The sequence below is a fragment of the Oncorhynchus nerka genome, linkage group LG22, assembly GCF_034236695.1.
Source record: "Oncorhynchus nerka isolate Pitt River linkage group LG22, Oner_Uvic_2.0, whole genome shotgun sequence".
Lineage (NCBI taxonomy): Eukaryota > Metazoa > Chordata > Actinopteri > Salmoniformes > Salmonidae > Oncorhynchus > Oncorhynchus nerka.
This window is the reverse complement of record NC_088417.1, coordinates 87,460,159-87,532,247: the sequence shown is the minus strand read 5'-3', so window position 1 is coordinate 87,532,247 and position 72,089 is coordinate 87,460,159. Positions and strand designations below refer to the sequence as shown.

The window sequence follows — 72,089 nt, the reverse complement described above, 5'->3', positions numbered from 1 at the left end:
TATTAAGTCTCTAGGTGCTCTGTGTTCAAGTGTGAGATGAGCAGCAAAGTCGTCAGTCACGTGATTGGGGTCCCCGCCCGGCAACGCAGCACATATTGGACAGATCTGAAATGAAGCAGTAAGCACCCTCTGGATATATTCAACTGACCATTCACAAGCATCAGTTGTCAAATCATTATTTGAGAATTGAGTTAATGCTTCCATGAGCCCTGGAATCAAATTTGGATGTATGAGATGTCATTGGATGCAATGTTTCCCCTAGATTTTTAGAGGTGGTAAACACCAAAACATTCTATTGAAAGAAATGGAGGCCACATTTTTTCAGGCAGAATAGCAACAGAGCAGGACTGAGGGACCAGGCTGTCCTGTCTTAGTGATGCTAGATGAAACACTAGGATGATATCCCCCACTTACCACCTCTGTGGAAGTCTCTGCATGGTCTGAGGTGACATGCTCCTGTAGGGATGTCTCTGTGTAGCCCATTTTACCACAGTAAGGACAGGAAAAGCTCTGGGGCTGCTCTACTGAGAACGCCTCGCCGCCGTAATACAGGTCTGCAAAGCAAAACCATCCATCTTTAGAGTCACATTAATAATAAATCGCCATAATACAAAACCTCATATCGAATAATAATCATATTGAATTTGTTGAGCACATTTCACATGCTCAAAGCGCATAAGATAGAAAACAAAGACAAAAATACATTTAAAATTCACCATGCAAATACACTGAAAGCAAAAGTATCAACAAAAATCGAATTAATTAAGTGCGAAGAGATTTCCGGACCACATGACCTGACCAGGAAGAACAACAAGATAGCCCTGCAGGGTCACGTGGGCAGAAAAAAAAAACTCCTGTCCCTTCTCATAATGTAACATGTTTAATCTACACTGCAGATGTCTTTACCAAAGTCTACCCTGGTTAATATACACTGCAGATGTCCTTACCAAAGTCTACCCTGGTTAATATACACTGCAGATGTCCTTACCAAAGTCTACCCTGGTTAATATACACTGCAGACGTCCTTACCAAAGTCTACCCTGGTTAATCTATACTGCAGACGTCCTTACCAATGTCTACCCTGGTTAATCTATACTGCAGATGTCCTTACCAAAGCCTACCCTGGTTAATCTACACTGCAGATGTCCTTACCAAAGTCTACCCTGGTTAATCTACACAGCAGATGTCCTTACCAAAGTCTACCCTGGTTAATATACACTGCAGATGTCCTTACCACAGTCTACCCTGGTTAATGTACACTGCAGATGTCCTTACCAAAGTCTACCCTGGTTAATATACACTGCAATGTCCTTACCACAGTCTACCCAGGTTAATCTACACTGCAGATGTCCTTACCAAAGTCTACCCTGGTTAATCTACACTGCAGATGTCCTTACCAAAGTCTACCCTGGTTAATCTACACTGCAGATGTCCTTACCAAAGTCTACCCTGGTTAATCTACACTGCAGATGTCCTTACCAAAGTCTACCCTGGTTAATCTACACTGCAGATGTCCTTACCAAAGTCTACCCTGGTTAATATACACTGCAGATGTCCTTACCAAAGTCTACCCTGGTTAATCTACACGGCAGATGTCCTTACCAAAGTCTACCCTGGTTAATCTACACTGCAGATGTCCTTACCAAAGTCTACCCTGGTTAATCTACACGGCAGATGTCCTTACCAAAGTCTACCCTGGTTAATATACACTGCATGGCGTGCTCCGACGTGTGTCTCGTTGTGGTAGCTCCGCTCTCGTAGCACGATGCGCACAGGTCGTAGTCGTAGCAAATTAAACACTTGTACCGGCGCCCTCTGAAGTTCCCTTTTAAACACGCGTCACAGCTCACACCTGCAAAACAAGGGGGAGGATTCAATGTCAAAATGTACAGGCTAATAGCCCATTAAGGTGGTGCAGTAGGACACTGTGTGCAGACAGTCAGAAAGAGACATTGGCACTAACCCACAAATGTGAATGGAGAGGAATGTTTCAAATCCACCGAACATCAATAGCAGGTCATTAATGAATGTCAGTGTGTGTGTGTGTGTGTGTGTGTGTACCTGGCTAGAACAGAATAATAGGGTCCCATCTTGTCCAGTTCTCATGCATTTGTACGTAATCATTTGCATTTGTTGTTGCAAATGCAAAACAGGCCTTTATATCACAGTGCAGTAAATTAAGCAGGCCTAAACAGCAGATGGACAGACGAGATGATCAGGAGAAAAGAAACAGAGTGTATAGACAGAGTGAAAATGAAAAGAAACACAAAACTGTCATCTAGCTGTCCCTTCGTGGTTTTTCTTGATCATATCACGTGGTGATTGCAGTGATACTGTACTGATACACATACTGTAGATTCCTCCTTCCAACAGGCACTATGTAAACTGCTATAACCAGCACCTCAACTTTGTTAGTGCTGCTGAAATGAGACCATTTCACCGCTGTCATAAAGCCAAGGCATTTGACACGTCCCTCCTTAAGGTAACTGACAAAGCAAGAATCAAAATTCTGAAACTGAAAAAGGTTAGGCTACGCTGCTTGCTGTTCATTGCTCACATTTAGGGTACGTTCGTAAATTCACTCTGGAGTGCCAGAGTAAACTCAGAGCGCGCTCTGGGCATTCTTAAATTCAGAGAGTTGTCATATGGTCCAGTTTGTAAATTCAGAGCGGTTCGCTCTTGGAGCGCACACTGGATGCTCTGGCTGAGGAATAGGGTTGATCCGAGTGTTCTGACCTAACAATGGCAGTCAAGCACCCAAGCTAACTTGCTAAAGTTGGCTAGCTTGCCAGCTACTTCCAGACACAAATGAGAGAACACCTCACTGACAATTTTACTCGCCCTAGTTAGGCTGTTTTCATGTCATCTAGAGTAAGGGTTCCTCCAGACGAGAGCGCTCTGAAATCGGAGTAGGGCTCCCGAGTGGCGCAGCGGTCTAAGGCACTGCATCTCAGTGCTAGAGTCGTTAGAACCTGGAATCGAACCAGGGTCTGTAGTATCACAACCGGCCGTGATTGGGACTCCCATAGGGCGGCGCACATCGTCCTGGTTAGGCCGTCAATGTAAATAAGAATTTGTTCTTAACTGACTTGCCTAGTTAAATAAAGGTTAAATAAAATAATAGCCAGAATTAATTTACGAACGCACCCACAGTCAGACATTTCTGAGAACTTCTGTACTGATCTATCATTAAATTGTCTGGATTCTCCAAATTGAGAATTTGCCCTTGCTCTGTGATGACAACAGCCCTTGACTTCCCATTCTTGATGCCAATAAAGCACCAATGGAAAAAAATGACACCAAATCATTTAGTTACACCCCTTGCTACACTACTCAAATGGTTTTCAGATGCCTGGTGTCTGTCACACCTATGGGTGTCTATGCAATGCTTGTCTGGACTCTGGATAAAGGTGTGCTGCTTAGGCAAACATCCTATTTGGAACTGCATGTCATTTTGACATAGCTATGTGACTCAGTGACTGAGAACACTTTCACCATACACTGACAGGCCTTCCTTCATAAGTGCACAGATCCTTAGTTAGTTAACGTTATAGGAGAAAAAAAATCGAGACCTGGCTATTCATCCAGACCTAATATGACGTAGTCCAACAAGTGTAGCAAGCCAGACAGATGTCTAAGTAGCTATCAAGTAGGTTGATGCCGGGTGTTCTCCAAACCCGTGCTCTAACAGGGTCAACATAACTAGCTAGTTAACTTATACTAGTTAGTCGATTCACTCTGTTTGCAGTTAACTAGCATACTCTACGGATCCAATGAGTTAGCTAATTAGCTAAAGAATTTAACCATAACACCGGTAGCTAGATAACGTTAATTAAGTGAAGGTAGAAGACGGGCGAACTAGTTAGTAAACTAGGTAGCAGCTAGCTAGCTGCCTGGTTAAGTTTGGGCCACTGTGACTGAGGCCTCAAACTACCTTGATGACAGTGCATTCAGTGACCAAACCCTTCTTGGGTGGCATGGAGTATTTCAGCACTTAGTCCAGTTAAATAACTTGTTAACTAAACTACCTACGAAAACAATGTGGCCATACCAACACACACCACGCATTCACCCTTCCTAAAAAAGGCCAGTCTGGAAACTTAACTACTAGGCTAACGACGTTGTCATTGAAGAAAGCTAGCTAGCCAACGTCCTAGCTATAGCAACTGGCTGTCGGACCATCACTTTAGCTAGCTACGTTAGATAGCAAGCTACCTAGCATTAGCTAACTCGCTAGAATAAGAAACGACCGCTCACTAGAAGTATTACTTCTTTGAAACATGACTGTTCATAAATACGGAGACTGTCGATATCAAGAATCTGGTTCTACTCAGCAATCAGGAGGTTGAGAAAATTCATGGTGGCCGCCATCATGAGCCCTGTCCAATGCATTGCAATACAAAACATGGCAACCCACTGACCAACCCCAGGAAGCTAATGTTAGCTATGGACGTCTGTTTTTCACTTACCCTCATGTCGGGACATCCTACAGACGATGACACAGCCCCCTCCTCGGCCTCCCTAGCACGGATCACGCAGAAAATATACAGCTTTTAAGAGATAAACCTGGGACGCGATTTCTATTTCGTATTTTCTCTTTAAGATGGATCCTGAGCTTACAGTTCTGTGCTTCCCCCTCTCTGGCTGTCACGAAGAAGTACTGAGACAGAGAATTCGCAGTCTGCTGAAGAAACACTAGGGGGTGCCCTTCACAATAATGTGGTTGTTCAACTGAAGAGGGTAAAAAAAAAATCTGCCTATAGAAATAGAATCCATTTTATGATTCAGCCACTGTATTCAAAAGGTGAGACAAGAAAGCTATTTTCCCAATGCAATCCCTGACTAGTTTGATGTAAAAATATATATATATACATACAGTACCAGTAAAAAGTTTGGACACACCTACTCATTCAAGGGTTTTTCTTTATTTGTTTTAACTATTTTCTACATTGTAGAATAATAGTGAAGACATCAAAGTAGCCACCCTTTGCCTTGATGACAACTTTGCACATTCTTGGCATTCTCTCAACCAGCTTTGCCTGGAATTCTTTTCCAACAGTCTTGAAGGAGTTCCCACATGTACTGAGCACTTGTTGGCTGCTTTTCCCTCAATCAGCTGTCCAACTCACCCCACACCATCACATCTGACATCTCCTCCTCCATGCTTCACGGTGGGAACCACGTGTGCGTAGACTCATCAGACCAAAGGACAGATTTCCACCGGTCTAATGTCCATTGGTCGTGTTTCTTGGCCAAAACAAGTCTCTTCTTCTTATTGGTGTCCTTTAGTAGTGGTTCTTTGCAGCAATTCGACCTTGAGGCCATGATTGGGAGTCCCATAGGGCGGTGCACAATTGGCCCAGCGTCGTCCGGGTTTGGCCGGGGTAGGCCATTATTGTAAATAAGAATTTGTTCTGAACTGACTTGCCTAGTTAAATAAAGGTTAAATTAAAAAAAAGGTCTGATTCACGCAGTCTCCTCTGAACAGTTGATATTGAGATCTGTCTGTTACTTGAACTCTGTGAAAAATGTATTTGGGCTGGAATCTGAGGTGCAGTTAACTCTAATGAACTTATCCTGTGCAGCAGAGGTAACTCTGGTTCTTCCTTTCCTGTGGCGGTCCTCATGGGGGCCAGTTTCTTCATAGCGCTTGATGATTTTTGCGACTGCACTTGAAGAAACTTTCAAAGTTCTTGAAACGTTCCGGATTGACTGAACTTCATGTCTTAAAGTAATGACGGACTGTCGCTTCTCTTTGCTTATTTCAAATCAAATCAAATCAAATTGTATTGGTCGCATACGCATGGTTAGCAGATGTTAATGCGAGTGTAGCGAAATGCTTGTGCTTCTAGTTCCGACTATGCAGTAAAATCTAACAAGTATTCTAACAAACAACACAACAACTACCTTATACCAAATAGGGCCATCTTCTGTATACCACCCCTACTTTGTCACAACACAACTGATTGGCTAAACGCATTAAGAAGGAAAGAAATTCCACAAATGAACTTTTACCAAGGCACACCTGTTAATTGAAATGCATTCCAGGTGACAACCTCATGAATCTGATTGAGAGAATGCCAAGAGTGTGCAAAGCTGTCATCAAGGCAAAGGGTAGCTACTTTGAAGAATCTCAAATGAACACTTTTTTGGTTACTACATGATTCCGTATGTGTTATTACATAGTTTTGATGTCTTCACTATTATTCTACAATGTAGACCTGACTGGGGCAAAGGTTCACCTTCCAACAGGACAATGACCCTAAGCACACAGCCAAGACAACTCAGGAGTGGCTTTGGGAGAAGTCCCTGAATGTCCTTGAGTGGCCCAGCCAGAGCCATGACTTGAACCCCATCGACCATCTCTGGAGAGACCTGAAAATAGCTGTGCAGCAACGCTCCCCATCCAACCTGACAGAACTTGAGAGGATCTGCAGAGAAGAATGGGAGAAACTCCCCAAATACAGTTGTGCCAAAGCTTGTAGAAGACTGGAGGCTGTAATCACTGTCAAAGGTGCTTCAACAAAGTACTGAGTGCAGGGTCTGAATACTTATGTAAATGTGATATTTCCGTTTTTTCTAAAAACCTGTTTTTGCTTTGTAATTTTGGGGTATTGGGTGTAGATTGATGAGGGAAAAACAGTTTAATCCATTTTAGAATAAGGCTGTAAACTAACATACTTTACAAGGGCACTGTACATCCCTGTTAGTGAGCATTTCTCCTTTGCCAAGATAATCCATCCACCTGACAGTTGATTAAACAGAATGATCATTACACAAGTGCACTTTGTGCTGGAGACAATAAAAGGCCACTCTAAAATGTACAGTTTTGTCACACAACACAATACCACAGATGTCTCACGTTTTGAGGGAGCGTGCAATTGGCAATGCCGAAAGCAGGAAAATCCACCAGAGTTGTTGCCAGAAAATTGAATGTTAATTTCTCTACCGTCAAATCAAATCAAAGTTTATTTGTCACGTGCACCGAATACAACAGGCGTAGGTAGACCTTACAGTGAAATGCTTACTTACAGCCTCTAACCAATAGTGCAAAAAAAGGTATTAGGTGAACAATAGGTAAGTAAAGAAATAAAAACAACTGTAAAAAGACAGTGAAAAACAGTAGCAAGGCTATATACAGTAGCGAGGCTATAAAAGTAGCAAGGCTACATACAGACACCGGTTAGTCAGGCTGATTGAGGTAGTATATATATTCATGTCATTTAGCAGATGCTCTTATCCAGAGCAATTTGCAGATGCAATTAGGGTAAAGCGGGCACATTGGCAGATTTGTCACCTAGTGACCATGGTGCTTGCCTACGGAGCTGTGAGGGGAACGGCACCTCAGTACCTCCAGGCTCTGATCAGGCCCTACACCCAAACAAGGGCACTGCGTTCATCCACCTCTGGCCTGCTCGCCTCCCTACCACTGAGGAAGTACAGTTCCCGCTCAGCCCAGTCAAAACTGTTCGCTGCTCTGGCCCCCAATGGTGGAACAAACTCCCTCACGACGCCAGGACAGCGGAGTCAATCACCACCTTCCGGAGACACCTGAAACCCCACCTCTTTAAGGAATACCTAGGATAGGATAAAGTAATCCCTCTCACCCCCCCTCCCCCTGAAAAGATTTAGATGCACTACTGTTCCACTGGAGGTCATAAGGTGAATGCACCAATTTGTAAGTCGCTCTGGATAAGAGCGTCTGCTAAATGACTTAAATGTTAAATGTAAAAATGTAGTCGGCTCAGGGATTCAAATCAGCGACCTTTTGTTTACTGGCCCAATGCGTTTAACCTCTAGGTGTAAGGAGTGGAGCAGATACGGGGAGTCAAACATTTAATAGGGAACAGACATAGAACAAGACAGGAATAGCGCCAGAACACGGGTAACATGGACATATGACAATCCCGAAGCAGGGAACAGAGCTTGGGAACAGATATATAGTAATTGAGTCCAAGTGAGTCCAATGATCGCTGATGCGCGTGATGGGGGGAAGGCAGGTGTGTGTAATGATGGTGACTTGAGTGCGTAATGCTGGAGATCCGAGCGCCAGGGGGAGGAAGAGCGGGAGCAAGCAATGACACTAGGCTGCCTGCCTCCATCTATGTATGTACAATATATGTATATAAGAACCTCAAGGTTCTGTTTTAGGACCACTATTGTTTTCACTATATATTTTACCTCTTGGGGATGTTATTCGAAAACATAATGTAAACTTTCACTGCTATACGGATGACACACAGCTGTACATTTCAATGAAACATGGTGAAGCCCCAAAATTGCCCTCGCTAGAAGCATGTGTTTCAGACATAAGGAAGTGGATGGCTGCAAACTTTCTACTATTAAACTCGGACAAAACAGAGATGCTTGTTCTAGGTCCCAAGAAACAAAGAGATCTTCTGTTGAATCTGACAATTAATCTTAATGGTTGTACAGTCGTCTCAAATAAAACTGTGAAGGACCTCGGCGTTACTCTGGACCCTGATCTCTCTTTTGAAGAACATATCAAGACCATTTCGAGGACAGCTTTTTTCCATCTACGTAACATTGCAAAAATCAGAAACTTTCTGTCCAAAAATGATGCAGAAAAATTAATCCTTGCTTTTGTCACTTCTAGGTTAGACTACTGCAATGCTCTATTTTCCGGCTACCCGGATAAAGCACTAAATAAACTTCAGTTAGTTCTAAATACGGCTGCTAGAATCCTGACTAGAACCAAAAAATTTGATCATATTACTCCAGTGCTAGCCTCTCTACACTGGTTTCCTGTCAAAGCAAGGGCTGATTTCAAGGTTTTACTGCTAACCTACAAAGCATTACATGGGCTTGCTCCTACCTATCTCTCTGATTTGGTCCTGCCGTACATACCTACACGTACGCTATGGTCACAAGACGCAGGCCTCCTAATTGTCCCTAGAATTTCTAAAAAACAGCTGGAGGCAGGGCTTTCTCCTATAGAGCTCCATTTTTATGGAACGGTCTGCCTACCCATGTCAGAGACGCAAACTCGGTCTCAACCTTTAAGTCTTTACTGAAGACTCATCTCTTCAGTGGGTCATATGATTGAGTGTAGTCTGGCCCAGGAGTGGGAAGGTGAACGGAAAGGCTCTGGAGCAACGAACCGCCCTTGCTGTCTCTGCCTGGCCGGTTCCCCTCTTTCCACTGGGATTCTCTGCCTCTAACCCTGTTACAGGGGCTGAGTCACTGGCTTACTGGGGCTCTCTCATGCCGTCCCTGGGGGGGTGCGTCACCTGAGTGGGTTGATTCACTGTTGTGGTCAGCCTGTCTGGGTTGGCGCCCCCCCCCTTGGGTTGTGCCGTGGCGGAGATCTTTGTGGGCTATACTCGGCCTTGTCTCAGGATGGTAAGTTGGTGGTTGAAGATATCCCTCTAGTGGTGTGGGGGCTGTGCTTTGGCAAAGTGGGTGGGGTTATATCCTTCCTGTTTGGCCCTGTCCGGGGGTGTCCTCGGATGGGGCCACAGTGTCTCCTGACCCCTCCTGTCTCAGCCTCCAGTATTTATGCTGCAGTAGTTTATGTGTCGGGGAGCTAGGGTCAGTTTGTTATATCTGGAGTACTTCTCCTGTCCTATTCGGTGTCCTGTGTGAATCTAAGTGTGCGTTCTCTAATTCTCTCCTTCTCTCTTTCTTTCTCTCTCTCTCGGAGGACCTGAGCCCTAGGACCATGCCCCAGGACTACCTGACATGATGACTCCTTGCTGTCCCCAGTCCACCTGGCCATGCTGCTGCTCCAGTTTCAACTGGCCTGGGCCCTAGGACCATGTCCCAGGACTACCTGACATGATGACTCCTTGCTGTCCCCAGTCCACCTGGCCATGCTGCTGCTCCAGTTTCAACTGTTCTGCCTTACTATTATTCGACCATGATGGTCATTTATGAACATTTGAACATCTTGGCCACGTTCTGTTATAATCTCCACCCGGCACAGCCAGAAGAGGACTGGCCACCCCACATATGCTCTCTCTAATTCTCTCTTTCTTTCTCTCTCTCGGAGGACCTGAGCCCTAGGACCGTGCCCCAGGACTACCTGACATGATGACTCCTTGCTGTCCCCAGTCCACCTGACTGTGCTGCTGCTCCAGTTTCAACTGTTCTGCCTTATTATTATTCGACCATGCTGGTCATTTATGAACATTTGAACATCTTGGCCATGTTCTGTTATAATCTCTACCCGGCACAGCCAGAAGAGGACTGGCCACCCCACATAGCCTGGTTCCTCTCTAGGTTTCTTCCTAGGTTTTGGCCTTTCTAGGGAGTTTTTCCTAGCCACCGTGCTTTTACACCTGCATTGCTTGCTGTTTGGGGTTTTAGGCTGGGTTTCTGTACAGCACTTTGAGATATCAGCTGATGTACGAAGGGCTATATAAATACATTTGATTTGATTTGATTTGATATATACACTGCTCAAAAAAATAAAGGGAACACTTAAACAACACAATGTAACTCCAAGTCAATCACACAATCACAATCTGTGAAATCAAACTGTCCACTTAGGAAGCAACACTGATTGATAATAAATTTCACATGCTGTTGAGCAAATGGAATAGAGAACAGGTGGAAATTATAGGCAATTAGCAAGACACTCCCAATAAAGGAGTGGTTCTGCAGGTGGTGACCACAGACCACTTCTCAGTTCCTCTGCTTCCTGGCTGTTTTGGTCACTTTTGAATGCTGGCAGTGCTTTCACTCTAGTGGTAGCATGAGACGGAGTCTACAACCCACACAAGTGGCTCAGGTAGTGCAGCTCATCCAGGATGGCACATCAATGCGAGCTGTGGCAAGAAGGTTTGCTGTGTCTGTCAGCGTAGTGTCCAGAGCATGGAGGCGCTACCAGGAGACAGGCCAGTACATCAGGAGACGTGGAGGCGGGCGTAGGAGGGCAACAACCGAGCAGCAGGACCGCTACCTCCGCCTTTGTGCAAGGAGGAGCAGGAGGAGCACTGCCAGAGCCCTGCAAAATGACCTCCAGCAGGCCACAAATGTGCATGTGTCTGCTCAAACGGTCAGAAACAGACTCCATGAGGGTGGTATGAGGGCCCGACATCCACAGGTGGGGGTTGTGCTTACAGCCCAACACCGTGCAGGACGTTTGGCATTTGCCAGACAACACCAAGATTGGCAAATTCGCCACTGGTGCCCTGTGCTCTTCACAGATGAAAGCAGGTTCACACTGAGCACGTGACAGACGTGACAGAGTCTGGAGACGCCGTGGAGGACGTTCTGCTGCCAGCATGACTGGTTTGGCGGTGGGTCAGTCATGGTGTGGGGTGGCATTTCTTTGGGGGGCCGCACAGCCCTCCATGTGCTCGCCAGAGGTAGCCTGACTGCCATTAGGTACCGAGATGAGATCCTCAGACCCCTTGTGAGACCATATGTTGGTGCGGTTGGCCCTGGGTTCCTCCTAATGCAAGACAATGCTAGACCTCATGTGGCTGGAGTGTGTCAGCAGTTCCTGCAAGAGGAAGGCATTGATGCTATGGACTGGCCCGCCCGTTCCCCAGACCTGAATCCAATTGAGCACATCTGGGACATCATGTCTCGCTCCATCCACCAACGCCACGTTGCACCAGACTGTCCAGGAGTTGGCGGATGCTTTAGTCCAGGTCTGGGAGGAGATCCCTCAGGAGACCATCCGCCACCTCATCAGGAGCAAAAGTTTGAGAGAGAGGGGTAATTCTGTAACATGGTGTATGTGAGAATACTACTGCCTATGCCCAGGATAGTGCTCTCACATTTGCACCACAGGATCCATAGATGCCCCTTACATTTCACTCTCTCTCCACACTAACCTGTTAATTACATTATACCATAGACATTGGTCAGTATAGGGGTATCTTCCAGTACTGAGCGATGGAGACCACCCCACCTAATTCATCTACAATGTAGCGGAAACACTGGAAATGGTAGGTCAATAAAATAATAAAAAACATTTGTATACAAGTTCAAAAAGTACATAAGCCGTCTGATATACAAAACTGCCCAAACATATGTAACTTCATATTGTTTATTTTTTTTAAATACTGCAGTCCTTACCAAATCAATGTTAATGGTAACCATTTTAAGACAACATTGAATTATTTAATGTTTCCTTGAGCATATAAAAGGAATATCAAGTTAATGTCTTAAAGCCTTAAGAGGCCTCTAATACTTCACTGTTTAACACAGATCACGTCCGTCATGTGGTGTCAGCCAACTATAGTGCATTTCTACAGACAACCGCAGCAGTTCAATTCAACATTCCTACATGCATTATTATCCACATCATTCCTTTATACTGAAGGCAAAAGCATGCTGAAATTCAATATACAGCCTTTTCTTTGTAGATTAAAAAAATCATTCCATAACACGGCATGTCAGTTAATGGGTTAATTAAGCAATAAGGCACGAGGGGGTGTGGTATATGGCCAATATACCACGTCTGAGGGCTGTTCTTATGCACGACACAACACACAGTGCCTGGATACAGCCCTTAGCCGTGGTATATTGGCCATATACCACAAACCCCCAAGGTTCCTTATTGCTATTGAACTGGTCACCAATGTAATTAGAGCAGTAAAAATAATGTTTTGTCATACCTGTGGTATACGGTCTGATATACCACTGATGTCAGCCAATCAGCATTCAGGGCTCGAACCACCCAGTTTATAATGAGAGAAAAATGTTTTCACTAAGATTACAGCCTCTTCAATTGTATATGACAGAGGTGGGATATTATCAAATAAAGCAGCAGCCTCAACCAAGTTTTGGCACTGAATAGCTAAATCAAATCAAATTTGATCTACTCATCCATTTCTCTGCAAATGGTGTATTTGGCAATAAAAAACTGGGGTGCCTTTTCAGTTGTACACAACATATTTTGGTATACAAAAGTGAAAAGTTCTTAATGCTAAAACAACTCTGCACTATGAAATAACCTTATGTTCCTTGAAAGTCAATTTGAATACAATCATTGTGCAAATGATTGATTTTAACATGTTTCTAATCCATTTCTTAAGATATGAAATCGTTCTTACAAAGGGAGTGTAAAACACAGTTAATAAGATACAATAATAAGGCATTCTCCTTAGAAGTTGTAATAAAGGTTACATTTATGACCGCCTGGAAAATGTGTCCAACCCGTTCTCCAGATACTGTAGACTTACTTAACCAATATTGAAAATCAACCTAGATCGATTCTTCAGTCTATGTTCTGCCACCAAAGCAGCATGATGATTACCAGAACACATAATGACCTACTATCCTTATTCTGCCAATTGTTATGAATTAATTTACAAACCGGTAAATTAATACTGGGAACACTTGGAGGCCATTTTGCAGTTATAACATGGTATAATGGAAGCCATCATGAAGCTACTTGTGTGAGTTATGAAATGGGAATGTGCAGTAGTAAACTCTGATTTCACATGTACTTTAAATACTGGTAGGCAAGTTGTTCCAATGTACCGAGTCAGTATGGTTGTACATTGTTTAATAAATCAGTCACATGCAATAAAGCCAGGCAGAGTATCTCCAGTACAGAAGGTGAAACCACATAGCTCCTCTCAGCAATTTCACAGTCCAACAGGGTCACAACGACAGAGGAGCTCCACAGTTAGGATCCTTCCTGGATCTTTGACTGTGATTGGTCGTTCCGTGGCTGCTCCTCTTGTGCCTCTTTCTGATTGGCGGGGTTGTTGCAGTTGCTGTTCTTGCTGTTGTCAGCATTGCCGTGACTGCCAGCGCTGCCCAATCGTGACGAAGCCACCACAGCCTTTACTGCAGCCTGTCAACGGAAACACAAAACACAGTATATCATTCATTAACACAGTTTAGGATTCATGTGTAGGCCCACTCTGACTATGCTGATGAATCTAGGTATTATAGCAATCATGTAAACTCAGCAAAAAAAGAAACATCCCTTTTTCAGGACCCTGTCTTTCAAAGATAATTAGTAAAAATCCAAATAACTTCACTGATCTTCATTGTAAAGGGTTTAAACACTGCACCTGTGGAACGGTCGTTAAGACAAACAGGTTACTGACTGTAGGCATTAACGTCACAGTTATGAAAACTTAGGACACTAATGAGACCACATGTAACAACACCTGCACAGGATCGGTACATCCGAACATCACACCTGCGGGACAGGTACAGGATGGCAACAACAACTGCCCGAGTTACACCAGGAACGCACAATCCCTCCAACAGTGCTCAGACTGTCCACAATAGGCTGAGAGAGGCTGGGCTGAGGGCTTGTAAATTTAGGCCTGTAAGGCAGGTCCTCACCAGACATCACCGGCAACAACGTCGCCTATGGGCACAAACCCACCGTCGCTGGACCAGACAGGACTGGCAAAAAGTTCTCTTTACTGGCGAGTTGTGGTTTTGTCTAACCAGGGGTGATGGTCAGATTTGTGTTGATCGTCGAAGGAATGAGCGTTACACTGAGGCCTGTACTCTGGAGCAGGATCGATTTGGAGGTGTAGGGCCCGTCATGGTCTGGGGCGGTGTGTCACAGCATCATCGGACTGAGCTTGTTGCCATTGCAGGCAATCTCAACGCTGTGCATTACAGGGAAGACATCCTCCTCCCTTATGTGGTACCCTTCCTGCAGGCTCATCCTGACATGACCCTCCAACATGACAATGCCACCAGCCATACTGCTCGTTCTGTGCGTGATTTCCTGCAAGACAGGAATGTCAATGTTCTGCCAAGGCCAGCGAAGAGCCCGGATCTCAATCCCATTGAGCACGTCTAGGACCTTTTGGATCGGAGGGTGAGGGCTAGGGCCATTCCCCCCAGAAATGTCAGGGAACTTGCAGGTGCCTTGGTGGAAGAGTGGGGTAACATCTCACAGCAAGAACGGGCAAATCTGGTGCAGTCCATGAGGAGGAGATGCACTGCATTACTTAATGCAGCTGGTGGCCACACCAGATACTGACTGTTACTTTTGATTTTGACCCCCCTCCCCGCCTTGGTTCAGGGACGCATTATTCCATTTCTGTTAGTCACATGTCTGTGGAACTTGTTCAGTTTATGTCTCAGTTGTTGATTCTTGTTATGTTCATACAAATATTTACACATGTTAAGTTTGCTTTCTCCTATCATTGCTATGCAGACGACACACAATTAATCTTCTCCTTTCCCCCTTCTGATGACCAGGTGGCGAATCGCATCTCTGCATGTCTGGCAGACATATCCGTGTGGATGACGGATCACCACCTCAAGCTGAACCTCGGCAAGACGGAGCTGCTCTTCCTCCCGGGGAAGGACTGCCCGTTCCATGATCTCGCCATCACGGTTGACAACTCCATTGTGTCCTCCTCCCAGAGCGCTAAGAACCTTGGCGTGATCCTGGACAACACCCTGTCGTTCTCAACTAACATCAAGGCGGTGGCCCGTTCCTGTAGGTTCATGCTCTACAACATCCGCAGAGTACGACCCTGCCTCACACAGGAAGCGGCGCAGGTCCTAATCCAGGCACTTGTCATCTCCCGTCTGGATTACTGCAACTCGCTGTTGGCTGGGCCCCCTGCCTGTGCCATTAAACCCCTACAACTCATCCAGAACGCCGCAGCCCGTCTGGTGTTCAACCTTCCCAAGTTCTCTCACGTCACCCCGCTCCTCCGCTCCCTCCACTGGCTTCCAGTTGAAGCTCGCATCCGCTACAAGACCATGGTGCTTGCCTACGGAGCTGTGAGGGGAACGGCACCTCAGTACCTCCAGGCTCTGATCAGGCCCTACACCCAAACAAGGGCACTGCGTTCATCCACCTCTGGCCTGCTCGCCTCCCTACCACTGAGGAAGTACAGTTCCCGCTCAGCCCAGTCAAAACTGTTCGCTGCTCTGGCCCCCCAATGGTGGAACAAACTCCCTCACGACGCCAGGACAGCGGAGTCAATCACCACCTTCCGGAGACACCTGAAACCCCACCTCTTTAAGGAATACCTAGGATAGGATAAAGTAATCCCTCTCACCCCCCCTCCCCCTGAAAAGATTTAGATGCACTACTGTTCCACTGGAGGTCATAAGGTGAATGCACCAATTTGTAAGTCGCTCTGGATAAGAGCGTCTGCTAAATGACTTAAATGTAAATGTAATGCTGAAAATAAACGCAGTTGACAGTGAGAGGACGTTTCTTTTTTTGCTGAGCTTATGTTTGTCTTGCTTGCATTCAAAATACATTCAAAAGGATCTTGACACAACTACACAATCATGACTTTAAAAATCAATAAATTAGACAAGGTACTACTTGCCCTCAATCACCGTACAAAATGCTATTGAGAAACGTTGTTTTGCATCTACCTTGAGTTTTCGGCGTGCATTGAACTCCTGCAGTTTCTTCTGAGCAGTGTCCATATGGGCTGAGTTAACTGCCTTCCCAGTCACCCAGGGGTGCTCCAGCGCTTGCAAGGTCGTCAGCCGTTTATTTGGATCCTGGACAATTAGCTTTCTCACCTACAGGACAGCAGTACGTAAGTAACTGGGTCACTGAGACTGAATTTATTATTTTCTTGGTTTCTGTCCACATAACAAGTCGGCCCAGTTCATAATGTGGAGATAAGTCAGAATGTACAGTAAGAGATGGATGATGGATGTCTTGTTTGCCCTGCATTTCTAGTTACCCTCTTTTTTTACATTATTTGATAATCAGACACACCAATATTTATTTTATTTAACTAGGCAAGTCAGTTAAGAACAAATTCTTATTTACGGCCTACGAATAGTGGGTTAACTGCCTTGTTCAGGAGCAGAAGACATATTTTGACCTTGTCAGCTCTGGGATTCGATCTCGCAACCTTTTGGTTACTAGTCCAACGCTCTAACCACTAGGCTACCTGCCGCCCCCAACATGGACACACTCACACTGACATTTCACCTGGGAAACATTTCACCTGACCCAGTGGTACAATCACAGATGATCCATTATATTGACCGCTCTAACAATGAAAAGAAACGTCTTCAAAAATGGAAGGCAGTCAGGAGGAGGCAAGATCAGGTGGGACCATTCTAGCCAATGGCACAACTCTGATAGAAAGTGTTTTTTTCCCAAAGTTGCCGGGATGTCACATGTCCTATTTATATCAGTAAACTCGTAAAAACCTAAGCATTACGAAACTTCTATTCGATCAAATAAGACACTGTATCTCAGTGCTTGAGGCGTCACTACAGACACCCTGGTTCGAATCCAGGCTGTATCAATCCCAGCCGTGATTGGGAGTCCCATAGGGTGGCGCACAATTGGCCCAGGGTCGTCCGGGTTAGGGTTTGGCCGGGCTAGGCAGTCATTGTAAATAAGACTTGCCAAGTTAAATAAAGGTAACATTTTTAAAAACAAATTTAAATTCAACACTCATTAACCTCCATACAAAACTCATCTCTTGGTGAGCAAAAAAAGAGGAAAAGCACCACTTGCTGGAGAAGACAGATTGTGGGTCCAGTTATGCCTCTCGCTTGCCACTTCCTGTCTTCTACAATGCAGCCAGCAGGTCTCCCACGGAACTAGGTTTTCATTCTCCACCAATTACTGATTTATCAATTACGCCTAAGTACCAGGGGAACATTTTTGCCAGCGTGACTGTGGTAACCTCAGGACCCCAGGGGTGTCTTAACTAAGAACCAAACAGAAACAAACGGAAGCAAGCGGAACAAAACGGGATGGGACCAACCTTCATTTGTCCAATAGAAACTCTAGTTTTCATTGAATAACATTTTGCAACAGACAAAAAGTTTTGCGACAGTATTGGCATCATGAATACACCCCTGGTAAAAATCAATAAAACTCACCAGGTCTTTGGCGTTGAAGGACACATTGTCCCACCAGGGGGAGACAAACTCATATTCACAGTTGAGTATCCTCTTGAACATGTACTGGTCCCCTCTTTCATCGAAGAACGGTTCAAAGCCACATAGCCTTTCAGGGAGGATGAAATACGAGGCATACGTCAACCACAGACAGCTCCTGTCTATTGATTCAATAGCTGGCTACAGTCTGACAGGATCTGATAGCCGCAGGGGCCTAAGCTAGAACTCTATTAGAGGTGCAATCCTCCTTGCACTAAGGCTTTCTAGTCACACACTCTTATTCTCCCAGATTGATGTGCCTTTAAAATATGTTATTTTTACAGTTTAATATTTATTAACTAGTAGTGAGTCTGTATACCAGCGATTCTTCTGAATGCTGTTGCTAGCAGTTACACTACCGTTTCCTGGTTTGCTGTATAATGGGGAACTCACAACCACATACTGAATCAAATATGTATACAAATCAGTATGTGAAAGAAACAAAATCACTCAGAAGCTATACAACAGGAATGCACCAACACCCTTGGTTCAGAAACCAAAATGGCAGAAAAATACAACTAAAAAGGGTCTGCAATTCCTCAAAGAAAGAACACAAAAATTCTTGATGTATTATTTTTTGCTGCTAACAAATGAACAAAACTGTTGAGTGTAAAAATAACCAATGTATTTTAATGATGTGATTCAGGGTTCAAGTAAACTTTTGAGGGGCTGGTATCCCTTACAAGATATATGTGATAACTCCCACCGACCACACGTCAACCTCAGGTCCATAAGCACTTCCTCGCAGAATCTCTGGGGCTGGAGGGAGGGGAGGAAGGATAGATAGGGGATGGGGCAGAGATGGAGGATGGAGGGTGGGAGGGAGGGGCAGCACAAGGGGGAAGGAGAGAGACAGTGGTGAAAACAGAGTAGGGAATTCTTACTCAGTAATTATTTATCCAAGGAAAAATGTACTATTGTAGTATGTGGATAAACATTAAACAATATACACCCTGTCCTCATTGTAAACTTCTCTGCTCAAATCTTGGCAAGTTAAGCATGTAACCAAAACAAGAAACATCTGCTTGGTCTGAAATGGTAATCTCTAATCCTGTAGCTAGCTAATATTATGTTCCAAGTGAATGAAAAAGCATCACAGTAATGGGTTACAACTTACCACAGTATCCTGGTGTACCACAAACAGTCTTCATTGTGACCTGATCATCAATGACCTTCGACAGACCAAAATCGGCTGCAAAATGAAAGAGACAGAGCTATATTATGATGATGCCTCTTTCTGGAAGTCCTAATATCTGGTATTTAGAATAAAATAGTAGAATAGAATACCGGTAGAATAGAAAATAGTAATAGATCATTCCAATAGAACATAATCGTTGGCATAGATTTCCTAACTATTTCTGATCAAGTCAGTTCTGTCTCTGATAGCACAACAGAGTCAATGGATGTTCTTTGGGATAATCGTAGTGAATCCCACAGGATATTGAGTAACCCCACCAACCTATTTTGAGGGGAGCATCTGGTGCTGCGGTAGCGTATAGGAGGTTCTCAGGTTTCAGGTCTCGGTGCACCACGCCGTTCTCATGCAGGTACTGGATAAAGACAAAGACACAAGACAACACCATAGCACCCAGGTGGCTGTATGACTCCTACACACATCTTGTGCTATTGATTTGTCTGCTGGTGTGTATGGAGCTGGACTGTTTGAGGATTTGGGGATTCAGCACCGCCGAATGAATCGGTGCCCGCTCCTACAATTCATTTTCTACAGAGAACCATCATATTCCTGCTTTATAGTGCACTGTTGAAAATGGTCTATGGATAAACAAAATGCAAAGTTGAATTTTCTTATCATTGTGTGTGTGTGTGTGTGTGTGTGTGTGTGTGTGTGTGTGTGTGTGTGTGTGTGTGTGTGTGTGTGTGTGTGTGTGTGTGTGTCAGTCACCAGATGCCAACCCAATTGAACACTGCTGGAGCGACACTTGAGTAAGCGTTTTCCACCACCAACAATTTGTTTTGGTGGAAGAATAAAGTTGCATCGCTCCAATAGAGTTCCAGAGACTTTATGCCAAGGGGCATTGAAGCTCTTCTGGCAGCTAACACCCTATTAACACACTTTATGTTGGAGTTTCCTTTATTTTGGCAGTTTCCTGTACACTGTGCTACGATACTGTGTTCTGGACATACGCATGGTTTAAAGTGTGTTTTAAACTATTCTTGGGTTTAGCGAGTACTTTCACCAGTGTTAACACAGTAACTCATCAAACAAGGCAATGTGGGACATAGAAGTCTACACAGCTACAGAAAACAGCAGCACAAGGCAGCTACCTTGATAAGCTGCCCATTGAAAAGACGAGGTGGGATTCAAGTGAGGGAAAGCAATACGTTCAAAGACTTTGTAGTGTCATGGATAAAGGTATAGAGTATACTCTACGGCTCACTGTCTTGATAATGACATCTGTTTGTAAAGCAACCTATTGTATAACTTATCTTCTGCACACTGTGGGTGGGTTAGTGGTTATGCAAATACCTTGTTTCTTATGTAACATTAAGCTGTTAAAGAACCACATTCCATTCCACTGGAGTGAAAATGCTAAGCATCAAGGTTAGTACTGAATGAGCTATCCTTGTTATGCAACAAAACAGTCATATTTTCTCATTGGGAATGGCTAGGTTGAATAGACCTCGTTCACAGTGAATGAAGGCATCATTTTCTCCCCACACTATGTATTGTGACAACCCCTCGGTGTAATGGCTCTGTGATGTCAGAGGGGAATTCTCCTCTCCTGCACAAAGCTCTATGGAGCTGACACAGATAAGGTGTCCTCTCTCATCTGACAAGTATAGTGTGGGATGGAGGGATGAAGAGAAGGCAGGAGGGAATACAGTAGCCCCCACCATACACACACATACCACCACAGATATCTCAGGTCTCCCACGGCTGCCATAGCACCACTCAAAATAAGATTTTCTGGCCAATAGGCCAACGACACAGCTCGGTGTTCTCATTGACAGTGGATCTTTTCTGCCAGAGAAAGTAAAGTACATGAGAGGTGGGCGAGACGATGTATTTGGCCAGTGAAGAAAATATTACCTCTCAATCTTAAATCTCAACATCAAGAACCTTACCTAGCCTAATACCGCCTTTTACAGTAAACAACTTAACAAATCTAAAACGTGGTTCCAGATTCTCCGTGTTCAAAATAATAAACACATTGGGATACTAAGATAACACCAAATGAGAAGCCTATAATAAAGGACTCAAATCTGTCACTAAAGGAGTGGGGATTTGAGTGTAGACGTGCCAGTGAGTTTGGCCGGACATGAGGCTACCAAGATGCTCCACTGGGACGTTAGCTAGATATCCAGATGGCTTTGATCATGTAACAGACAGACTGCAGAACCTCTCCACCGTTTCCGAAGTGGCCGTGTACACTGTAAATACATCACTCCCAATCAACACGGAACAGAGACTTCCTCGACGCTTGCTCAACAACACAAGGAAACTTTAAAAAGATCTGGAGGCTTCAGAAATCCCATTTTTTTCCTCCTCAGTCAGCTCGTTGGGAAACCAGCAGCTGTTTCAGACTGCCTTTTCAAACAAGCCCTGAACTGATTTCAATAGACGGCTGTGTTGCAAACTGCCGCACGGGGCGATGTGTGGAGAGTTGGTGACTGAACAAGGGGGAGTTCTTATAGAAATCCTTTGTTTACATGTTGCTTATAAGTGCATTTCACACTACTTTTGGATTATAATTGGATTTTAAGGCTCGTATGAATGTCCTGCTTAATAGAATATTTGTGTTATCATCGCAAATCAACTGCATTATACTTTAAAAACACTTACAACTTCAACCAGTAAAATGGCTCTTTGGCTAGCCTATATCAATATAGCATTCTAGCTAACAACTGATGCATTCAAAATAGTTATTTTTCAAAGATCACAACCAAATATAATCTTAGCAACTGTTCAAGCAAGAATCAAAACATCATTGTAAGCCTATGAGAACCCAAAACATGTATTCTGTTTAAAAGTAATAAAAACACATCTAGGCTATGTTGGAATGGGCACAGTTGGCGATGGATTTCTTACTGCCACGCGCATGTGTGCGTGACGTCATTGTGTCGTGTACTGGAAAATCACACCTTTATTTAACTAGACAGGTTTGTAAATAAGAATTTGTTCTTAACTATGACAGCCTTCCGGGGAACTGTGGGTTAACTGCCTTGTTCAGTGGCAGAACGACAGATTTTTACCATGACAGCTCAGGGATTCGATCCAGTAACCTGGAAAGGGGTCTATGTGTTAAAAAAACACTGTTTAACTATTTAATCTCCTTAGCAACAGCAATCAAACAGAGGATCATGGAATACACTAACATGGGAATGCCTGTTCAACAGGACTCCTAACATGAGGAAGAAGACATATGCCTTGGTACATGTTGATGAGATGTCAAAGATAGCTATGGTTATGTGATGACTCAAGGAAGTCCAGCATACTTGATCCATTTACACTGTTGGTCCAACAATGCTGGTTCAAATGATAGTAAATGTAGGATTTGATTACGGGAAAAGTTTTCTATTGGTTCCATTTTGTTCTGTAAAATGTATAGATAAGGGGACAGGCTGAGTGAATGTGTGATGATGCCGCCCAGCTATGCAGGTCAAAAGCATTACAGTATGTCAAGAGTTTGCTAGACATTTATTAGCCTACTTTCTGACAGGTGTCAGAGGAAGGAAGTCAACTTACTGCAACAGCTTCTAATACTTGAATGACAGCATCAGCAGCATCCCGCTCAGTGTAAAAGCCCTTCTCCACAACCCTGAGAGAAAAATATGTTATAATTGTTGCAACAGAGGAATGGTACAGAGTGTGTGTGGGTGCGTGTGACCATTAAGGCAGTTAACTAACCTTTCAAATAGCTCTCCTCCAGTCACAAGCTCCAAGACCAGACTGATCTCTGAAGGGGTCTCAAAGATCTCTTTTAGTTTGATCTGAAAGAAATAAAACAAAATACATAAATTCAGCATCAATAAAAAACATAATAACAATCGTTAATTCTATGCAAGGACAGCACAAAAGTGTGTAGAACCCTTACAATGTTTGGGTGAGAGAGTCGAAGTAGAACACCTATCTCTGTCCTAACTATCTTCTTATCCACCTGCAGAAACAAAACCGAACTGGGTTAAGGAAGAAACATGTACCTGTTGTACTCTGGGTAAAAATATTACACAAAGAATATGATGAACATCCAGTAAGAACTCACTGTTTTCTTCAGTGTTTTCACTGCGTACGGCTTCAGTGTTCCCTTCTGTCGACATCTGCACACCACCGACGTCGCTCCCCTAAATGCAGAGGGAATACACAGTTAAGCTACAAGAACAACTGTCAAGTGGGTAGGGAGTAGCAACACATTGTGCACAACGCCCAAGATACTAACTCCTGGGAAATGGTGACTAGGCTTTGATGTAGTTCTTCTGTACTTCCATTATGGCTGGGTAGCCTACAGTGGCTACAATCTTAGGAAAAAAAGAGTTCCAAAAGGGTTCTTTGGCTGTCCCCATAGGAGAACCCTTTTTGGTTCAAGGTAAAACCCTTTTGGGTTCCATGTAGAACTCTCTGTGGAAAGGGTTCCACGTGGAAATGAAAAGGGTTGTACCTGGAACCAAAAATAGTTTTTCCAAGGGTTCTCCTATGGACAGCCGAAAAACCCGTTGTTTGAATTGTACTTCCATTATGGCTGGTTAGTACAATTGTCCAAAATAAACTAGGCAAATTCCAACACAATCCCATAGACCTATGCAGTACAACAATAGTAGGCAGACATGGAGATTAAGCCTATATTCCTTCAGGTTTAAATATTGTCTTGTGTTCAGTTGAAATGGGTCAGCAGTTCGTTCACCTGAGCCACTCAGAGTAGGAGTGCTGATCTAGGATCTGTTTGGCCTTTTAGATCATAATGAATATGATTATATGGACAGGGGGGACCTGATCCTAGATAAGCACTCCTACCCTAAGACAAAGCTAACTAAGATCTACTTTAAATGTATTCAAACATAGTAGTTGTACAAGTAGTACTGTTAATTCGGAATATAATTCCACTTTGCACATATCATATTTTACAGGTACAACCAGTAAAGTGTCAGAGGAGTTGATAATGAGAGTTTAAAGAGAAGATTCCTTTAATGGGTCCAAGAATGCAAGAGGAATAGACACTGTCCTGCAGTATGGATGTATATAAAAAGGTAGGCTAAATTCCAATGTGCAAATACATCTAATTTGGCTGCACAGCTTACAATTAGCAGGGAGAGGGAAGAGGCAGAAAGCGAGAGAGTGAGAGATAGGCAGCTTTTGTGTTCAGAGGAAAGCATCTGGGCTCTCAGGTGTCCAGACCCCAATATTCACCATTACTACAGAACACTCTCTCCCCCTCTCTCACACCTCCACTCTGCCTCTCCCTCTCCCACACATTCACTCCCTCTCCTTCTCCTGCCTCTCTCCCACACATTCTCTCTCTATTTCAATATACAGTGCATTCGGAAATTATTCAGACCTCTGCCCTTTTCCCACATTTTGTTACTTTACAGCCTGATTCTAAAATAGATTAAAGAAAATCTACACACCATAATGACAAAGCAAAAACAGGGTTTTGGAAATGTTTAAAAAAGTGTTAAAAATAAAAAACTGAAATACCTTATTTACATAAGAATTCAGATCCTTTGCTATGAGAATGGAAATTGAGCTCAGATACATCCTGTTTCCATTGATCATCATTGAGATGTTTCTACAACCTGATTGGAGTCCACCTGTGGTAAATTCAATTGATTAGACATGATTTGGAAAGGCACACACCTGTCTATATAAGGTCCCATAGTTGACAGTGCATGTCAGAGCAAAAACTAAGCCACGAGGTGGAAGGAATTGTCCGTAGAGCTCAGAGACAGGATTGTGTAGATGAACAGATCCGGGAAAGGGTACAAAAACATTTCTTCAGCATTGAAGATCCCCAAGAACACAGTGGCCTCCATTATTCTTAAATGGAAGAAGCCTTCATCATTCTTAAATGGTGTCCTTCCTTCCTGAAGGACAACCATCTCTGCAGCACTCCACCAATCAGGCCTTTATGGTAGTGTGGCCAGACGGAAGTCACTCCTCAGTAAAAAGCACATGGCAGCCCGCATGGAGTTTGCCAAAAGGCACCTAAAGGACTCTCAGACCATGAGAAACAAGATTTTCTGGTCAGATGAAACCAAGATTGAACTGTTTGGCCTGAATGCCAAGCGTCACATCTGGAGGAAACCTGCGACCATCCCTACAGTGAAGCATGGTGGTGGCAGAATCATGCTGTGGGGATGTTTTTTAGTGGCAGGGACTGGGAGACGAGTCAGGATTGAGGAAAAGATAAACGGAGCAAAGTACAGAGAGACCCTTTATGAAAACCTGCTCCAGTGTTCAGAACCTCAGACTGGGGCAAAAGTTCAACTTCCAACAGGACAACGACCCTAAGCACACAGCCAAGACAACGCAGGAGTGTCTTCAGGACAAGTCTCTGAATGTCCTTGAGTGGCCCAGCCAGAGCTTGGACTTGAACCCGATCGAACATCTCTGGAGAGACCTGAAAATAGCTGTGCAGCGACGCTCCCGATCCAACCTGACAGAGCATGAGAGGATCTGCAGAGAAGAATGGAAAAAATTCCCCAAATACAGTTGTGCCAAGCTTGTAGCGTCATACACAAGAATACTCTAGGCTGTTATTGCTGCCAAAGGTGCTTCAACAAAGTACTGAGTGTAGGATCTGAATACTTATGTAAATGTGATATTTCATTATTTTTTAAATAAATTTGCTACATTTTCGAAAAACCAGCTTTTGCTTTGTCATTATGGGGCATTGTTCCACACCTTCTTTCTCTCTCTTCTCTTCTCTCTCTCGGCCAGTGGGGAATACCATCACGGCTGGTCCATGTGAACAGACATAAGGCAGGCATGACAGCCAGATCACAGCTTCAATCCAAGCAAAACATCCAAGAGTCTGAGGAGAAAATCTAGACTTGGACTGTACTCTATCATTGTGCAATGGAGCTCAGGGGCATAAACTAGGCCTATCTGAGCAAATGACGCAAATCAAATAAACAATAATTGCAAAATAACATCAAATTGTTATCAGGCTGACTAGATGACCTCATCCTAGCGTACCATCCTCCCTCCTAGGATCCCTCCCTGTAACGTCTACAGTGCCTCATTTTGTTAAATCATTCAATGTTAATGTCGTACAGAACAGAGGGATCTATATTCATGTGTTTGCCCTGCTTGTATGAGACCACTTTACTGCACAATGTTGAAAAGACCCTTCATTGGCAAAGGAGTAAGAGTTTGAAATACACAATGAAGAAGTGAAGAGGAATAGCTATCAACAGTTAGTGCAGTCTAGGCCTGTGTACACACTCCTTCCAAAAAAAAAAAGAACATTGAAAGCTGATTTGACCTGAACAAAGGGACGTCTTGTATCCTCCATCTTCCTTATGTTATCGTCCGACAAAATATGTCTAAATGTCTGAGTCAGTTCTTGAATAAACAACCCATTTATTCCATTCATTTTCATCAATGCATGCCTTAATCCACTTTATAAATCCACCTCCTAATTCAACTTCTTCCTGTATTGTTTCGGTCCTCCTTATTTCATGATTTATGTAACATTGTGTTTAACCTCTCAACCTTAGCAGAGAAAAGCATTATTTCATCCTGAAGTCATTGTACAGACAGCAGATGAGTGAAGATGCTGGTTCGTTTAGCTTGGAAAGATGACACCCTGAGAATGAAGCTTTTTGTTGCTGTCAGTTCTAGTGCTAAGCTGAGACTGGCAACAGAGATCTACACATCCACTAAACTGGACAGAGATCTACATATCCACTAAACTGGACAGAGATCTACACATCCACTAAACTGGACAGAGATCTACACATCCACTAAACTGGACAGAGATCTACACATCCACTAAACTGGACAGAGATCTACACATCCACTAAACTGGACAGAGATCTACACATCCACTAAACTGGACAGAGATCTACACATCCACTAAACTGGACAGAGATCTACACATCCACTAAACTGGACAGAGATCTACACATCCACTAAACTGGACAGAGATCTACACATCCACTAAACTGGACAGAGATCTACACATCCACTAAACTGGACAGAGATCTACACATCCACTAAACTGGACAGAGATCTACATATCCACTAAACTGGACAGAGATCTACATATCCACTAAATTGGACAGTGATCTACATATCCACTAAACTGGACAGTGATCTACATATCCACTAAACTGGACAGAGATCTACATATCCACTAAACTGGACAGAGATCTACATATCCACTAAACTGGACAGTGATCTACATATCCACTAAACTGGACAGATCTACACATCCACTAAACTGGACAGAGATCTACACATCCACTAAACTGGACAGAGATCTACATATCCACTAAACTGGACAGAGATCTACATATCCACTAAACTGGACAGAGATCTACACATCCACTAAACTGGACAGAGATCTACATATCCACTAAACTGGACAGAGATCTACATATCCACTAAACTGGACAGAGATCTACACATCCAGTAAACTGGACAGAGATCTACATATCCAGTAAACTGGACAGAGATCTACATATCCACTAAACTGGACAGAGATCTACATATCCACTAAACTGGACAGAGATCTACATATCCACTAAACTGGACAGAGATCTACATATCCAGTAAACTGGACAGAGATCTACATATCCAGTAAACTGGACAGAGATCTACATATCCAGTAAACTGGACAGAGATCTACATATCCACTAAACTGGACAGAGATCTACATATCCACTAAACTGGACAGAGATCTACATATCCACTAAACTGAACAGAGATCTACACATCCATGTAGGAACACGCACACAGAGAAATTAGCTTCTACTATCATCAGATTCAGAAATGCTTTTATCTGATAAGGGATTAAATTGTGGGATCATTTACAGTTGAATTCGGAAGTTAACATACACCTTAGCCAAATACATTTAAACTCAGTTTTTCACAATTCCTGACATTTAATCCCTTTTAAAAATCCCTGCCTTAGGTCAATTAGGATCACCACTTTATTTTAAGAATGTGAAATGTAAGAATAATAGTAGAGAGAATGATTTATTTCAGCTTTTAGTTCTTTCATCACATTCCCAGTGGGTCAGAAGTTACCATACACTCAATTAGTATTTGGTAGCATTGCCTTTTAAATTGTTTAACTTTGGTCAAACGTTTTGGTTAGCCTTCCACAAGCTTCCCACAATAACTTGGGTGAATTTTGGCCCATTACTCCTGACAGAGCTGGTGTAACTGAGTCAGGTTCTTAGGCCTCCTTGCTTTTTCAGTTCTGCCCACAATTTTTCTATGGGATTGAGGTCAGGGCTTTGTGATAGCCACTCCAATACCTTGACTTTGAAGTCCTTAAGCCATTTTGCCACAACTTTGGAAGTATGCTTGGGGTCATTGTCCATTTGGAAGACCCATTTGCAACCAAGCTTTAACTTCCTGACTGATGTCTTGAGATGTTGCTTCAATATATCTACATAATTTTCCATCCTCACGATGCCATCTATTTTGTTAAGTGCACCAGTCCCCCCTGCAGCAAATCACCCCCACAACATGATGCTGCCACCCCCGTGCTTCACAGTTGGGATGGTGTTCTTCGGCTTGCAAGCCTCCCCCTTTTTCCTCCAAAAATAACGGTGGTCATTATGGCCAAACAGTCCAATTTTTGTTTCATCAGACCAGAGGACATTTCTACAAAAAGTACGATCTTTGTCCCCATGTGCAGCTGCAAACTGTAGTCTGGCTTTTTTATGGTAGATTTGGAGCAGTGGCTTCTTCATTGCTCAGGTTATGTCGATATAGGACTCGTTTTACTGTGGATATAGATCCATTTGTACCCGTTTCCTCCAGCATCTTCACAAGGTCCTTTGCTGTTGTTCTGGGATTGATTTGCACTTTTCGCACCAAAGTACGTTAATCTCTAGGAGACAGAATGTATCTTTTTCCTGAGCGGTATGACGGCTGCGTCGTCCCATGGTGTTTATACTTGCGTACTGTTGTTTGTATAGATGAACGTGGTATCTTCAGCGTTTCGAAATTGCTCCCAAGGATGAACCAGACTTGTGGAGGTCTACAATTTTTTTCTTGGATGATTTGTTTTGATTTTCCCATGATGTCAAGCAAAGAGGCACTGAATTTGAAGGTAGGCCTTGAAATACATCCACAGGAACACCTCCAATTGACTCAAATGGTGTCAATTAGCCTATCAGAAGCTTCTAAAGCCATGACATTCTGGAATTTTCCAAGTTGTTTAAAGGCACAGTCAATTTAGTGTATGTAAACTTCTGATCCACTGGAATTGTGATACAGTGACTAAAACGTGAAATAATCTGTCTGTAAACAATAGTTGGAAAAATTACCTGTGTCATGCACAAAGCAGATGTCCTAACAGACTTGCCAAAACTATAGTTTTTAACAAGACGCGTTTTAATGACTCCAACCTAAGTGTATGTAAACTTCCGACTTCCACTGTAACTATCAGATTGTTCTTCTACATCATGGCCAGCGAGCTCCATCCCAGATCAGTGATGAGTTCCAGTAATCGACTAATGGATCATATTCATCATTCTGGAATGGCCATATCCATCCACAGTACCAAGATAACATCAGAATGGTTTATTGGGGGGAAATCTGCAAAAGTAAATCACACTGAAAGTAGGACATTTAGTAGCAATGAACAAGACAAACTCATATAGCTAATCCCATCAACAAATGTATACAGCAAATCCAATAAACAAGCTCAAATAGCTAATCCCATAAACAAAATCATATAGCTAATCCCATCAACAAACTCCAATTGCTAATCCCATGAACTCAAAATGCAACACTACTTTAGGTGGGACAATATTGCATTTAAGAGGGAATAAAACAAAACCCTAAGCAAAAGCAGTGACATTGATACATTGTGGGAGGCAACAAGTATGCCAAGGGAGACTAAATAAAAGTGGGCTCAATTGTTTGAAATGTGAATGTTTGTCATACTCCTATATTTTAAGGCATCTTTAATGTAATTCTCTACAAAAATCGTAATATGGTACAAATTAGATGAGTTAAGATAAGAACTGTTTATGAAGAGGATGACACAGACAAGAGGATTTTTATTTATTTAATTGAACCTTTAGTTAACTACGCACTAGGATAATAATAATAAACCATCTGCAATCTGAATGGCATTATACGATCCCCCTGGAAACCACACTGACCTCACCCTCTTCAGTTAATAAGTGACAGGCAGAATCCACTCCCATTTATATCACCATTATGAAGTGAGACAAATGTCGGACAAGTGGAATATGATGACCGCAAATGTCACTCACAACTTAAGATATCGACAACCTTATTTCAGATGCCCATTGTTTAAAATAAATGTCTCATTAATCTTTTACACAATTGATGGTTGTCGTCCTCAGGACTGTACAGGATTAGTGCCTGTCATGTGGCTTTACACAGCATGAATGAAAATAACAAATTAACTTCAATTTTAAAAAACGACTGGTTCTTTTCAATCATAGTTATTGGAATTTAACTCATGTAGAGCTTTTACAAAATTAATTTGTCCTAAAGTGCATTACAGCAAACAGGGCCTAAACCCCCATAAGAGATTTAGATTATTAATGCTACTCAACAATATGACTATGTAACTACAACTGTCGAAGTTACACCAATTGAATGAAACTCAAATAAACCCTCAAGCTTTTCTAAACCAACAAAACAAGTAATCTGAATGAAGGCATATCTTTGCTGTTGCAGCTCATTGCTGCCTTACTCACACAGCATTATGTAATCCCAGCAGAGATGCTGCTGCTCCTCTCAGGAGCAAGACGAGCTAAATGCATGCATTCAGCTGGGGCCACTGCCTGTCTGCTCCGACTCCGATTGAGAATGCTCAAAGTCCAAAACTTTAACTGTGTGTGATGGTATAACTGGGCTAGGAGTTATTCCAGACCACGTGAATTGAGCCTGGAAAAACTTGAGCCCTAGGTAGGTAGCCCATACTGATTCCTGATCAGAGTAAACACCTGGCCCTAGTGATGGTATAAGGGCTCTATGGTATTTGTCCCCATGTGAAGTTGCAATCCGTAGTCTGGCTTTTTTATGGAGGTTACGGAGCTGAGCGGCCTTTCAGGTTATGTCGATATAGGACTCATTTTACTGTGGATATAGATACTTTCGTACCTGTGTCCTCCAACATCTTCACAAGGTCCTTTGCTGTTGTTCTGGCATTGATTTGCACTTTTCACACCAAAGTACATTCATCTCTAGGAGACAGAACGCGTCTCCTTCCTGAGAGGTATTGTAAACGCTCGTCGTAGGTGGAAGAAGAGGAGGACCAATGCGCAGCGTGGTAAGTGTCCATATTGTTTTAATACGAATACTGAACACTGAACAAAAACAATAAAACGGCTAAACGAACAGTCCTGAACGGTGAAGCAAAACACTGAACAGAAAATATAAATCACCCACAACTAAAAGGTGAAAACAGGCTGCCTAAGTATGGTTCTCAATCAGGGACAACGATTGACAGCTGCCTCTGATTGAGAACCATACCAGGCCAAACACAGAAATACCAAATCATAGAAAAAAGAATATAGACTGCCCACCCAACTCACGCCCTGACCATACTAAAACAAAGACATCACAAAGGAACTAAGGTCAGAACGTGACAGTACCCCTCCCCCAAAGGTGCGGACTCTGGCCGCAAAACCTGAACCTATAGGGGAAGGTCTGGGTGGGCGTCTGTGCGCGGTGGCGGCTCTGGCGCGGAACGTGGACCCCACTCCACCATAGTCTTTGTCCGCTTCTTTTCCCGCCTCAGTAGCACCTTTAGAGCGGCGACCCTCGCCGCCGACCTCGGACTGGGGACCCTAGCAGTGGGCCTCGAATGGACAGGAGATTCCGGCAGCTCCTGACAGGCGGGCGGCTCCGGCAGCTCCTGACTGGCGGGCGGCTCCGGCAGCTCCTGACTGGCGGGAGGCTCCGGCAGCTCCTGACTGGCGGGAGGCTCCGGCAGCTCCTGACTGGCGGGCGACTCCGGCAGCTCAGGACAGAAGGGCGACTCCGGCAGCTCAGGACAGACGGGCGACTCCGGCAGCTCAGGACAGACGGGCGACTCCGGCAGCTCAGGACAGACGGGCGACTCCGGCAGCTCAGGACAGACGGGCGACTCTGGCAGCTCAGGACAGATGGGCTCGGGCTTCCTTGACCGCCGTGCCAACTCTATTTTCCAGGATATCCCTCCTCGCACTGTTCCAGAGAATCCCAGGCGGGCTCCGGCACTCTCCCTGGGTCGACCGACCACCTTTCTATCTCGTCCCATGTTGTCACCTCCTCCAGATAGCGCTGCTCCTTACCACACTGCTTGGTCCTTTGGTGGTGGGTGATTCTGTAACGCTCGTCGTAGGTGGAAGAAGAGGAGGACCAATGCACAGCGTGGTAAGTGTCCATATTGTTTTAATATGAATACTGAACAAAAACAACAAAATGACAAAACGAATACTGAACAATGAACAATAAAATTAAACTGTCAAAACGAACAGTCCTGAACGGTGAAGCAAAACACAGAACAGAAAATATAATCACCCACAACTCAAGGGTGAAAACAGGCTGCGTAAGTATGGTTCTCAATCAGTGTTCATGATTGACAGCTGCCTCTGATTGAGAACCATACCAGGCCAAACACAGAAATACCAAATCATAGAAAAAAGAACATAGACTGCCCACCCAACTCACGCCCTGACCATACTAAAACAAAGACATCACAAAGGAACTAAGGTCAGAACGTGACAGGTATGACGGCTGCGTGGTCCCATGGTGTTTATGCTTGCGTGCTATTGTTTGTACAGATGAACGTGCTATCTTCAGGTGTTTGGAAATTGCTCCCAAGGATGAACCAGACTTGTGGAGGTCTACAATTTTTTTTCTGAGGTCTTGGCTGAATTTTTTAGATTTTCCCATGATGTCAAGCAAAGAGGCCCTGAGTTTGAAGGTAGGCCTTGAAATACATCCACAGGTACACCTCCAATTGATTCAAATTATGTCAATTAGCCTATCAGAAGCTTCTAAAGCCATGACATTATTTTCTGGAATTTTCCAAGCTGTTTAAAGGCAGAGAGCATGAGGTAGTCACCTCATACAAGTATTTGGAAGTATGGCAAGACGGTACACTGTCCGTCTCTCAACACATATCAAAGCTGCAAGCTAAAGTTAAATCTATACTTGGTTTCCTCTATCGTAATCGCTCCTCTTTCACCCCAGCTGCCAAACTTACCCTGATTCAGATGACCATCCTACCCATGCTAGATTACGGAGATGTAATTTATAGATCGGCAGGTAAGGGTGCTCTCGAGCGGCTAGATGTTCTTTACCATTCGTCCATCAGATTTTCCACCAATGCTCCTTATAGGACACATCACATTACTGCACTCTATACTCTTCTGTAAACTGGTCATCTATGTATACCCGTCGCAAGACCCACTGGTTGACGCTTGTTTATAAAACCTTCTTAGGCCTCACTCCCCCCTATCTGAGATATCTTCTGCAGCCTTCATCCTCCACATACAACACCCGTTCTGCCAGTCACATTCTGGTCCTCAAAGCACACACATCCCTGGGTCGCTCGTCTTTTCAGTCCGCTGCAGCTAGCGACTGGAACGAGCTGCAACAAACACTCAAACTGGACAGTTTTATCTCAATCTCTTCATTCAAAGACTCAATCATGAACACTCTTACTGACAGTTGTGTCTGCTTTGCGTGATATATTGTTGTCTCTACCTTTTCCCCCTGTGTGCTGTTGTCTGTGCCCAATAATGTTTGCATCCTGTTTTATGCTACTACCATGTTGTGCTGCTGCCATTTTGTGTTGCTACCATGCTGTGTTGTTGCTGCCATGCTATGTTGTTGTCTTAGGTCTCTCTTGTCGTGATGTGTGTTTTGTCCTATATTTGTATTTATTTGTATTTTTATCCCAGCCTCTGTCCCCGCAGGAAGCCTTTTGCCTTTTGGTAGGTCGTCATTGTAAGTAAGAATTTCTTATTAACTGACTTGCCTAGTTAAATAAAGGTTAAATAAAAATGTAAAAACTGGTGCACCAGCATTTTCCAGCCCTAACGCCAGGTTTGTCAATTTACAGGGGTGTGGAAATATTTGAGGCGTGTCCTTAAAAACATGATCCAAAGTGCTATTTTCAGGCAGCGCTTGTAGGGATATTTAAGAACAACCAAAAGCTGGTTTTAGCGGTAACATAGTTGGTTATGGCATGAATTTTGACAGTGGAAACAGCCTATTCAGCCGTAACGCACACTGCCCATATGCGCATGGAACAATATGTGATATGGGGCCTGTATATTTCGTATTTATAAACATAAAACACTCATGCTTCTTCCCCATTTCATTTTATTTGATTAAAAACCAAGCATAGTCTCCCCTACTCTCAATTAAGTCTGTTTTCTTTTTGTCCTGCCCAATGTAATCAAGTAGGCTAGTCAAGACCGTCAATAAAGGGTTTGGCTCCTGAGACCACTTGGAAATAAATCTTAATCACCAAAGCATTATTAAAATATCAAGTTTGAGAGGATTAAAACAGTGAGCTGACATTCCATTTTTATCTACTCTATGTATTGTAGGCAGGCCTACATTATTTTAGCAATGCTTGTAACATCTGCTTCCAACTCACACCCTCAATCATGTAGATCCACTGAACGCAGCTCACTCTCCAGATCCCAATCACCTGAATTCTAATCACCTGTTCACACACCTGTATGTCATTATCACACACTATTTAGTTCAGTTCTTTGCACCTCATCACTGTGAGGTATTGTTTGTTTTGTGACACATTGCTTTCAGAGTGCTGGGTTTCCTGTGAATTACTCCTCCCATGTATGATGGTTTTTGCCTGCCACACTAACGACACCTTTTGCCTGCCTGTACTTTAGCCTATCAGATTTCCTGTTCTCTACCTATTGCCTGATCTCCCAGACTACATTACTAGCCTTTTCCCTGCCTGTACTTTAGCCTATCAGATTTCCTGTTCTCTACCTATTGCCTGATCTCCCGGACTACGTTACTAGCCTTTTCCCTGCCTGTACTGTTACCCCTGTGTATGACCTTCTGCCTGCCCCTGTGGTCCTTTGCAAATAAACAGCTGCTGCACCCTGCGCTTGAAACCAGCTCTCTGTCTCCCCTGGTGTTCATTACAATGTGTTGGAGATGCTTAAAACCCCATACATGTGTTCATGCCACCATGAAAGGAAAGATGAGAACCTCGGTGAATATCGGTGAACCTTGTATTTAGAAGTTATTTTCCTGTAACAGTTGTACATATTTTTTAAAACCAAGCACCCCGTAGGCTACCCTTACCCTAGGCCTACTATACCGAAGGCTGGTTCAACAGCAATGCATGTATCTTTTTTTATGCTGATAATTTTGTCATTACATTTTACATGTGTTTCTTGTTGTTGAAAAAACAAACAGCTTGTTTTTTGTTTCATATGATTAAAACCAAACTTATTAGAATCTTTCACTGTTCTGGTTTTATGGTGAGAATGTCTGTGGCACGCATGCAATGCAACTTCTAGAGAAGTGTGAATGCGATCTGTAAGATGGTTCCAATTTGTATAGAAAACATATTTGGGAGCAGTATAACGGTGAGTGGACATTCTCCCTTTCTATTGGATCTTTGTTCAGCAACTGTGAAAAGTTTGGATGTCTGTAAAACATATTTAATTGTATATGCCCACAGGAAGAAATTATGGTACCTGTAAGTGTATTTAGACAGCCTATTTAAAATACGTTTTTTTTGTTAAGAATTTGATTAAAATGATTTGATCTCTTTTTAGGCCTTATCAATAATGAATGAAATCTTGCTTATTGACATAGTTTGGCATGTCCATGCTCATCCATATTGTAATTTACAGTAGCGCTAGCCCCTATATCAGTGTGAATGCTATTGAAGACATGTTCAAATTAACATATTCAGCAAAGATAGTCTACATGGTTTTATTTTGTTTCTGTAAGCCATTTAACAAACTATAAAGGACTAACATTGGAAATGGAGTTGATTCCAAGGCAATACATAAAAGACCGTAAAGGAACCATATATTTAGCCATGAAGCACTTTCTGATTGGCCAGTGAGGGGGCCAAGCCTCGACACACCCACAACTTGTTCATTCGTCAAAGCTCAGCCCTTTCGTGCTGCCAGCAACTAGGCCGATAATTCTGATTGTGAAAATAGCTAAAAATATTTCTGACACTTCCCGAATCTATAGCGCTACTGCCAGAGCTTAAATTTACCATTGCGTTAGGTTTGTTAAAATATAGCCCTATATCACCTATTTCCTGTCAGATAAATTAATTACCAACTTTAATGAATTCTAACTCCACAGGGCACCATCTCTCTGCTCACAACAGACAGCAGACGGCTTCATCCCATTTCGACAGCATGGGAAGCAGCAGCAGCTCCATATGGGTCTTCTGTAGATGGCTCTAATTTCCCCTGATCCTATGCATTAGATTCCCTCCCTCTCTATTCCATATCCCTGATTAGGGCTCAGTGGCAGATCCTTAAGCACAGCTGTTTTCCAGATGCTATCAGACTGCCTTGTATAATACAATTCATTATGAATACGGAATGGGGCTCGTATAGATCCTGCAGCAGAGACAGAGACAGAGACATATTATGCAGTGCAAGTGAACGATCAATAATGCACCTTTTACATTTACATTTAAGTCATTTAGCAGACGCTCTTATCCAGAGCGACTTACAAATTGGTGCGTTCACCTTATGACATCCAGTGGAACTGCCACTTTACAATAGTGTAGTCCTAAACCTCAAGCAGCACACCTCATATTACGATACTATATGATAATATTGAATGTACTTCATTGAAACACAGCCTGCCCTATTGTATGTTTCTATATCTCACCCTCTCTCCGAAGGTTAGGGGTAAACAAAAGCAAATAAAATATCACATACACCAATCCACATACTCTCAATATATGCTGTCACCAGACCACCAAAATGTATCTGTTATAATCTGCTATGAAATCATAAACATGTGCTGTTGCTGGTGTCTCACAGAGTCATTGTCTAGAGACTGTTTCGGTAGTAGGTGACATCCACATTGCTCTTATGAAATCCACAGAGTATCTCAAATGAGGACAATATGTTAATTTGGCCACTATGACTCACATGCAAAAGTGATGAGGGAATTATTTGTATCTATTGTTCATGCTTTGAAAGTGTTGACAGTTCTACAGCAAAGTGCTATGAAGTTAAAGATTTTCCAAATGGACCATGGTTATAAATAACAATTATCGGTATAATAAAAATGGAAATGGACAGTATATATATACAGTGCCTTCAGGAAGTATTCACACACCTTGCCTTTTTCTACATTAGAAAGTGGGATAAAAATACATTTTTTTGTCACCGATCTAGACAAAATACTCTAATGTCAAAGTGGAAGGAAAATTAGAACATTTGTAAAACATTTAAGAAAAATAAAACATATCTTGATTACATAAGTATTCAATCCCCTGAGTCAATATGTGTTAGAATCACCTTTGGCAGCTATTACAGCTGGGTGTCTTTCGGGGTAAATCTCAAAGCGTTTTACACACCTGGATTGTACAATATTTCCACATTATTTTTTAAAAGATTCTTCAAGCTCTGTCAGTTGTTGATCATTGCTAGACAGCCATTGGCAATCTTTCCATCATTTCCCAAGCTGATTTAAGTCAAAGCTGACACTAGGCCCAGGAACATTAAATGTCATCTTGGTAAGCAACCCCAGTGTGTATTTGGCCTAGTGTTCTAGGTTTGGTATTTTATTAGGATCCCCATTAGCTGTTGCGAAAGCAGAAGCTACTCTTCCTGGGGTCCACACAAAACATGAAATATGACATAATACAGAACATGTATAGACAAGAACAGCTCTAAATCAATTTTAAAAAGGCACACGTAGCCTACATGTCAATGCATACACACAAACTATCTAGGTCAAATATGGGAGAGGCATTGTGAGGTGTTGCTTTATCTGTTTTTTTTAACCAGGTTTGCTGTTCATTTGAGCAACATGAGATGGAAGGGAGTTTCATGCAATAATGGCTCTATATAATCCTGTACACTTTCTTGAAATTGTTCTAGATTTGGGGACTGTGAAAAGACCTCTAGTGGCATGTCTGGTGGGTGTGTGTGTCAGAGCTGTGTGTAAGTTGACTATGCAAAGAAATTGGGATTTTCAACACATTCATTTTTTTATAAAAAGAAGTGATGCAGTCAGTCTCCCCTCACCTCTTAGCCAAGAAAGACTGCCATGCATAGTATTCATATAAGCCCTCTAATTACAATGAAGAGCTAGATGTGCCGCTCTGTTCTGGGCCAGCTGCAGCTTAACTAGGTCTTTCCTTGCAGCACTCGACCACACAACTGGACAATAATCAAGATAAGACAAAACTAGAGCCTCCAGGACTTGCTTTGTGGAGTGTGGTGTCAAATAAGCAGAGCATCTCTTTATTACGGACAGACCTCTCTCTATCTTTAAAACCATTGAATCTATATGTTTTGACCATGACAATTTACAATCTATGATAACATGAAGTAATTTAGTCTCCTCAACTTGTTCAACAGCAACACCATTCATTACCAGATTCATATGAGGTCTAGAATTTAGGGAATGATTTGTACCAAATACAATGCTCTTAGTTTTAGTTTATTACTGGCCACCCATTCCAAAACAGACTGCTACTCTTTGTTAAGGGTTTCAGTGACTTCATTAGCTGTGGTTGCTGATGTGTATATGGTTGAATCATTAGCATACATGGACACACATGCTTTGTTTAATGCCAATGGCAGGTCATTGGTAAAAATAGAAAAGAGTAGTGGGCCTAGAGAGCTGCCCTGCGGTACACCACACTTTACATGTTTGACATTAGAGAAGCTTCCATTAAAGAAAACCCCTAACGTTCTATTAGATAGATAGCCTGAATCCACAATATGGCAGAGGTTGAAAAGCCAGGTTAAAGACTGCACAGAAAAATCATTGATCTTGGCTTCATAATACAGTTTATTCTTCTTTTTGTTGAGTTTAATCACATAATTTCTCAATTTGCAGTAAGTCAACCAGTCAGATCAAATGAATTATCTAAGTGAGTCTCAGAAATTGATCATGTTATCTGATGTTAGTAAGTTTGATTGCGTGAACCTTATTTTTAAGGCTACATATATTAATATGGGCTACCCTTTCCTGGGTAGCTTATCAGAGATAGACATAACATGGAAAAGAGAAAACATAGCAAGAAAAAAATATACATTCAGAAGTCCATTAATCAGTTGGTGTGTGTGTGTGCTGCGGGCTTGAAGCTAAAAACCCATATGCTTGGCTCTCTCATCCCTTCCAGGCTGGGATAAGTTATTTCCTGTCCAGAACCTTGTCCTTGAACTTCAGGAACTTGACCACTATCGCCCTGGGCCTGTCACCTGGGCCGGTGGTGGGTTTTCCAGTTCTGAGGGCGCGCTCCATCACAATCTTCCTGTGATCCATCTTCAGTTTCTCCGAGATCATTTCCCTCACTTTATCCTCAGACTCCATCCAGGTCTCATGTGGAAACTCTGCAATTCCGTCCACAACCATGTTTTTTCGCCTTGATTGTCCCTCGAGATGATCAGATTTCTCTGTCATTGTTATCATGGATTCACATACAGAACTAAGGTCCTCTCTCAATGACTTGCAGATTGCTGTCATCTTGTCGTCCTCCTGTTTAAACTCACCGAGCTGACCCAGTGAGAACTGCAAACTGTTCTTCAGGTTAGCTTAAAATATCCTTCACCTGTGATAGACAGACAACACTGTCCTCAACGGTACTCCCACCGGCTTTGGTATTTGTCATGTTAGCAATGTAGGCTACTCTGTTACCCTTCGCAGTTCCATACAACAACAAACAGCAGGGGTCTAGACAGCCACAAGCCCGGGACAATCCGCGGTCCCAGTTACAAAGGCTAACCGGTTCGCAGGCTGCGTACGAGCCCTGAAGAAAACCCTGCTAGCTTGATAGGCTGCTAGCTAGCAGCTAGGCTAGCTGCTATGCAAAACACACTCCTAAGACCCGGCCTTGGTTGGCAGGATCACGGTACAGATAGTAGCAGTCCCAGAAACTGATGCCAAGCGCATCGCGGGATCCAAACTCAAAAAGGTAGCTAGCAACTAAAAAACTTTTCAATAAACTTTCAAAACTTTCCAAAACAACAAACTGAGCTCTTCCTCATCCTGCTGAAAGGTGCATTTGGTTATTGTCTCAGTGTCTGTTGGAAAGCAGACAGAACCAAGTTTTCCTCTAGGATTTTGCCTGTACATAGCTCTTTTCCATTTCTTTTTATCCCCAAAAACACCCTAGTCCTCGCAAATGACAATAACACCCATAACATGATGCAACCACCACTATGCTTGAAAATTTGAAGAGTGGTACTTCCTGATGTGTTGGATTTGCCTCAAACATAACTATTTGTAATCAGGACATAAAGTGAATTTCTTTGCCATATTTTTACTTTAGTGCCTTATTGCAAACAGGATGCAAGTTTTGGAATATTGTTATTCTGTACAGGCTTCATTCTTTTCACTCTGTCACCAGAGGCCTAATGGTGAAATCCCAGACCAGTTTCCTTCCTCTCCGGCAACGGAGATAGGAAGGATGCCTGTGTCTTTGTAGTGACTGGGTGTATCGATACACCATCCAAAGTGTAATTAATAACTTCCCCATGTTCAAAGGGATAGTCAATGTCTGCTTTAAAAAAAATAATCTACCAATAGGTGCCCTTCTTTGTGAGGCATTGGAAAACCTCCCTGGTCATTGTGGTTAAATCTGTGTTTGAAATTCACTGCTCGACTGAGGGACCTTACAGATCATTGTATGTTTGGTGTACAGAGACGAGGTAGATATAAAAATATTTTTAAACACTATTATTGCACACAGAGTGAGTCCATGCAACTTATGTGACTTGTTTAGCACACGTTTACTCCTGAACTGATTTAGGCTTGCCATAACAAAGGGCTTGAATACTTATTCACTCTCTTCTCATTTTTAATTAATTTGTACAAATGTCTAAAATCATAATTCCACGTTGACATTATGGGGTAATACATTTTAAATTCCCACTAACACAATAACATCTGGAAAAAGTCAAGGGGTGTGAATACTTTCTGAAGACACTGTATAAACATTACATACAGTTGAAGTCGGAAGTTGACATACACTTAGGTTGGAGTCATTAAAACTTGTTACTCAACCACTCCACAAATTTCTTGTTATAGTTTTGGCAAGTCGGTTAGGACATCTACTTTGTGCATGACACAAGTAATTTTTCCAGCAATTGTTTACAGTCAGATTATTTAATTTATAATTCACTGTATCACAACTCAAGTGGGTCAGAGGTGTACAAACGGGCGGCAGGATAGCCTAATGGTTAGTGTTGGACTAGTTCAAATCCCCGAGCTGACAAGGTACAAATCTGTCATTCTGCCCCTGAACAGGCAGTCAACCCACTGTTCCTAGGCCGTCATTGAAAATAAGAATGTGTTCTTAACTGACTTGCCTGGTAAAATAAAAATAAGTGTGGCTTTAAACAGCTTGGAAAATTCCAGAAAATAATGTAATGGCTTTAGAAGCTTCTGATAGACTAATTGACATCATTTGAGTCAATTTGATGTATTTCAAACTCAGTGTCTCTTTGCTTGATATCATGGGAAAATCAAAACAAATCAGTCAAGACAGAAAAAAATTGCAGACTTCCACAAGTCTGGTTCATCATTGGGGCCAATTTCCAAATGCCTGAAGGTATCACATGCATCTGTACAAGTAAGTATAAACACCATGGGACCACGCAGCATTCATACTGCTAAGGAAGGAGACACATTCTGTCCCCTAGAGATTAATGTACTTTGGTGCGAAAAGTGAAAATCGATCCAAGAACAACAGCAAAGGACCTTGTGAAGATGCTGGAGGAAACAGGTACAAAAGTATCTATATCAACAGTAACAGTAAAACGAGTCCAATATCGACATAACCTGAAATGCCACTGCTCCAAAACCGCCATAAAAAAGCCAGTTTATGGGGACAAAAAAAGCCCGTTTTTGGAGAAATGTCCTCTGGTCTGATGAAACAAAAATAGAACTGTTTGGCCATAATGACCATCGTTAAGTTTGAAGGAAAAAGGCGTGCAAGCCGAAGAACACCATCCCAACCGTGAAGCACGGGGGTGGCAACATGTTGTTGGGGTGCTTTGCTGCAGGAGGGACTGGTGCACTTAACAAAATAGATGGCATCAAGAGGATGGAAAATTATGTAGATATATTGAAGCAACATCTCAAGACATCAGTCATGAAGTTAAGCTTGGTCGCAAATGGGTCTTCCAAATGGACATTGACCCCAAGCATACTTCCAAAGTTGAGGCAAAATGGCTTAAGGACAACAAAGTAAAGTTATTGGAGTGGCCATCACAAGGCCCTGACCTCAATTCTATAGACAATTTGTGGGCAGAACTGAAAAGGCATGTGTGAGCAAGGAGGCCTACAAACCTGACTCAGTTACACTAGCTGTCAGGAGGAATGGGCCAAAATTCAACCAATGTATTGTGGGAAGCTTGTGGAAGGCTACCCGAAACATTTGACCAAAGTTAAACAATTTAAAGGTAATGCTACCAAATACTAATTGAGTGTATGTAAACTTCTGACCCATATTCTTAAAATAAAGTGGTGATCCTAACTGACCTAAAACAGAATTTTTACTAGGATTAAATGTCAGAAATTGTGAAAAACTGAGTTTAAATGTATTTGGCTAAGGTGTATGTAAACTTCCAACTTCAACTGTACCTTTAATAACTTTGACAACTATTTGCCAATCCTTTAGATGACAATTACATGCATTGCTAGATTGTTGCTGTAGAATAATAGTTTCATTTAGCCAAAGCATCAGGGGATAAGCAGGAAATTGTGGTAACCCACTGCACTCTCTTTCTCCGGTGTGTATGTGTATGTGTGTGTGAGAGAGGGAGGGAGAGTCCGTGTGTAGATTATGTTTCCATTGAAAACAGCAAAATAGAGGTAATGCATTAGATGCAATACCATTTACTATATCCTTCCATCACATGTTTACTAAGTAGCCCAATACATTTTTAGGACTATAGATTAGAACATAAAACACTAGCAGACAAACATGAGAACCCCGAGTACAGTACCCGTACAGAGATATGCTCACCGTCCCAATTCGGACTCCAACTCATAGTAGTCAGCCAGGGTCTCCTTCTTCGATCCATCTATCCAGTAGTCTGGAGCTGGGGATGCCCCTGCTCTGGACGAGGGTATAGTGACTTTACGCATCACCAGCTAGCCAGACGGATTCAAATATCTTGACAGCTCTTCTCCCCTGCTGCGATTCAATGCTTGACTCAGTTACAGTGGCGTGAAGAAAAGCGAGTTTGAAACCTTCCAAAACGAACCCGTATGGAAGAATATAAACATCAGTTACAATACTATTTGAAGGACTGGGTAACGTAGTGAATGAAATTGGTCCTAAATGGATATTATTCACAGCCACCAGCCCGCTTCGCTACCGTAATGCAAGTGTACTGGAAAGGCAAGTATACAGAGAGGAGTCTGCGTTTGAGGTTTCCACCGGGTCTTACTGTCGCCGGGTTAACTTCCAAAAACATTGTAGTTATCTTTACCTGAGGTCACAATAAAGTACGTAATGTGTGTTACCATAATCATTGTGGTGGTTTTTATGACACATAAATACCATTTGAACTATGTAATTATTTCCACAAAAATGTGTATATTGAGGGCCAAAAAATAAATAATTAAATACAGATTTTCCAGCCCTACAATAAACAGGAAATATTTGAATTGATCTTTTTAAGATAATTAATACTGACAAATAACATAAATGCAATTGATGCTCAGTAAATAACACGTATCTTTCAATTATAACACTTTCATATTTGTCAAAGATGCAAGACATCTGAGTAAGATGTAGGTACAGTGCCTTCAGAAAGTATTCATACACCTAGACTTATTCCATGTTACAGCCTGAATATAAAATAGATTAATACAAATAAAAACATCTCACCCATCTACACACAATACCCCATAATGACAAAGTGAAAACATGTTTTTGAAATGTTTGCACATTTATTGAAAATTAAATATATCTAATTTACATAAGTATTCACACCCAAGTCAATACATGTTAAAATCACCTACAACTGAGTATTTCTGGGTAAGTCTCTAAGAGCTTTGCACATCTGGTTTGTACAACATGTTCACATTATTCTTTTACAATTCTTCAATATGTCAAGTTGGTCAGAATCTGACAATTCTGTCAAGTTGGTTGTTGATCGTTGCTAGATAGTCATTTTCGAGTCTTGCCATAGATTTTCAAGCTGATTTAAGTCCAAACTGTAACTAGGCCACTCAGGAACATTTAATGTAGTCTTGGCAAGCAACTATTTCGCCTTGTGTTTTAGGTTATTGTCCTGCTGAAAGGTGAATTTGTCTGTCTTTTGGAAAGCAGACAGAACCACATTTTGCCTGTGCTTAGCTCCATTGTTTATTTTCACCCTAAATAAAACTCTGTAGTCCTTGCTGATAGCAAGCATACCCTACATGATGCAGCCACCACCACGCTTGAAAAAGTGGTAATCAGTGATGTGTTGGATTTGCCCCAAATAGAGGGCTTTTTATTCAAGGACAAAGTAGATTTCTTTGACATTTTTTTTTGCAGTTTTACTTTAGTGCCTAACTGTATTTTAACTATATTTTAACTCTGTCATTTTGGTTAGTAATTGTGGAGTAACTACAATGTTGCTGATCCATCCTGTTTTCTCATATCACAGCGATTCAACTCTAACGGTTGTAAAGTCATCATTGGCGTCATCGTGAAATTCCTGAGCTGTTTCCTTCCTCTCCGGGAACTGAGTTAGGAAGGACACCTGTATCTTTGTAGTGACTGGGTGTATTGATACCACAGGAGTTTGGTGGTACCTTAATTGGGGAGAATGGGCTCATGGTAATGAGTGTAGCGGAATGGTATCAAATACATCAATCACAGTTCCCAGGTGTTTGATGCCATTCCATTTGCTCTGTTCCGGCCATTATTAATGAATGCTTTCTTCGTTTTTACCCATCTGCCAATAGGTGCCCTTCCTTGCAAGGCATTGGAAAACTCTGCTGGTCTTTGTGGTGGAACCGGTGTTTAAAATTCACAGCTCAACTGTGGGACCTTTCAGATAATTGTGTGTGGGGTATAGAAATGAGGTAGTCAGTCAAAAAGTACCATTATTGCACACAGAGCAATCCATGCAACTTGTTAATCAAATTTTTACTCCTGAACATATTTTGGCTTGCCATAACAAAGTGCTTGAACACTTATTGGCTCAAAACATTTCAGCTTTTCATTTTGTATTAATTTGTAAAAATGTCTAAAAACATAATTCCACATTATGGGGTACTGTGTGTAGGGCAGTGACACAATGTTCAGGCTGTAACAAAACAAAATGTGGAAAATGTAATGTAATACATAAAATAGTTAACTGTTTTATCTTCCTTACCATCGAAACACATTCAAATGAAGGGCTTGTCTAGCCCTCTGTCCCAAGCCCAAACCATGCATAGCTGGTCATCCTCTAGGACTCCAGCAAAGCCTAGCTACAGAGGGGGACACACAGACACCATTTGATCCACTACCTGCTCTGTCGTTGTGAGATAAAAACTATAATCCCCAACAGGACTGTGAAAATATATTGATGTATCCGATTTGTCTATGGAATACAGTACATGTACACATCTATTTTGTCCTCTGTATAATCCTCATTACTATGCTGTGTACCATCGAGACAGCAGGGAACATCTTAAAATGTGGTAACTCATGCTGAACCAATGAACATCAAATTGTATTAGGGTAATAACATAAAGTGAAAACAATCTGGAGTAATACAATGATAACAATCATGATGTCTATTTTAAAAAAGGTAGTTACATCAGGTTTTGGTCAATCACGGTTTCATTGAACATCATATTTGTTAGACCATTACAAAAGCATTAGAGCACCTAATATTTCATATAAAATGTGGCCAACTTCTCTTGCATCAAGTGTGAAACTATAGTCCACAATGCTCTATAGAGATGTATACATAGATCGGTGTGAAAAACCACATAAATAAAATAAACGAGGGTTGGTTGGGAGAGGCACACTTCAAAGCAGTGCACTCTTGGTGTATGACAGCAAACACAGGCTCTGATTGAAAAGTGTCTGCATGGATGTCCACATCTCCTCCAGTTTCTCAGATACTCTAGATGCCTCCTCCATGAGCTCTGGTTCCTGGGTGATCAGTCTGAGATGCAGCTAGAGAGAGAGAGAGAGAGAAACTATACGGAGTTTGTGAAGGAAACTCAGAAGTAAGACAAACCATACAGGAAATACACACGTTATGAACCTTTGAAACAAAGTGTGTCTGTGGTGCTGTGAAGTCAAAAACACATTGTTCATGTTCTGTAAAGATACAATTTGAATTCAGGTACTCAACAAAACTGGGCTTAGTTGAAGAGTGAAACAACAGAACTACATATCAAGTCAAACATGTTTTCTTAATAAAACATTTAATTTTTATTTGACTTCTAGAGATGTGGTCATTGGTTTTGATTGAATTGTGTATCACATTATATATATATATATATATATATATATATATATTTTTTTTTTACAGTTCTGTACCGCTTTTCAATTTATTTCCAATGTTCTGACTCCATCTGCTGGTTGCAGATGTAAGTGGGTGACAGTCAATGCAACAGAAAATAGATAGATTTCCCTCTTCCTCTAGTGACATTGTTGACATCATTTAACATTAATCTGCTATAATTACTGGAGTAATAACATCATTGAACTCATGTGTAACAATAAAAACTCAACATGTCAATTAAATAATAACAGTGTTATAACACAGATAACAGCAGCTTATTAACATAGCTACAGTGTTGGTGACTAGAATATTGATGTGGTTACCTTTAGGAAGAGTGCCAGGTAGGCCTGTGCCAGATCAAAGTCCCTCTTGGAGTTCAGCATGCTGGCCACCATCTTCAGAAAGTCTTGTAAGACGGAGACATCTCCACCCATATCAGGGGCCAGACCTCGGAGCTCAGCATCAATCCCAGACGGACCCATCTCTTTCATCATCCCCACAGGGCCACCATCTTCAGAAAGTCTTGTAAGACGGAGACATCTCCACCCATATCAGGGGCCAGACCTCGGAGCTCAGCATCAATCCCAGACGGACCCATCTCTTTCATCATCCCCACAGGGCCACCATCTTCAGAAAGTCTTGTAAGACGGAGACATCTCCACCCATATCAGGGGCCAGACCTCGGAGCTCAGCATCAATACCAGACGGACCCATCTCTTTCATCATCCCCACAGGGCCACCATCTTCAGAAAGTCTTGTAAGACGGAGACATCTCCACCCATATCAGGGGCCAGACCTCGGAGCTCAGCATCAATACCAGACGGACCCATCTCTTTCAGCAACCCCACAGGGCCACCATCTTCAGAAAGTCTTGTAAGACGGAGACATCTCCACCCATATCAGGGGCCAGACCTCGGAGCTCAGCATCAATACCAGACGGACCCATCTCTTTCAGCAACCCCACAGGGCCATCATCTGGAAGAAACAATGAGGATGGATTATGACTCGTTGTATTTGTATTGACCTGAGGTATCAGCAGAGTTCAACTGTGCCAAAACATCCTCTAGTTACTACACATGCTATTAACGTGACATCGGATTTAGCAGTAGGTTCAAGTATTGAGATTCTAAAAGACATTCTTCAGTTTTTTATATGGCCTTAGAAGTGATTTGGGGTGAGAGGAATTTGTATGCTTGCAAGAGGAGCTGTGAATAATTGATTGCGAAGTGATATTCAGACTTGCAAGACGTTTGATTGATTTTGTCATTAAAAAATAAATAAATACATATAAAGACACTGAATAAAGATTTTCTAAAACGTGACCAGGACTCTGCACAATAAAGTCGGGGACATATTTCCATTGTGGTCCCTATTTTGTTTTACATAAATACATTTACAATTACTAGGAGTAATTGCTAGCTAAGTGAGATTCAAACATACATTTGTTGAGGAGTGTGGCAGATTCTAGCTGTTGGAAGAAAGTGGACTTCTGTGCCAGGACTCCAAAATTCACAATCTTTGACTGTGGAAAAAGTAAACTAAATAAACATTATTGAACCCAAATAACATACAGTACTCAGATTTGCTACACACATAATATATTGTCTCAATTTTCTAACATATATGGCATTAGCTCACAGGCAAGGGAATAAAACAAATATTGCTAGAACCCATTTCTTGAATGCTAAATATCAGACATTTGAAAACTCTAGTTTCGACCTTCATAATACCTCTGATGGCAGGGACTTTACAGGCACTAATTATGGTCCATTTAGCCTGAGAATAGTATCTAGTTATGGTGAGGGGTGAAATAAGTATAGCCAGTTATAATTGTAACGGTTTAGCAGATTATTTAAAAAAAGACCAGTCTTTACATGGCTAAAAGAAAAGGAATATAACATATACTGTTTACAAGAAACTCACTCTACATCCTTGGATGAAGTTGCGTGGAAAAAGGAATGGGGTGGTGAAATCATTTTCTGTCATGGACAAAGGAACTCAAATGGTGTAATGATATTAATTAACACAAATTTCAATCTGAATGTGCAAATAGTCAGGAATGATTTGCAAGGAAGGTGGATCCTTTGGAATATGAAAGCAGACAAAAAAGAGATTTGGCTCATCTATATGGTCCAAACCAGGCTGATCCACACTTCTTCTAAACCATTTATACCAATTTATTGAACTTACAGACAACAAATGATCTAATCATTATGGTAGGAGACTACAACACAGTGTTAAGTACCTCAATGGACCGTAAAGGTAATCACTCTACAAACTATCATCACCGTGCCCTTAAGGAAATCACAAATATTATGGACACATTAGAAATCGTGGATATTTGGAGACCAAAAATCCCGACCTAGTGAGAGATACATGGAGACTTAATCAAGCTAGTCGTCTTGACTACTTTGTCTCCTTCTCTCTTGCATCAAAGGTTAAAAAAGTTTTAATAGGAGACCGAATGTGATCGGATCATCTAATTGGCATTCACATAACTCTTTTATAGATTTTCCACGTGGACGGGGATATTGGAAATTTAAATAAAAGTTTACTGGAGGACAACTTATTTTTAACTAAGACAAAATAATTTAAAACTTCAAAATACTCCTGCAACCCGCGTCACCAATTTAGAAAAAAAGTATTATTTACCTCAAATCTGAAATCCACAATAGAAGCTAGCCTGAAGCTAACCAGAAGCTAGCCTGAAGCTAACCAGAAGCTAGCCTGAAGCTAACCAGAAGCAAGCCTGAAGCTAACCAGAAGCAAGCCTGAAGCTAACCAGAAGCTAGCCTGAAGCTAAACAGAAGCTAGCCTGAAGCTAAACAGAAGCTAGCCTGAAGCTAAACAGAAGCTAACCAGTTTACTGGCTAACGTTAGTATTCAGCTAACCATGGTTGGTGGTCATCAGCTATCCTTTAGCTCGAAAAGCTATCGGCAGTTTTGTACAACGCGACTCAGACCAGAACATACCGGACCTATTTTTCTCTCCATATCCCCGGATTTCAACCGCAAGCTCTGGACATTTACACCTGGATCTCGCAGATAGCTAGCTGCTATCCGTGTGACTATTGGCTTACGTCGATCCCGGAGCAACATAAATTATTTCGGAGCTAGCCAGCTGAAGAGTTCCAACAGCCACTCACCTATCCGGACCCGTTTTACTGCCGACGTGGAGCCCCACCGGGCATTCACAACTGGACTACCGATGTTATCTGCCCAAGGGAGTTATCCAACTGGCCACTCCGTCGCGACGTTACCTGAACACCCATCTGCAGCCCGCTAATCGTTAGCTGTCTTATCGGCTGCTATCTGAATAGGTCTATCGGACAATTTTCTTGGGTCACTATAACTATATCTATTTTGCCAATTGGATTGGTCCCCTCTACCACACGGAACCCCACTAATCTACCGAAGGAAACGCACAAGGTGGCTAAAAACAGACCTCCATCCTCTGCCAGCTTGCTACCGATGACCCGGCTAGCTGTCTGAATCACCGTGACCCCAACCAACCTCACAACTCACTGGACCCTTATGATCACACTCGGCTAAGCATGCCTCTCCTTAATGTCAATATGCCTTCTCCATTGCTGTTCTGGTTAGTGTTTATTGGCTTATTTCACTGTAGAGCCTCTAGCCCTGCTCAGTATACCATATCCAACCTTTCAGTTCCACCACCCACACATGCGATGACATCACCTGGTTTCAATGATGTTTCTAGAGACAATATCTCTCTCATCATCACTCAATGCCTAGGTTTACCTCCACTGTATTCACATCCTACCATACACCTTTGTCTGTTGTACATTATACCTTGAAGCTACTTTATCGGCCCCAGAAACCTCCTTTTACTCTCTGTTCCGGACGTTCTAGACGACCAATTCTCATAGCTTTTAGCCGTACCCTTATCCTACTCCTCCTCTGTTCCTCTGGTGATGTAGAGGTGAATCCAGGCCCTGCAGTGCCTAGCTCCACTCCTATTTCCCAGGCGCTCTCTTTTGATGACTTCTGTAACCGTAATAGCCTTGGTTTCTTGCATGTTAACATTAGAAGCCTCCTCCCTAAGTTTGTTTTATTCACTGCTTTAGCACACTCTGCCAACCCGGATGTTCTAGCCGTGTCTGAATCCTGGCTTAGGAAGACCACCAAAGATTCTGAAATCTCCATCCCTAACTACAAAATTTTCAGACAAGATAGAACGGCCAAAGGAGGCGGTGTTGAAATCTACTGCAAAGATGGCCTGGAGAATTCTGTCCTACTATCCAGGTCTGTACCCAAACAATTTGAACTTCTACTTTTAAAAATCCACCTCTCTAAAAACTGTTTCCACCTGCTATAGACCACCCTCTGCCCCCAGCTGTGCTCTGGACACCATATGTGAACTGATTGCCCCCCATCTATCTTCAGAGCTCATGCTGCTAGGCAACCTAAACTGGAACATGCTTAACACCCCAGCCACCCTACAATCTAAGCTTGATGCCCTCAATCTCACACAAATTATCAATGAACCTACCAGGTACCACCCCAAATCCGTAAACACGGGCACCCTCATATATATCATCCTAACCAACTTGCCCTCTAAATACACCTCTGCTGTTTTCAACCAAGCTCTCAGCGATCACTGCCTCCTTGCCTGCATCCGCTATTGGTCAGCGGTCAAACGACCTCCACTCATCACTGTCAAACGCTCCCTGAAACACTTCAGCGAGCAGGCCTTTCTAATCGACCTGGCCCGGGTATCCTGGAAGGATATTGACCTCATCCCGTCAGCAGAGGATGCCTGGTTATTTTTTTTAAATGCCTTCCTCACCATCTTAAATAAGCATGCCCCATTCAAGAAATTTAGAACCAGGAACAGATATAGCCCTTGGTTTTCTCCAGACCTGACAGCCCTTAACCAACACAAAAACATCCTATGGCCTTCTGCATTAGCATCGAACAGCCCCCGTGATATGCAATATATATGCAACTTTTCAGGGAAGCTAGAAACCAATATACACAGGCAGTTAGAAAAGCCAAGGCTAGCCTTTTCAAGCAGAAATTTGCTTCCTGTAACACAAACTCAAAAAAGTTCTGAGACACTGTAAAGTCCATGGAGATTAAGAACACCTCCTACCAGCTGCCCACTGCACTGAGGATAGGAAAGACTGTCACCACCGATAAATCCACTATAATTGAGAATTTCAATAAGCATTTTTCTACAGCTGGCCATGTTTTCCACCTGGCTACCCCTACCCAGGTCAACAGCAATGCACCCCCCACGGCAGCTCGCCCAAGCCTTCCCCATTTCTCCTTCTCCCAAATTCAGTCAGCTGATGTTCTGAAAGATCTGCAAAATCTGGACCCCGACAAATCAGCCGGGCTAGACAATCTGGACCGTTTCTTTCTAAAGTCTTTCTAAAGTCTGCCGAAATGGTTGCAACCCCTATTACTTGCCTGTTCAACCTCTCTTTCGTGTAATCTGAGATTCCCAAAGATTGGAAAGCAGCTGCGGTCTTCCCCCTCTTCAAAGGACACTCTTGACCCAAACTGCTCCAGACCTATGTCTATCCTACCCTGCCTTTCTAAGGTCTTTGGAAGCCAAGTTAACAAACAGATTACCGACCATTTCGAATCCCACCATACCTTCTACGCTACGCAATCTGGTTTCAGAGCTGGTCATGGGTGCACCTCAGCCACGCTCAAGGTCCTAAACAATATCTTAACCGCCATCAATAAGAAACAATACTGTGCAGCCATATTCATTGACCTGGCCAAGGCTTTCGACTCTGTCAATCACCACATCCTCATCGGCAGACTCGATAGCCTTGGTTTCTCAAATGATTGCCTGTGTCAAATCGGAGGGTCTGTTGTCCGGGCTTCTGGCAGTGTCTATGGGGGTGCCACAGGGTTCAATTCTTGGACCGACTCTCTTCTCTGTATACATCAATGATGTTGCTCTTGCTGCTGGTGAGTCTCTGATCCACCTCTACGCAGACGACACCATTCTGTATACTTCTGGCCCTTCTTTGGACACTGTGTTAACAACCCTCCACACGAGCTTCAATGCCATACAACTCTCCTTCTGTGGCCTCCAATTGCTCTTAAATACAAGTAAAACTAAATGCATGCTCTTCAACCGATCGCTGCCTGCACATGCCCGTCCGTCCAACATCACTACTCTGGACGGTTCTGACTTAGAATATGTGGACAACTACAAATACCTAGGTGTCTGGTTAGACTGTAAACTCTCCTTCCAGACTCACATCAAACATCTCCAATCCAAAGTTAAATCTAGAATTGGCTTCCTATTTCGCAACAAAGCATCCTTCACTCATGCTTCCAAACATACCCTCGTAAAACTGACCATCCTACCGATCCTCGACTTCGGCGATGTCATTTACCAAATAGCCTCCAATACCCTACTCAATAAATTGGATGCAGTCTATCACAGTGCCATCCGTTTTGTCACCAAAGCCCCATATACTACCCACCACTGCAACCTGTACGCTCTTGTTGGCTGGCCCTCGCTTCATATTCGTCGCCAAACCCACTGGCTCCAGGTCATCTACAAGTACTGGTCATCTACAAGTTCCCCCTTATCTCAGCTCGCTGGTCAACATAGCAGCACCCACCTGTAGCACGCACTCCAGCAGGTATATCTCTCTGGTCACCTCCAAATTCTTCCTTTGGCCGCCTCTCCTTTCAGTTCTCTGCTGCCAATGACTGGAACGAACTACAAAAATCTCTGAAACTGGAAACACTTATCTCCCTCACTAGCTTTAAGCACTGAGTGTGTGTGGGTGTATGTGTGTATCCCACAACTGTTGCAAAGGAGTAAAAGATGTTAGGGACAATAGAGTGATCCACAGCTATATATAATACAAATCGAGGTGAGGGCGATGGAAATGAATTTGGCAGTTAATCTACTTCAATTCGGTAAATGGCACTTTGTGCTCTTTTCAAAGGATGGATCCCAGTCGGTTACGGGTTATGGGATACAGGGGGTCGAGGGTGGTCTGCCGGGCATTGAGATGACAACCCAACTCGGGATGAGGAGGGATTTTAGCGGGTGAAATAGTAGGGACCAATTGGAGGTTTACTTAGTAGAAATGCAAAGATCATGGTACAGCTACATAGACAGTCAATCATCATGTTACTTTTTAATGGTACGTTTACAAACATATATTTTGATAAAAATAATTGAAAGTTGTGTCTCATTATGATAGGTGGTGAAATAAGTATAGCCAGTTACAATTGTAATGGCCCAGCAGATAATAAGAAAATACCATAAGTATTTACCTGGCTAAAAGAGAAGGAATATATTATCTATTGTTTACAGGAAACCCATTTAACAGTTTTAGATTAAGTTTTATGGAAAAATAACTGAAATATACTTCTCCCCATGGGCAAAGAAATTCAAAAGGGGTGATGGTTTTAATTAACAATAATTTTGATCCAAATGTGCAAATTGTCCAAACAGATCCTCAAGGTAGATGGATTATTTTAAATATGTTATTGGAAAATAAACAGATATGGCTTATTAACCTGTACGGTCCGAATAATGATGATCCAAGCTTCTTTGAAAATATATATAAGAATCTATCAACTCTAAAAGCAACACTAGACCCTATTATTATGGTGGGAGATTTTAATACGGTCTTAAATACCTCTATGGACCGGAAAGGAAATCACACTACAAAACTATCACCCTCAGGCACTTAAGGAAACCATGAATGTCATGGATATATTGGAATTAGTGGATATATGGAGGCTTAAATACCCTGACCTAGTGAGATATACATGGCGGAGGCTTAATCAAGCTAGTCGCCTTGACTACTTTCTCATACCATTCTCTCTGGCACCAAAAGTCTAAAAAGTATTGATAGGGGACAGAATGCGGTCGGATCATCACATAATTGGCATATATTTTACTCTTACAGAATTTCCACGTGTGTGAGGATATTGGACATTTAATCAAAGCCTACTATATGATAAATTGTTTAGAACTAGGACAGAAGAATTTATAACTGACTTTTTCAGACATAACATACAGTGGGGCAAAAAAAGTATTTAGTCAGCCACCAATTGTGCAAGTTCTCCCACTTAAAAAGATGAGAGAGGCCTGTAATTTTCATCATAGGTACACTTCAACTATGACAGACAAAATGAGAAAAAAAATCCTGAAAATCACATTGTACGATTTTTAATGAATTTATTTGTAAATTATGGTGCTATGAGAATAGGAAGGTTCAATTGTTTTGTGAAGCATCACAGCATCTGAAATGGATGATGTTGAGAGATAGATGGGAGGGGTTGAATGGATCTGAAGGGTGGGACTAATAACAAGATAACCAATGTAAAGCATACGGGATCTGTAAAATGTATATAGGTTCGGAACTTTTGTGAAATAGCATAGTTACAAATAGAAATCAAACTGGATGGACATCAGAAATAGAGGAAGGGCTAAGAACAAACAAGAGAGAACTATTGTAAATTAGACTGTGTTTGTAAAATGTGTATAAGATGTATAAATTGAAGGTAAAAGCAGAAGTGTTTATTAGTTTACTCCAATTGGGGGATCGGCGGTAGGGTTTGCGGGGAATAATAATAAAGGTATATTATTTTTTTTTAAGTATGTATGTCTATATAGGTATGTGTATATGTATGCATGCGTGTATGGATATATATATTTACCAAAAAAATATGGGAGATTGGAAATGATGCAGACAATTACATTGGAAGCAACATTCTTTCTGCAATATCAAGCTGATCCACCCCTTAAAAAATACAATTTAAAATAAAATTTAAAAAAGCCCATCCATTGTTTAAAAATGGCCTTTTTTCCTTTGTGCAGATTGCCATGTCTCATTTTCGATGAATTGAAAATGATACTTTGAAAAAAGTATCTCTCTTTTTCAAACAACCATTGCAGAGCTGGCTACAATTTCATCCCCCTGAAAAGATATAACAAATATTATGGCTGAACTCAAATCTGCGGGTTGATAAAATACCTGTATTTATGGGAAATATGTTTGAAAGGGGTATTTTATTCTTAAATTATATTGTAAATTGGAATGGTAGAGTTATGTCCTTCATAGAGTTATCAGAGTTGTATGGAAAGGCCTGCTCAATCCAGGAGTACAACCAATTGATTGCCCCAAAAATGGAGGAGGCAGGTGGCAGCGGGAAGAGGTAGGGAACTGGACTGTCTGCCCAATATAAAGGATCAAAACTGTCGGAGGAATAAAAAATAGCATAAATAGGAAAGTATACCGGTTTCATTTGAGGACCAGGATGTTGACAACTGTGCCATACAGATTGCAAAATAGTTGGTTAGAGATTTTTGATGTACCGATTCCATTCCATGGTTCCATGTATCGATTCCATGGTATGAGTTGATGTATAAAACAACGCAAGATTCAAGACTTCGTGCTTTTCAGCTAAAATTATTATATAGAATTCTTGCCACCAACAAATATTTGATTTTATGCCCCCCAGTTGAATATTTGGGGCATAAAATCATCGAAGCTCTGCAGATTTTGTTGTGAGGATACAGAATCAATAGACCATTTATTTTGGTATTGCCCTCAGGTAGCCTGTTTCTGGTCTCAGGTTCAGGAATGGCTGAAACTGCATAGCATTGATCTAAAATCAACCCTAGAAATAGTACTGTTAGGAGATCTGGAGAGATTGGGTCAGTCAATTACTAATACTCTTAGTAAAAGTATATATATTCAACTCACAATCTGTAGATTCTATTCCATTAGATAGATTGAATGGGCTGAGGGTGACCAGCAGAGATAGATGGGATGGGCTGAGGGTGACCAGCAGAGATAGATGGGATGGGCTGAGGGTGACCAGCAGAGATAGATGGGATGGGCTGAGGGTGACCAGCAGAGATAGATGGGATGGGCTGAGGGTGGCCAGCAGAGATAGATGGGATGGGCAGAAGGTGGCCAGCAGAGATAGATGGGATGGGCTGAGGGTGGCCAGCAGAGATAGATGGGATGGGCTGAGGGTGACCAGCAGAGATAGATGGGATGGGCTGAGGGTAACCAGCAGAGATAGATGGGATGGGCTGAAGGTGACCAGCAGAGATAGATGGGATGGGCTGAGGGTGACCAGCAGAGATAGATGGGATGGGCTGAGGGTGACCAGCAGAGATAGATGGGATGGGCTGAAGGTGACCAGCAGAGATAGATGGGATGGGCTGAGGGTGGCCAGCAGAGATAGATGGGATGGGCTGAAGGTGACCAGCAGAGATAGATGGGATGGGCTGAGGGTGGCCAGCAGAGATAGATGGGATGGGCTGAGGGTGACCAGCAGAGATAGATGGGATGGGCTGAAGGTGACCAGCAGAGATAGATGGGATGGGCTGAGGGTGGCCAGCAGAGATAGATGGGATGGGCTGAGGGTGGCCAGCAGAGATAGATGGGATGGGCTGAGGGTGGCCAGCAGAGATAGATGGGATGGGCTGAAGGTGACCAGCAGAGATAGATGGGATGGGCTGAGGGTGACCAGCAGAGATAGATGGGATGGGCTGAGGGTGACCAGCAGAGATAGATGGGATGGGCTGAAGGTGACCAGCAGAGATAGATGGGATGGGCTGAGGGTGGCCAGCAGAGATAGATGGGATGGGCTGAGGGTGGCCAGCAGAGATAGATGGGATGGGCTGAAGGAAGCTGAGGGTTGTTATGTGGAATTGGAGACAAGTGGGAGTGCAGTTGCTGTGTGAGAGATAGAATGATGGTCAAAGATAAAAATAATAATAATTTTAAGTCAAAATAAAACATAATAAAAAGTACATTTGAATGACACTGAGGGACAGTGTTTTTACAACTAATGCCGGTTTGCCTGAGGCTGATGCCGTGCAGGTGTTTGAGCACTCATATACACACACTCTCATTCAAATAAACACATGTTGCTCTGAATGGGAATCTGTTGGATGACTGGTATGATGTAGTTATTGAATGGGAATCTGTTGGATGACTGGTATGATGTAGTTGTTGAATGGGAATCTGTTGGATGACTGGTATGATGTAGTTATTGAATGGGAATCTGTTGGATGACTGGTATGATGTAGTTGTTGAATGGGAATCTGTTGGATGACTGGTATGATGTAGTTATTGAATGGGAATCTGTTGGATGACTGGTATGATGTAGTTATTGAATGGGAATCTGTTGGATGACTGGTATGATGTAGTTATTGAATGGGAATCTGTTGGATGACTGGTATGATGTAGTTATTGAATGGGAATCTGTTGGATGACTGGTATGATGTAGTTGTTGAATGGGAATCTGTTGGATGACTGGTATGATGTAGTTGTTGAATGGGAGTCTGTTGGATGACTGGTATGATGTAGTTATTGAATGGGAGTCTGTTGGATGACTGGTATGATGTAGTTATTGAATGGGAGTCTGTTGGATGACTGGTATGATGTAGTTATTGAATGGGAGTCTGTTGGATGACTGGTATGATGTAGTTATTGAATGGGAGTCTGTTGGATGACTGGTATGATGTAGTTATTGAATGGGAATCTGTTGGATGACTGGTATGATGTAGTTATTGAATGGGAATCTGTTGGATGACTGGTATGATGTAGTTATTGAATGGGAATCTGTTGGATGACTGGTATGATGTAGTTATTGAATGGGAATCTGTTGGATGACTGGTATGGTGTAGTTATTGAATGGGAATCTGTTGGATGACTGGTATGGTGTAGTTATTGAATGGGAATCTCTTGGATGACTGGTATGATGTAGTTATTGAATGGGAGTCTGTTGGATGACTGGTATGATGTAGTTATTGAATGGGAGTCTGTTGGATGACTGGTATGATGTAGTTATTGAATGGGAGTCTGTTGGATGACTGGTATGATGTAGTTATTGAATGGGAGTCTGTTGGATGACTGGTATGATGTAGTTATTGAATGGGAATCTGTTGGATGACTGGTATGATGTAGTTGTTGGATGACTGGTATGATGTAGTTGTTGGATGACTGGTATGATGTAGTTGTTGGATGACTGGTATGATGTAGTTGTTGGATGACTGGTATGATGTAGTTATTGAATGGGATTCTGTTGGATGACTGGTATGATGTAGTTATTGAATGGGAATCTGTTGGATGACTGGTATGATGTAGTTATTGAATGGGAATCTGTTGGATGACTGGTATGATGTAGTTGTTGGATGACTGGTATGATGTAGTTGTTGGATGACTGGTATGATGTAGTTGTTGGATGACTGGTATGATGTAGTTGTTGGATGACTGGTATGATGTAGTTATTGAATGGGAATCTGTTGGATGACTGGTATGATGTAGTTATTGAATGGGAATCTGTTGGATGACTGGTATGATGTAGTTGTTGGATGACTGGTATGATGTAGTTGTTGGATGACTGGTATGATGTAGTTATTGAATGGGATTCTGTTGGATGACTGGTATGATGTAGTTATTGAGTGGGAATCTGTTGGATGACTGGTATGATGTAGTTATTGAATGGGAATCTGTTGGATGACTGGTATGATGTAGTTGTTGGATGACTGGTATGATGTAGTTGTTGGATGACTGGTATGATGTAGTTATTGAATGGGAATCTGTTGGGTGACTGGTATGATGTAGTTATTGAATGGGAGTCTGTTGGATGACTGGTATGATGTAGTTATTGAATGGGAGTCTGTTGGATGACTGGTATGATGTAGTTATTGAATGGGAATCTGTTGGATGACTGGTATGATGTAGTTATTGAATGGGAATCTGTTGGATGACTGGTATGGTGTAGTTATTGAATGGGAATCTGTTGGATGACTGGTATGATGTAGTTATTGAATGGGAGTCTGTTGGATGACTGGTATGATGTAGTTATTGAATGGGAGTCTGTTGGATGACTGGTATGATGTAGTTATTGAATGGGAGTCTGTTGGATGACTGGTATGATGTAGTTATTGAATGGGAGTCTGTTGGATGACTGGTATGATGTAGTTATTGAATGGGAATCTGTTGGATGACTGGTATGATGTAGTTGTTGGATGACTGGTATGATGTAGTTGTTGGATGACTGGTATGATGTAGTTGTTGGATGACTGGTATGATGTAGTTGTTGGATGACTGGTATGATGTAGTTATTGAATGGGATTCTGTTGGATGACTGGTATGATGTAGTTATTGAATGGGAATCTGTTGGATGACTGGTATGATGTAGTTATTGAATGGGAATCTGTTGGATGACTGGTATGATGTAGTTGTTGGATGACTGGTATGATGTAGTTGTTGGATGACTGGTATGATGTAGTTGTTGGATGACTGGTATGATGTAGTTGTTGGATGACTGGTATGATGTAGTTATTGAATGGGAATCTGTTGGATGACTGGTATGATGTAGTTATTGAATGGGAATCTGTTGGATGACTGGTATGATGTAGTTGTTGGATGACTGGTATGATGTAGTTGTTGGATGACTGGTATGATGTAGTTATTGAATGGGATTCTGTTGGATGACTGGTATGATGTAGTTATTGAGTGGGAATCTGTTGGATGACTGGTATGATGTAGTTATTGAATGGGAATCTGTTGGATGACTGGTATGATGTAGTTGTTGGATGACTGGTATGATGTAGTTGTTGGATGACTGGTATGATGTAGTTATTGAATGGGAATCTGTTGGGTGACTGGTATGATGTAGTTATTGAATGGGAATCTGTTGGATGACTGGTATGATGTAGTTATTGAATGGGAATCTGTTGGGTGACTGGTATGATGTAGTTATTGAATGGGAATCTGTTGGATGACTGGTATGATGTAGTTGTTGGATGACTGGTATGATGTAGTTGTTGGATGACTGGTCTGATGTAGTTGTTGGATGACTGGTCTGATGTAGTTATTGAGCGGCTTCACTGCAAGTATATTGTATATTTCGAATATTCAATTTTTAAAAATTCAACATATAGTAATATGAAGAGCAATCAATCTTTCTTAAATTATACAGTGTTATAATATTTTATTTCCATACACAGTATTGTGATTTTAGGGTCTTCTCATATATTATGAAGAGATGACAACGGCATTACAGAACAATTGCTACACGTGTTGTCTGTCATTGTGAATGTGTAAGGAGACGATGCCTTGGATTTAGCTCAGAAAGCTAAGACAGCCGTGAGTCGCACAGACAAACAGGGCTTAATACCCTGTCGGTGACACGTTTTTCTCCACAGACAACCACCAGTGTCAGAGGAGCAAGACAGTTATATTTTGTGGACCACCAGGTTTTGAAACCCAGTCAGTCACATGTTTTTCTCAACAGACAACCACCAGTGACATGCTCACCTTGATGATGTCGAGGTGGAACATTCTATTCAAGTGAGAGAGCCTTGGTCATTTCTTCAAACGATCATCTTTATTCAATATCGATTCAACGGTCTTGACTGTTGGGCCGAGAGCCTATCCTTTTACAGACCATGCTGTTCCTTATATACCCTATACCAAGATTGCTCAGTCATATCTGGTTCAACCCCCACCCCATATAGATTGGGGGTACCATAAGCCACTTTAGGTTCCTCCTCTGGTCATCTGCCTCTGCTGTTGTCTCCCAGATGACAGGATAATTAGGAATACTGAGGCCTTTGTTCTGTTCATACATGCTATCTCGGTGACACCCACCACATCTGATCTATGGAATGCCAGCTGAAGGTTTTTTTTTATCACCAAGCCATCGCTTAATCAGTTGCCAGCCCAAGCTCCATAAAGACTCCTCTCCGTTAACTCAGAAAGAAGAGAGAGAGTCCTAAGAACCTTACTCTATTAAATAAAACAACCATTTGGTGCATAAATATAACATCTTGTAATACTGCTACCACAATATCTAGTCAAAAGGACCATTACAAGTACCTATAAAATCAAGGACACACTTCCTCCACATTGAATATCTTCCATTATCAATGCTTGAATAATTGGCTGATACCACTGTTACATGTGCCAGTCCAGATGGTGTGGGGGCTTTCTGGCCCCTGTGCTGGGTACAGAGTAAGTGCTGCATGGGCTCACAGTGGCTGTTCAGTAGCTACCTTGGTTGGGACAGGTTCCTGGCAGCATGATCACAGTGGGCTCGTAGTCTGAAGGCAGAGGGCACAGTGATACCATACTGCACAGCGTGTCGTTGGACCTGGAAACACACAACATGGAATAGTCACTCATCATGGAATAATCAAGAATACTAGTAAATATTTTAATAACACTGAATTGTACTACTGAATACTACCAATAACTTCTCATACTGCTACAGCATGTACTCCAACACATATCTTTTGAGATATCAAATTGACAATATTAACACTAATTTGAGTCACATTTGTTCAAAAGACTTACCTAATCAAGATGTTTCCTTTATCAACTAATTCTTGTTTGCAGCTAAAATAAGTTTAGATCTGATTAGATGAGTGCCTATATGAGTGTGAACATGAAATCTGCCGGTTCCCTAACAATGACATAACCTGATAATGATTTTGACTCCCACACCCCATCTTTCCTTGATGTGGTGGTGACTTACCATAAGTATATCCTCAAGCTGTCGACATGGGAGGAGGCCAGAAAGTCCCCAGTTGGTGGCATGGTGAGACTGACTGCATCAGAATCTACCAAGAAGCAGTCCACCAGGCTAAGAAAAAAAAGGAGAGAAATCAAGTCAATGACTGAAGGCTGAGAGGGAGTTTCCACTGGAAAACACTTGAAAGTGATTACATTAATTGATACACTCAATTTATGATAAAGTGAAACAAAGATGGCCTGAGAAATCTTTGGACAAAGGTCATCTCATCGATCTCAGTTTGTGGGGAGAGGAAATGAGAAGGCAGGGCTGGTGACATCACTTTACATCAGTAAAGTGTAAGGGCCCGGTCCAGAAACAAACCCTAACCCTCTACCCTCAACCCTCTATCCTCAACCCCCTACCCCAGTTAGGGACATGCTAAACTACTCCAGAAATGACAGGAATGGTCATACCAGCCGGAGGGGAGGTCCCATGTCCTGATGGTACAGTCCATGGCTGCCGCTATCAACCAGCGCCCATCTGGGCTGAAAGCCTGAGGAGTATCATCAGACAAGAAGAACAAATATTTGAGGGAAAGAGTGAGATCAAATCGAGAGAGATGTGCTAAACAGAGAAAGGGAGAGGGAAAGAGATCGAGATAAGGACTCACCATGTCATTGACCTGTCCTCGATGGCCAGGGAACTTGCGAACAACCCTCTTGGTCTCCACGTCCAGAACATTCAGAGTAAAGTCATCCAGAGCGATGACCAGCATACCACTATACCAGGACAAGAAAAGACTACAATCAGACACTGGTCTACTGCTTTGTAATTACCAAGTGAAACAAATCAGTGTATAAAGTTAAAGGAATAGTGCTGTCAATTAAGCCCTTTATCTCCTTCCCCAGCAACAGATGAATATAATTTTTCTGTCTCTGAGTCCATTATGAAGGAAGTTCGATGTAGTTTTGTGAGCCAACGCTAACCAGAAGTCATTGCTCTAACACTAGTTAGCAAAGGCTTGCAAAACTACTGCTAACTTCCTTCATACTTGACACAGACATAAGTCAAATAAAATGTTATTTGTCACATCCGACATGCCAAATCTTTTCAGTCTCTTGAGGGGGAAAAGGTTTTGTCGTGCCCTCTTCACAACTGTTTTGGTATGTTTGGACCATGAGAGTTCGTTGGTGATGTGGACACCAAGGAACTTGAAATACTCAACCAGCTCGACTACAGCCCCGTCTATGTTAATGCGGGCCTGTTCGGCCCACCTTTTCCTGTAGTCCACGATCAGCTCCTTAGTCTTGCTCACATTGAGGGAGAGGATGTTGTCCTGGCACCACACTGACAGTTCTCTGATCTCCTTCCTGTAGGCTGACTCATCGTTGTCAGTGATCAGGCCTACCACTGTTGTGTTGTCAGCAAACTTAATGATTGTGTTGGAGTCGTGTTTGGCCACTCAGTCGTGGGTGAACAGGGAATACAGGAGGGGACTAAGTACACACCCGAGGGGCCAGAGTGTTAAGGATCAGCGTGGCAAACATGTTGTTGCATTCTCTTACCACCTGGGGGCAGCCCATCAGAAGGTCCAGAATCCAGTTGCAGAAGGAGGTGTTTAGTCCCAGAGTCCTTAGCTTAGTGATGAGCTTCGTGGACATTATGGTGTTGAACGCTGAGCTGTATTCTCACAAAGGTGTTCCTTTTGTCCAGGTGAGAAAGGGCAGTGTGGAGTGCGATTGAGATGGCGTCATCTGTTGGGGCGGTATGCAAATTGGAGTGGGTCTAAGGTTTCTGGGATGATGCTGTTGATGTGAGCCATGACCAGCCTTTCAAAGCACTTCATGGCTACAGACGTGAGTGCCACGGGGCTGTAATCATTTAGGTAGGTTACCAGGTTAAAGAAGGTCTCCATGGGTTCATCTGACTCTGGGAAATTAGAAAATGGGCTTGACTGCCAAATCCTACACTTTTCTTTGAAGCTGGAAGCAGTGCAGTCATATAAGTGCTATTTTTCTCCTGTGGTGTTATCTGACCATTACCTGTCCCGGTGCATGTGTGTGGAGGCGGGTGAGGTGCCAAGGTCAATGGAGTGGACCAGCTTCCTAGATTTGAACTTCCAGATCTTGACCAGTTTGTCAGCTCCGGCACTGATGATCAGCTGATTAAGTCCATCCACGGAAACGCCGCGCACCGGCCTCTTATGAGCTACAGAGTCAGAGATAGGACAGATTAAGCTGAATCTATATCAGAAATCATGAGCTAAATATACACAAGCAATTGTCTTTACGGGGGAACTTACCCTTGTCTTCTCCATATTGACCTCTATGCATACCGGACTGCATGTTGTAAACGTCAATGTGTCCAGATTAGAGTCCTCCCACTACAAAGTTACCACATGTGATGCCTACTGCCTGAGGGGAGAAAACACAGCATTTAACAACATAACTAGCATGTATATTATGTTTGTTTCTGTGTAATAATCATCTTTATCAAATGATTTGGGTTCATTTTACACTAAAAAAACTGTACATGACCAGCAATGTACTTTGCATCCGTAGCGTGGACGTTGAGAACACGGTTCTTATTGAAGCGTTGGGTTCCAGCCTGTGTGCGCCCATGCTGCCCTTCTGATAGTTCCAGGTGGTCATCATGAGGTACCCTCTGTGACATGCTACTATACTGTCCCAATCACTCTGACGGGCACTCTCTACATCACACATAGAATCAGAGAAAATGTCAACATTTTCAAAGAATTAACCACATTCAATGATAAAAGGTTCCACCTAAATACAGACCAGTTGAGTATTTTTATCTCATGAAGGTAATAGCAGTTTTGAAATATTCAAGTTGCTAAACTTTTTTGCTGTTGTTGCTAAACATACCTGAGGCGAAAATGGTGATGGCGGGAAGCTTCAGTTAGTCATACCTCAAGCTTTTCTTTTTGGATTTCTTCTTGTTGATGGAACCTAGTTACCAATTGGTTTATTTTCATGAAGAATACAGGAAACCAGGATTTATGCATGTATACAAACAGTATTGAAATGAACATCTCATTGTCCATAACAGCCATCTTTCCGCGAAAGAGAAAATAAATCGTACCATGTCCTAAACTCCTGTTGAATCTCTCATGAACAGTGGAGAACGACTGCAGAGTACCATCTTGACCTTAGGGAAAGAAAGAGTACAGCGGATTAGGGAGAAATCGAATAATTTTACTAGAAACTCATAGATGCCTGATACATTTACATTTGAGTCATTTAGCAGATGCTCTTACCCAGAGCGACATACAGTAAGTAGTGAGTGCACACATTTAGCAGATGCTCTTACCCAGAGCGACTTACAGTAAGTAGTGAGTGCACACATTTAGCAGATGCTCTTACCCAGAGCGACTTACAGTAAGTAGTGAGTGCACACATTTAGCAGATGCTCTTACCCAGAGCGACTTACAGTAAGTAGTGAGTGCACACATTTAGCAGATGCTCTTACCCAGAGCGACTTACAGTAAGTAGTGAGTGCACAAATTTAGCAGATGCTCTTACCCAGAGCGACTTACAGTAAGTAGTAAGTGCACACATTTAGCAGATGCTCTTATCCAGAGCGACTTACAGTAAGTAGTGAGTGCACATATTTACCAGATGCTCTTATCCAGAGCGACTTACAGTAAGTAGTGAGTGCACATATTTAGCAGATGCTCTTATCCAGAGCGACTTACAGTAAGTAGTGAGTGCACATATTTAGCAGATGCTCTTATCCAGAGCGACATACAGTAAGTAGTGAGTGCACATATTTAGCAGATGCTCTTACCCAGAGCGACTTACAGTAAGTAGTGAGTGCACATATTTTCATACTTTTTTCTGTACTGATCCCCAGTGGAAATCAAACCCACAACCCTGACATTGCAAGCACCATGCTCTACCAACTGAGCCACAAGTCACACATACCAGCACTGAGAATGTGATGTCCGTTCAGGCCGTGGTGCTGGACCTTAGTGGGCGGGGCGCTGTGTCCCAGACGACTCCTGAGTAGATGGCCTCCTCCTCCCGCCCTGTCAAAGATCCACACCTGCAGAATAGGACTTTGATCATTCAAAACTCAACGGTCAAATATATTAATTCTTCATAACCCTATGGTATGTTGGTACTGGATTGTGTTAGCAGTGCTGAATTTGCAACTAGTGATGTCCTAATAAAAGCTTTAAGCTCTGTAGGTAAAAACTGTGTATTGAGACATGACTGAAAAAAGGACAATTGTTTACAGCTATTTAACACTGGTGCCCTCTAAGTACCACTGACCCGAATGCCGTTATCAGCCCCATTGGTGATGAGGAGAGGCTCGCCATGGAGGAATGTTAGTCCAGCGATAGCTGTGTTGTGGACATCTCTCATCTGACACAAGCTTTTTCTCCTCTAGATCCCACAGTCCAATATGTCCGACAGGACTACCAGCCACCATTGCCGGATGGCCATCTAGAAAATAATCACATCAGTGTGACAAGGTAAGTAAACATTTTTTAAAAGCATATCAAGACCGATTTCTTAAAATAATTGACGCAAAATAGTGACAGCACTTACACAAAATGAGGCCACACAATCTAGTTATCACATCATTATAACCATAATAAATACACCACTACGTTCAACTGGTAATGCCACCTGTTCTGAAGGACAATGAAGAGACTGGGCCCCAGTCTTGCTGGAACTTCATCAGTGACTCATCAAACTTGATGTTGTGGATGATGATCAGACCCGATGATAGGCCAACGCCCACAACGTCCACAGCTGGGGTCTGACGAGAAATGTTGAGGAAGAGTGGGTTTCCACTAGTTACCACAGTCACAAAGTAGAAATGGGCTAGATCATTAAAAAACGCATTAAAAAAGTACATTTGCTTTTTGGTCTTAATTTATGGTTATAGTTAGGCATAAGGTTAGCAGTGTGGTTAGGGTTAAAATCAGATTTTAAGAAGAGAATTGAGAAATATTCGGGGTATATGACTTGGTGTCTGTGGTAACTAGTTGCGACTGCTAAAGAGAGATGAGCTGGGCATTTCTGATTAAACAGAAATATTACAATGTGTACAAAACATTATGAACACCTTCCTAATATTGGAGTTGCAGGAATTGTCCATAGAGCTCCGAGACAAGATTGTGTTGAGGCACAGATCTGCTGAAGGGTACCAAAAACTTTCTGCAGCATTGAAGGTCCCCAAGAACACAGTGGCCTCCATCATTCTTCAATGGAAGAAGTTTGGAACCACCAAGACTCCCTAGAGCTGAGCAATTGGGCCTTGGTCAGGGAGGTGACCAAGAACCCGATGGTCACTGACTGAGCTCCAGAGTTCCTCTGTGGAGATGGGCGAACCCATCTCTGCAGCACCACCAATGAGGCCTTCATGGTAGAGTGGCCAGACGGAAGCCACTCCTCAGTAAAATGCCCATGACAGCCCGCTTGGAGCTTGTCAAAAGGCACCTAAAGGACTCAAAGACCATGAGAAACAAGATTGTCTGGTAGGATGAAACAAAGATCGAACTCTTTGGCTTGAATGCAACAAGTCAGGTCTGGAAGAAACCAGGCACCGCTCATCACCTGGCCAATACCATCCCTACAGCGAAGCATGGTGGTGGCAGCATCATGCTGTGGGGATGTTTTTCAGTGTCAGGGACCGGGACACTCGCCAGGACCGAGGGAAAGATGAAGGGAGCAAAATACAGAGAGATCCTTGATGAAAACCTCAGGACCTCAGACTGGGGCGAAGGTTCACCTTCCAACAGGCCAACAACCCTAAGCACAAAGCCAAGACAATGCAGGAGTGGCTTTGAGACAAATCTCTGAATGTCCTTGATTGGCCCAGCCAGAGCCCGGACTTGAACCTGATCAAACATCTCTCAAACGTCAAACACCCTACCCCTTTCGTAGGGTTCTTTGATCAGAACCCCCAGGGGTTCTTCTTCACTGAACCAAAATTGTTTCCATATAGGACCTCAAGGGTTGTCATATATGAAGCAACACAGTACCTTAACCATTCTATACAGTACGTGAAAGGAGTTGAGCATACATATGGCTGACAATTCCTCAACAAAAAAATATGTAGTAATTCAGTTTCAGCTTTGAGAATAAATATACTTCAACCAACCTGCTGAAGCACTGACTCCTACTGCCCATCCTGGGAAGGTGTAAAGGAGTTTGCTAAAATAAAAGGAATTAACTTAATGAGTAGAGAGAATGTCAAGTTGTCCTAATTTTAAGACCAAACTTTGATAAAGCACTCTATAACAAAGTCAGGTACATTACAGATCTTTGGTTGTGCTGTACTTCCATCAGTTTACGTATTTCATAACTAAATTATAATTCTACATGAAAGTAGAAATATAAATAATGGGGTGCAAAGGAGCAAAATAAATAAATATAGTAGGGGAAGAGGAAGTTGTTTGGGCTAAATTATAGATGGGCTATGTACAGGTGCAGTAATCTGTGAGCTGCTCTGACAGCTGGTGCTTAAAGCTAGTGAGGGAGATAAGTGTTTCCAGTTTCAGAGATTTTTGTAGTTCGTTCCAGTCATTGGCAGCAGAGAACTGGAAGGAGAGGCGGCCAATGGAAGAATTGGTTTTGGGGGTGACCAGAGAGATATACCTGCTGGAGTGAGTGCAATTTCTGCTTGAAAAAGCTAGCCTTGGCTTTTCGAACTGCCTGTGTATATTGGTTTCTAACTTCCCTGAAAAGTTGCATATCACGGGGGCTGTTTGATGCTAATGCAGAATGCCATAGGATGTTTTTGTGTTGGTTAAGGGCAGTCAGGTCTGGAGAGAACCAAGGGCTATATCTTTCCTGGTTCTAATTTTCTTGAATGGGGCATGCTTATTTAAGATGGTGAGGAAGGCATTTAAAAAAAATAACCAGGCATCCTCTGCTGACGGGATGAGGTCAATATCCTTCCAGGATACATGGGCCAGGTCAATTTGAAAGGCCTGCTCACTGAAGTGTTTCAGGGAGTCTTTGACAGTGATGAGTGGAGGTTGTTTGACCGCTGACCCATTACGGATGCAGGCAATGAGGCAGTGATCGCTGAGATCACAGCAGAGGTGTATTTAGAGGGCAAGTTGGTTAGGATGATATATATGAGGGTGCCCGTGTTTACGGAGTTGGGGTGGTCCCTGGTAGGTTCATTGATAATTTGTGTGAGATTGAGGGCATCAAGCTTAGATTGTAGGATGGCTGGGGTGTTAAGCATGTTCCAGTTTAGGTCGCCTAGCAGCACGAGCTCTGAAGATAGATGGGGGTCAATCAGTTCACATATGGTGTCCAGAGCACAGCTGGGGGCGGAGGGTGGTCTATAGCAGGCGGAAATGGTGAGAGACTTGTTTTTAGATAGGTGGATTTTTAAAAGTAGAAGTTCAAATTGTTTGGGTACAGACCTGGATAGTAGGACAGAACTCTGCAGGCTATCTTTGCAGTAGATTTCAACACCGCCTCCTTTGGCCGTTCTATCTTGTCTGAAAATGTTGTAGTTAGGGATGGAGATTTCAGAATCTTTGGTGGTCTTCCTAAGCCAGGATTCAGACACGGCTAGAACATCCGGGTTGGCAGAGTGTGCTATAGCAGTGAATAAAACAAACTTAGGGAGGAGGCTTCTAATGTTAACATGCAAGAAACCAAGGCTATTACGGTTACAGAAGTCATCAAAAGAGAGCGCCTGGGGAATAGCAGTGGAGCTAGGCACTGCAGGGCCTGGATTCACCTCTACATCACCAGAGGAACAGAGGAGGAGTAGGATAAGGGTATGGCTAAAAGCTATGAGGATTGGTCGTCTAGAACGTCTGGAACAGAGAGTAAAATGAGGTTTCTGGGGGCGATAAAATAGCTTCAAGGTATAATGTACAGACAAAGGTGTATGGTAGGATGTGAATACAGTGGAGGTAAACCTAGGCATTGAGTGATGATGAGAGAGATATTGTCTCTAGAAACATAATTGAAACCAGGTGATGCCATCGCATGTGTGAGTGGTGGAACTGAAAGGTTGGATAAGGTATATTGAGCAGGACTAGAGGCTCTACAGTGAAATAAGCCTATAAACACTAACCATAACAGCAATGGACAAGGCATATTGACATTAAGGAGAGGCATGCTTAGACGAGTGATCATAAGGGTCCAGTGAGTAGTGAGGTTGGTTGGGGTCACGGCGATTCAGCAGTGGATGGAGGTCTGTTTTTAACCACCTCGTGCGTTTCCGTCGGTAGATTAGTGGGGTTCCGTGTGGTAGAGGGGACCAATCCAATTGGCAAAATAGATATAGTTATAGTGACCCAAGAAAATTGTCCGATAGACCTATTCAGATAGCAGCCGATAAGACAGCTAACGATTAGCGGGCTGCAGATGGGCATTCGGGTAACGTCGCGACGGAGGGGCCAGTTGGATAACTCCCTCGGGCAGAAAACATTGATGTTCTAGTCCAGCTGTGAAGGCCCGGTGGGGCTCCACGTCGGCAGTAAAACGGGTCGGGATAGGTGATTGTAACCCAGTAGTGGCTGATGGAACTCTACAGCTGGCTAGCTGCGGAATAATTGATGTTTTCGCCGGAACCGACGTAAGCCAATAGTCACTTGGATAGCAGCTAGCTAGCTGCAAGATCTTGGTGTAATTGTCCAGAGCTTGCGGTAGAAATCCGGGGATATGGAGAGAAAACAGTTCCGATATGCTCTGGTCTGAGTCGCATTGAACAAAACTGGCGCCAGCTTTTCGAGCTAAAGGATAGCTGATGACCACCAACCGTGGTTAGCTGAATACTAACGTTAGCCAATAAACTGGCTAGCTTCTGGCTAGCTTCTGGCTAACTTCTGGCTAGCTTCTATTGTGGATTTCAGAATTATATATATATAATATATATATTTTTCTTAATCGGTGAGGCGGGTTGAAGGAGAGTGTTTTGAAGTTGAGATGTTTAGAAAAAGAAAAAAAAAGATGCAAAGAAAAGATGTAAATACACTGCTCAAAAAAAGAAAGGGAACACTTAAACAACACAATGTAACTCCAAGTCAATCACACTTCTGTGAAATCAAACTGTACACTTAGGAAGCAACACTGATTGACAATCAATTTCACATGCTGTTGTGCAAATGGAATAGACAACAGGTGGAAATTATAGGCAATTAGCAAGACACCCCCAATAAAGGAGTGGTTCTGCAGGTGGTGACCACAGACCACTTCTCAGGTCCTATGCTTCCTGGCTGATGTTTTGGTCACTTTTGAATGCTGGCGGTGCTTTCACTCTAGTGGTAGCATGAGACGGAGTCTACAACCCACACAAGTGGCTCAGGTAGTACAGCTCATCCAGGATGGAACGTCAATGCGAGCTGTGGCAAGAAGGTTTGCTGTGTCTGTCAGCGTGGTGTCCAGAGCATGGAGGCGCTACCAGAAGACAGGCCAGTACATCAGTAAATCAAATCAAATCAAATTTTATTTGTCACATACACATGGTTAGCAGATGTTAATGCGAGTGTAGCGAAATGCTTGTGCTTCTAGTTCCGACAATGCAGTGATAACCAACAAGTAATCTAACTAACAATTCTAAAACTACTGTCTTATACACAGTGTAAGGGGATAAAGAATATGTACATAAGGATATATGAGTGAGTGATGGTACAGAGCAGCATACAGTAGATGGTATCGAGTACAGTATATACATATGAGATGAGTATGTAGACAAAGTAAACAAAGTGGCATAGTTAAAGTGGCTAGTGATACATGTATTACATAAGGATGCAGTCGATGATGTAGAGTACAGTATATACGTATGCATATGAGATGAATAATGTAGGGTAAGTAACATTATATAAGGTAGCATTGTTTAAAGTGGCTAGTGATATATTTACATCATTTCCCATCAATTCCCATTATTAAAGTGACTGGAGTTGGGTCAGT

The 72,089-nt window shown here is 42.5% G+C and overlaps 2 protein-coding genes and 1 pseudogene across 4 annotated transcripts in view; all 3 read right to left on the bottom strand.

The window, feature by feature from the left end:
- The window catches only part of LOC115105941 (E3 ubiquitin-protein ligase KCMF1-like), a 10,944-nt gene extending 6,270 nt beyond the window's left edge, over nt 1–4,674 (bottom strand). Inside the window, exons 1-5 of one of the 3 annotated variants that reach the window (XM_029628461.2) lie at nt 4,258–4,402; nt 2,062–2,187; nt 1,685–1,852; nt 415–554; nt 4–105 (exon numbers count right to left, since the gene is read on the bottom strand). In XM_029628461.2, coding sequence (XP_029484321.1) covers nt 4–105; nt 415–554; nt 1,685–1,715 — 273 coding nt within the window. In that variant the 5' untranslated portion in view covers nt 1,716–1,852; nt 2,062–2,187; nt 4,258–4,402. Of the gene's footprint in view, nt 1–3; nt 106–414; nt 555–1,684; nt 1,853–2,061; nt 4,403–4,469 lie in introns of those variants that run through there. The other 2 variants (XM_029628459.2, XM_029628460.2) reach the window with 2 other exon arrangements.
- Nucleotides 4,675–12,008: 7,334 nt separating this feature from the next.
- Nucleotides 12,009–43,581, bottom strand: LOC115105940 (calcium/calmodulin-dependent protein kinase type IV-like). Its single transcript, XM_029628458.2, has 11 exons — nt 43,191–43,581; nt 23,067–23,145; nt 22,899–22,961; nt 22,712–22,794; nt 22,550–22,622; nt 19,301–19,391; nt 18,959–19,033; nt 18,525–18,600; nt 17,785–17,911; nt 16,303–16,455; nt 12,009–13,780 (listed from the first exon to the last, which is right to left on the bottom strand). The coding sequence occupies exons 1-11, from the start codon at nt 43,310–43,312 to the stop codon at nt 13,610–13,612; spliced, it is 1,113 nt and encodes a 370-aa protein (XP_029484318.1). The 5' UTR covers nt 43,313–43,581; the 3' UTR covers nt 12,009–13,609.
- Nucleotides 43,582–46,175: 2,594 nt separating this feature from the next.
- Nucleotides 46,176–69,338, bottom strand: LOC115104823 (WD repeat-containing protein 36-like; annotated as a pseudogene).
- Nucleotides 69,339–72,089: the final 2,751 nt, after the last annotated feature.

Excerpts from the sequence above, each read along its gene's own strand:
- LOC115105940 (XM_029628458.2), bottom strand. The coding sequence starts at position 43,312 with ATGCGTAAAGTCACTATACCCTCGTCCAGAGCAGGGGCATCCCCAGCT. Across the intron at positions 22,962-23,066 it reads TGAAAACACTGAAGAAAACA|GTGGATAAGAAGATAGTTAG; the intron begins GTGAGTTCTTAC and ends TTGTTTCTGCAG. Across the intron at positions 22,795-22,898 it reads GACTCTCTCACCCAAACATT|ATCAAACTAAAAGAGATCTT; the intron begins GTAAGGGTTCTA and ends TATTTCTTTCAG.